General features: G+C 46.2%; 1 protein-coding gene across 1 annotated transcript; it reads left to right on the top strand.

Moving 5' to 3' along the window:
• The first annotated feature begins 33,945 nt into the window (after positions 1-33,945).
• On the top strand, positions 33,946-64,345 carry LOC123425004 (actin cytoskeleton-regulatory complex protein PAN1-like). Its single transcript, XM_045108678.1, has 8 exons — positions 33,946-34,173; positions 34,293-34,523; positions 34,817-34,978; positions 62,099-62,102; positions 62,201-62,550; positions 62,637-62,857; positions 63,500-63,560; positions 63,900-64,345. The coding sequence occupies exons 1-8, from the start codon at positions 33,946-33,948 to the stop codon at positions 64,035-64,037; spliced, it is 1,395 nt and encodes a 464-aa protein (XP_044964613.1). The 3' UTR covers positions 64,038-64,345.
• The last annotated feature ends 7,744 nt before the right edge of the window (positions 64,346-72,089 follow it).

Below are 72,089 nucleotides of genomic sequence, written 5' to 3'. Positions count from 1 at the left end.
CCATCAAATACCAGCTCGGAAATATGACAGAATCATAAGCTGGTAAGTATACTACTGATATGATCAGCTGTACATGTATGTGTGGTAACAGTTTTTGATATATCTATAAAATATTTGTCGACACATCTGTACATTGTGTCACATGTGGTTCAACTACTTGAGATGTTGCAGCTTTATCGGCGGATCAAGGGAAGGAGACTCTTATGATTGTTGCAAGTTCTTGCAGTTTTGACTTAAAAATGATTGTCATACATATTTCTGGCGAACCATGGGAGAAAACTTCCAAGAGATGTATCCTATTTCAGGTGAACTAGCCAACACCACATCCAATGGCCACACGATCACTGGCTCATGTGGTAAAACCACCACTAATTGGCCTTATGAACCCCCTAAGACGACATATTCTTTAGTACAAACCGAGATTCTCCATTAAAACAGCAAAGATAAAACCAGTCTAATTTAGAAAAATAAATGAACAAGAACCTAAGATTAGTGTGCCTTGGTATTACTAAGAGATGGATACTAGTCCGTGAGAAATGGTTAAAACTTCGACTGATACTTCTGGTTTGACAAAATTATTTTCATATATATGATGAAAATTATTGTTATATACCTCCAAATTTAAAAATGAGACCATATAATAATGAGAAAAATATTACACAAGTGTACGCAGGCAAGCATTCGTGTGACCAACTGATCAATATCTACGGAACGAAATGTGAAATTAAATTACCTCCAAGTTGGAGATCTATATACCAATACAATCTGCCTTCCATCGCTTTAAGCTTAAATTTCTACAATATGCAACTTCAACTACCTACTCTATTCATAATATAATTTGCCTGGTTTTTTAATGGAATTTGGATAGGTGTCAAAATATTTAGCCGAAGTCTCACTGATGTTTTGCTTCGTTTGCATTACACTTGAAATATTCCATTTCAAAGATGCTTATAAAAATCCATTTTTATTTCACTGTAGTTTCTCTGTGGTTTTGGCTGGTATTGGAAGAGGTTTGTGAAATATGATTAAGCTTTAAAAAAGTCCATGGAAGTTTAGCTACAAGTTTGATAATTCCGCTGGGGTTTCATGCACTAATCTGGATTATGACTTCCGAAACAAGAGCAGCTTGAGGAGCGCCCTATAAATCTGTGGCAGTGCAAATAATTGTGCTTGCCATGGTGGTGCCATTGAATTTGATCTGAAGGTACACCTCAACCAGCAGACGCATTGCATCCTTACCAAGATATGTGCTGGTTTGTCTTGTCGTTGGCACAGAGGATGGAACGACACCGACATGGCCCACTACTATTTAGGGCGCTACATTCGCTAACAGCTAAACCAACGGGTACATGCTTCTCTAAGCTTTTTAGCGTGATTCTACAAAGAGGTAGTGCTGTGTATGTTCGAATAACCCAGCATGAAACTCAATCCTGATGCTTCCTAATCCTAACAGATCTTTGACTGGCACTGCAAGTGTAATAACGTGCATGGCTCATCTTGCTTGCTGTTAAATAAGATCTATCGCATATGTGATTTGTCCAATATCATTCTATAGCTCCCCAGGAGAGGAGAAAGGCCAGGTGTGTGGAAATATGTAGTAGATCCAATCCTTATCAAAAAAAAATGTAGCACTTAAATATGTTGATCAAAAGTTCATTGGGTAACCTTGTCCCGGATAGTATCTACGCACCTGTTTGACAGTGGTACCCTGCAAAAAAAAAAAAAAAATTGATAGGGCCACATATGTTGAATTTCAAAGTATTTATGTGAAAACAAAAAAGCGCGATGTATTGGAGTAAAAGGAAATGTAAAAGATAAAAACATCAAGCAATGTTCGTGTGAACAAATGATACGGAGAATCAAATTCTTTATAGCATGTTACCAATTGTATGCTGAAGACAGAATACAAACAACCATGTTTTATAAATATCATGGGATCAAAGTGATACATGCCCCCCGCTCGTCTCGCCCAGCACGCTCCCGCGAAGGGGGGGGGGGGGGGGGGGGGGAAGGGGGGGGACCACACGCCGCCACCTCTAACCCACCCCGGCAACCGCTCGCTCGCGTCGCTGGGCAAAGCCCGGCCGGCGTCGGTGGCGGTGTGATCCCCTTCCTTCGGTGCAGTGTGGTGGTGGCGCGAGACAACAACATCATGCCGATGCGCACGGCTATGGGCGGTGTGGCACAGTTGCGTCCGGGGCGGCTGGCGGCGGCTCTCTAGTGCGGAGGCGCGGTTTACTGCTCGCCCGCGGCCAGGTGGAGCGTGCATGCGAGGGTCGGCTGTGGTGAGCCTCTCGTTCAAGATCTGGATTGGGTGGCTCCTCCGGCCAGCCGCACGTGGGCGGCGCAGGCTGAGGTAGCGTGGGCTGGCCAGTGCCGGTGGTCTCGGCTACTGGATGCAACTGGCGCGGTGGTGTGCCATGGTGGGCTGGTCGGGTCGCGTTTGTAGCTGGAGTTGCCTTGTCCGGGGGCACGCATGGTGTGGAATGGTGGGTCAGACAGTGCTCGGTGCTGTTGGAATTAGTACTGGGCCTTAGGCCATTAGAGAATTTCAGAAAAATCTCCAAGGGCCCATGTAGGTGGTGGCATGATAAGGTGGTGGAAAGTTTAGTTCCACCCCGCTAGTGGAGGAGAAGTTGGACCCCCTTTATAAGGGTCTCTCTTCCACATACTATTGGAGAGTGAGAAGAGAAGGTGCCCTCGCGCACTCCTCCTCGCTTATTTTTGCCGGTCAGGAACGGAGAATACGTAACGGACACGGCACGATCCGAGACGTCAGATCGTGTGCTGTTACCGACTCGGACGTGGGTTCGGCCCACGTCTCTCCACGGGATACCCATCGGTACTTGAAGGGTATAGTGATGCGAATTGGATCTCTGATGCTGATGAGATGAAGGCCACTACTGGGTATATGTTTACTCTTGGGGGTGGTGCTGTTTCCGGAAAGTCTTGCAAGCAAACGATCTTAGCGAGATCGACAATGGAAGCAGAATTAACAGCATTAGACACATCTGGTGTCGAAGCAGAATTTCTTCGAGATCTTTTGATGGACTTACCTGTGGTTGAGAAGCCGGTTCCGGCTATCCTTATGAACTGCGATAATCAGACGGTTATTGTAAAAGTGAAGAGTTCAAAGGACAATATGAAGTCCAACAAACATATAAGAATGAGATTGAAGTCTGTGAGACGTTTGAGAAACTACGGAGTGATAGCGCTGGATTACATCCAAACGGCTAAGAATCTGGCAGATCCCTTTACTAAAGGGCTATCACGTGTTGTGATAGATAGTGCATCGAGGGAGATGGGTATGAGACCCACATGAGTTGCCATGGCAGTAACCCAACCTATATGATCGGAGATCCCGTGAAGTAGGACCTGGGAAAACAAGCCAGTGGTGAACTGAGGAGAGTAACTTTACTAACCCACTCCGTTGGAGATGCAATGCTCTCGGATACTGTATGGTAGGATGAATACTGTCTTAATGTGTTCTAAAGCTTATGTGTAAGCAAGATGCTGTCCTACAGAGCGATCTTTGGAGGAACACACCTATATGAGCTTGACTGCTAGTCACAGTCTATGAGATTTGGGTGATCTCTAGTAACTCATGAATAGGCCAGGAGTGTGACTAATATGCTCCACCCGAGGGGTCACCTTCGGCAGCCTAGTACTAGTAAGACTTGTGGTGAAACTCCTTTACGCCAAACTGACAATGCAAGGCATAGTCCATTGTTCAATTGTAAAGGAGTGTAGCTGCTTGCTCTAGGTGAAGCTCAACCTTAACAGGTCTCCATTGAAATGCTGGTATATTAAAACAGTGATTGGAACGAGGGAACATGATGTGCCCTTGAGATCTGGTGGGGGATTGTTGAAATTAGTAGTGGGCCTTAGGCCCATTAGATAATTTCAGAAAAAACTCCAAGGGCCCATGTAGGTGGTGGCATGACAAGGTGACGGGAAGTTTAGTCCCACCCCGCTAGTGGAGGACAAGTTGGACCCCTTTATAAGGGTCTCTCCTCCACATGCTATTGGAGAGTGAGAAGAGAAGGTGCCCTCGCGCACTCCTCCTCGCTTATTTTTGCCGGTCAGGAACGGAGAATACGTAATGGACACAGCACGATCCGAGACGTCGGATCGTGGTCTGTTACCGACTCGGACGTGGGTTCGGCCCATGTCTCTCCACCCAGCCGCCTTTATAAGCAGGCTAACGCCTACCCTTGCCGTCACAAGAATCACATCACATTTGCCTCACGCCTTCGTTCCTTGACTGCTGCTGCCGCCGGCGACTCCGTCCCGTTTACCATGTACACTGTCAACGGGAGAGCAGGCCTCCGAAACCTTGCCTCTCCAGTTCTTGTACGGGAGCGGGGAGATTAGGTTTTTGGGGAGCGATCACGCGACTGCTCGCCTCCGTTCGTCTGCTTCGTCTACGTCCGCATCGCCCTCGTCATCGCCATGTCCTCACCAAGCGAAGCTGACTGTCTCGTCCGCGAGAAGGCCGAAGCCGAGAAGAAGGCGGCAGAAGATGCTGCCGCCGCCACCGCTGCTGCTACGGCCAATTGGCCGATCGGAGGGTATGATGTGTTTATCTCTCTCCTGTTTCTGTCTGCACTAGTAGTACTGCCTATATGCGTAGATGTTTCTGCTATATGCATAGTACTTGCTAGTATACTCAGTGATTAGTATGTCATGAACCTAGTCAATGCCATGTTAGTAATTATTTCATGGATTAATATACTCGGAAAATTACCTATTTACTCAACAATCCAAAAACCTAATTTGTGTAGGAATTTTTCGAGTAATGGTTTTGCTGCTGCAGTGAAACCGGATAAGTTTACCGGTACTTTTTTCAAGCGTTGGCAAACGAGAACCACCTTATGGCTCACAGCTATGAACGTGTTCTGGGTAGCCGGTGTCACTCCTACGGAAACTATCACTCCTGAACAGGAGAAGATGTTTAAGGAGGCCACCGTCCTATTCTTTGGAGCAGTCATTAGCGTGATCGGAGATAAGCTGGTTGATGCATATTTACATATGCATGTTGCCAAGGACTTGTGGGAGGCGCTCGAATCTAAATTCGGGGCCACCGATGCTGGGAGTCAGATGTATGTTATGGAGCAGTTCCACGATTACAAGATGGTTGACAACCGTTCTGTATTGGAACAGGCTCATGAGATAATATGCATAGCTAAAGAACTTGAGGTTCTTAAGTGCAATTTGCCGGGCAACTTTGTCGCGGGCTGTATAATTGCTAAGCTCCCTAATTCCTGGAGGAACTTTGCTACTACTCTGAAACATGAGAGGCGTGAGTTCTCAGTAGAGGACATCATCGGCCATCTGAGTGTTGAGCAGAACTCGAGAGCAAAGAACTCCAATGGAAAAGCGGTGGAAAGCTCTTCTGCTACCAATTTGGTACATCAGAGGAACCTCAATTCCCACAAGCCCAAGGGAAAGAATTCTGTCCAACAGAATACCGACTTCAAGAAGAAGGGAAAGAAGCCCTTCAAGAAGAATAAGAAGGGAGATGGCTTCTATACTTGTGGTTCGGAGGAACATTGGGCGAACAAATGCCCAAACAAGTACAAGAAGCCGGCGCAGGTCTCCAAGTCTGCCAATATGATTATGGGCAACAATGAAAGTGGTGCATCTGGGTACGGTAATTTACTTACTGTATTTGCAGTTTGTGAGTCCACCGATTGGTGGGTGGACATGGGTGCAAATATTCATGTGTGTGCTGACTTATCATTGTTCTCTTCATATCAGGCCACCGGTCGCGGGTCCGTATTGATGGGGAATGGCGCGAGTGCTTCTGTTCTTGGTGTTGGCACGGTCGATCTGAAGTTTACTTCGGGAAGGATCGTGCAGCTGAAGAACGTGCAGCATGTCCCCGCCATCAAGAAGAACCTCGTTAGTGGTTCCCTTCTATGTAGAGAAGGGTTTAAGTTGGTATTCGAGTCTAATAAAGTAGTTGTTACGAAATATGGACTTTTCGTTGGAAAAGGTTATGAATGCGGAGGTCTGTTCCGCCTTTCTCTTGCAGATTTTTGTAATAAAGTCGTGAACAATATTCATTCAAGTGTTAATGAATCTGAAGTTTGGCATTCACGTCTTTGTCACATAAGTTTCGGTGTTATGTCGCGGCTAGCAAAACTGAATTTAATCCCGACTTTCACTTTAGCCAAAGGTTCTAAGTGCCATTCGTGTGTGCAAGCAAAGCAACCTCGCAAGCCTCACAAGGCTGCAGAGGAGAGACACTTGGCACCATTAGAACTCATACATTCTGATCTTTGTGGGATGAATGGTGTGTTGACTAAAGATGGAAAGAAATATTTCATGACATTAATAGATGATTCCACTAGATATTGCTCTGTGTATCTGTTAAATACTAAAGATGAGGCTCCACACTACTTTAAAATCTATAAGGCAGAAGTTGAGAATCAACTTGAAGAGAAAATTAAACGAGTCCGGCCTGACCGTGGTGGAGAGTACTTCTCAAACGAGTTTGATTCCTTTTGTGCGGAACACGACATTATTCATGAGAGGACGTCTCCCTTTTCACCCCAGACAAACGGGGTTGCCGAACGGAAAAACCGTACTCTAACTGATTTGGTTAACGCCATGTTAGATACATCGGGTATATCCAAGGCATGGTGGGGGGAGGCTATATTGACCGCGTGTCATGTCCTGAATAAAGTTCCTACAAAAGATAATGAGGTCACTCCCTACAAGGAGTGGTCGAAGAGAAGGACGACGCTCTCGTACTTACGTACTTGGGGCTCCTTCGCGAAAGTCAATGTACCGATTCCCAAGAAGCGTAAGCTTGGACCAAAGACTGTGGACTGCGTTAATTTGGGATACGCTATGAATAGCGTAGGCTATAGATTTCTAGTAGTGAAATCTAAGGTACCTGACGTGAAGGTTGGTACAATAATGGAGTCGAGGGATGCTACATTCTTTGAGGATATATTTCCCATGAGAGATATGCAAAGCACTTCTAGACAGGAATCTGAGATAACTCCTGAGCCTGCCATCCCAATGGAATATTATGAACAAACACATGATGAAAATCATGAGGAGGATGACGAGGAAGCCCGTGGTAGGGACAAGAGACAAAAGACTGCAAAGACCTTTGGTGATGATTTCTTCGTATACCTCGTGGATGATAATCCCACTTCTATTTCAGAAGCGTATGGTTTTCCAGATGCTGATTACTGGAAAGCTGCGGTCCGTAGCGAGATGGATTCCATCATGGCTAACGGGACATGGGAAATCACTGATCGTCCCTATGGTTGCAAACCATTGGGATGCAAGTGGGTGTTCAAAAAGAAGCTTAGGCCCGATGGTACGATTGAAAAGTACAAGGCTAGGCTTGTGGCCAAGGGCTATGCCCAGAAAGAAGAAGAAGATTTCTTTGATACTTACACACCTGTGGCTAGACTGACCACCATTCAAGTACTACTCTCATTGGCGGCCTCTCATGGTCTTCTCGTTCATCAAATGGACGTTAAGACGGCTTTCCTGAATGGAGAGCTAAATGAGGAAATCTATATGCAACAGCCAGATGGCTTTGTGATAGAAGGTCAGGAAGGAAAGGGGTGTAAGTTGCTGAAATCTTTATATGGTCTGAGACAAGCACCTAAGCAATGGCATGAGAAGTTTAATACAACTCTGACATCTGTTGGCTTCGTTGTTAATGAAGCTGACAAATGTGTATACTATCGCCATGGTGGGGGCGAAGGAGTTATATTGTGCTTGTATGTTGATGACATATTGATATTTGGAACCAACCTCAAAGTAATTGAGGAGGTTAAGTCTTTTCTGTCTCAAAACTTTGAGATGAAGGACCTTGGGGTGGCTGATGTTATCTTGAACATCAAGTTGTTGAGAGATGATGAGGGTGGGATTACACTTCTGCAATCTCACTATGTTGAGAAGATTTTGAGTCGCTTTGGATATTCAGACTGCAAAATTTCTCAAACACCATATGATCCTAGTGTGCTTATTCGAAAGTTTAAAGGCACAACTATAGATCAATTGAGATTCTCTCAAATTATCGGTTCGCTTATGTACCTAGCTAGCGCAACGAGGCCTGACATCGCGTTTGCTGTGAGCAAACTTAGCCAGTTTGTTGCAAACCCGGGAGATGTTCATTGGCGTGCTGTTGAAACAATTATGCGCTACTTGAAAGGTACTGTCAACCCCGGACTTCACTATACGGGATACCCATCGGTACTTGAGGGGTATAGTGATGCGAATTGGATCTCTGATGCTGATGAGATGAAGGCCACTACTGGGTATATGTTTACTCTTGGGGGTGGTGCTGTTTCCTGGAAGTCTTGCAAGCAAACGATCTTAACGAGATCGACAATGGAAGCAGAATTAACAGCATTAGACACATCTGGTGTCGAAGCAGAATTTCTTCGAGATCTTTTGATGGACTTTCCTGTGGTTGAGAAGCCGGTTCCGGCTATCCTTATGAACTGCGATAATCAGACGATTATTGTAAAAGTGAAGAGTTCAAAGGACAATATGAAGTCCAACAAACATATAAGAATGAGATTGAAGTCTGTCAGACGTTTGAGAAACTCCGGAGTGATAGCGTTGGATTACATCCAAACGGCTAAGAATCTGGCAGATCCCTTTACTAAAGGGTTATCACGTGTTGTGATAGATAGTGCATCGAGGGAGATGGGTATGGGACCCACATGAGTTGCCATGGCAGTAACCCAACCTATATGATCGGAGATCCCGTAAAGTAGGACCTGGGAAAACAAGCCAGTGGTGAACTGAGGAGAGTAACTTTACTAACCCATTCCGTTGGAGATGCAATGCTCTCGGATACTGTATGGTAGGATGACTACTGTCATAATGTGTTCTAAAGCTTATGTGTAAGCAAGATGCTGTCCTACAGAGCGATCTTTGGAGGAACACACCTATATGAGCTTGACTGCTGGTCACAGTCTATGAGATTTGGGTGATCTCTAATAACTCATGAATAGGCCAGGAGTGTGACTAATATGCTCCACCCGAGGGGTCACCTTCGGCAGCCTAGTACTAGTAAGACTTGTGGTGAAGCTCCTTTACACCAAACTGACAATTCAAGGCATAGTCCATTGTTCAGTTGTAAAGGAGTGTAGCTGCTTGCTCTAGGTGAAGCTCAACCTTAACAGGTCTTGACTGAAATGCTGGTATATTAAAACAGTGATTGGAACGAGGGAACACGATGTGCCCTTGAGATCTGGTGGGGGGTTGTTGAAATTAGTAGTGGGCCTTAGGCCCATTAGAGAATTTCAAAAAAAATCTCCAAGGGCCCATGTAGGTGGTGGCATGACAAGGTGGTGGGAATTTTAGTCCCACCCCGCTAGTGGAGGAGAAGTTGGACCCCTTTATAAGGGTTTCTCTTCCACATGCTATTGGAGAGTGGGAAGAGAAGGTGCCCTCGCGCACTCCTCCTCGCTTATTTTTGTCGGTCAGGAATGGAGAATACGTAACGGACACGGCACGATCCGAGACGTCGGATCGTGGGCTGTTACCGACTCGGACGTGGGTTCGGCTCACGTCTCTCCAGCCAGCCGCCTTTATAAGCAGGCTAACGCCTACCCTAGCCGTCACGAGAATCAGATCACATCTGCCTCACGCGTTCGTTCCTTGACTGCTGCTGCCGCCGACGACTCCGTCCCGTTTACCGCGTACACGGTCGACGGGAGAGCATGCCTCCGAAACCTCGCCTCTCCGCTCTTCCTGTACGGGAGAGGGGCGATTAGGTTTTTGGGGAACGATCACGCGACTGCTCGCCTTCGTTCGTCTGCTTCGTCTACGTCCGCGTCGCCCTCGTCATCGCCATGTCCTCACCAAGCGAAGCTGACCGTCTCGTCCGTGAGAAGGCCGAAGTCGAGAAGAAGGCGGCAGATGATGCTGCCGCCGCCACCGCTGCTGCTACGGCCAATTGGCCGATCGGAGGGTATGATGTGTTTATCTCTCTCATGTTTCTGTCTGCACTAGTAGTACTGCCTATATGCGTAGATGTTTCTGCTATATGCGTAGTACTTGCTAGTATACTCCGTGATCAGTATGTCATGAACCTAGTCAATGCCATGTTAGTAATTATTTCATGGATTAATATACTCGGAAAATTGCCTATTTACTCAACAGGTGCTGCGTGTCAGCCTCCCGCTGGTGGCGACGGGGCCTCGCTCCTTCCCCTAGCTCTAGGACGCAGGCATGGCTGTGAGTTTTCCTCATGCTCTGGCGGATGTTGAAGGGGCCCGGGGCGAGTTGGAGTTTGAGCTCCAGGTAGGTGTGCTTGGGATCGACACGGGAGGTTCCCATGGGCGGTGAGGTACCTCCCCTTGCGGTTACAGTGGATGTTGGTGGTGGTCAGGGCTACACAATGTTGTGAGGCAGATTGGGGTCAAGGGCCACGGACATGGCATCATGCGAGCGCGCTCGGCGACGGCCGTCGGAAGTCATGGGGTAGTTCACCACTAAGTGAGTAGCATATTTTTTGTTGAGCAAAAACTCACTGGGTATCCGATGTCTGCTTTAAGTAACCCCAACATTGTGACCAAAAATGTTCTAACTGAATTTCATCAATCCAACATGTGAGATCTACAAACAGGAAAAATGCATACTTTTATTATTGATATTTTAGAACATCTTTGCTTTTTTATACAACATACAAATGTAATCAAACTAATACTTGCACCCTTTAGAATGTGTAGAATTTCTATCTAGTAGAGCATTGTCTAATCATGTCAACTTCTATTTAAGTTTTGGTCCTGCTAGGCGTGTGCAATGAACTTATGCAAACCGGCAATGTAAAATTTTACCTAACAAATTTATTGTTTCTCCTCATCAATTCCAAGGGTTACATAACTTTCCTGTTGTGCAACTACCGTCAAATACCAGCTCGGAAATATGACAAGATCATATGCTGGTAAGTATACTGCTGACATGATCGGCTATGTGTGCGTGTGTGTGTGATAACAGTTTATTCATACATCTAAAATTATTTGTCGACACATCTAGAAATTGTGTCACTTGTGGTTCAACTACTTGAGATATTGCAGGTTTATCGGCGGATCAAGAGCAGGAGACTCTTATGATTGATGAAACTTCTTACGGTTTTGACTTAAAAATTATTGTCATATATATTTCTAGTGATCCATCGGAGAAAACTCGCAAGATATATATCCTATTTCAGGCGATTTAGCCACACACCACCTGTAATGGTCACACGATCACTGGCTCATGTGGTAAAACCACCACTAATTGGCCTTGTGAACCTCCTAATATGACATATTCTTCAGTAGTGACCGAGATTCGTACCACTAAAACAAGTCTTATTTACAAAATAAATAAACAAGAACCTAAGATTAGTGTGCCTTAGTATTACTAAGAGATGGATACTAGTGCATGAGAAATGGTTGAAACTTTGACCAATACTTCTGGAGAAAATTATTTTCATGTAGGACCGAGATTGTAACTGAGGAAAAACAATCATCAATCATATATATGATGAAAATTATTATTATATACCACCAAATTTACAAATGAGACCATGTAATAATCTACCGATGCAAGCATTGGTGTGACCAGCTGATCAACATCTACGGAACCGAATGTGAAATTAAATTACCTCGCAATTGGAGATCCACCAATACAATCCGGCTTGCATCGCTTTAAGCTTAAATTTCTATAATATGCAACTTCAACTCTGCCTACTCTATTCACAATACAAGTTTGCCGGATTTTTACTGAAAATTTGGATAGGTAACAAAATATTTAACCGTAGTCTGACTGACGTTTTCATTCGTTTGTATTTCACTTGAAATATTCCATTTCAAAGAGGTTTACAAAAATCAATTTTTATTTCACTATAGTTTCTCTGTGGTTTTGGCTGGTATTGAAGAGGTTTCAAAATATGATTAAGCTTTAAAAATTCGTGGAAGTTTAGCTACAAGTTTGATAATTCTGCTGGGATTTCACGCACTAACGTGGAAGGTGACTACTGGAACGAAACCAGCTATAGGAGCGCCCAATAGTTCTCTGGCAGTGCAAAGAATTGTGTTTGCCATGGTGGCGCCAGTGAATTTGATCTGAAGGTACATCCTTACCAAGATATGTGGTAGCTTGGCTCGTCGTTGGCACAGAGGATGGAACGGCACTGACATGGCCCACTACTATTTAGGGTGCTACATTCGCTATGAGCTAAACAAAGAGTGCAGCGTTTTTGTGGCCGAGCTACCTGAAGGCCGGTATCCTGGCCGTTTTTTATTGCGCTATGATGTGTGCTGCTTTGTTTTCGTTTTCGTATACAATCGCTATCAAGCTGGAATAGATCAGTGCCATCGTCTCCGGTGCTGGCTTTGTACACGGGCTGATGTCAGTGGATTGTGCATGCACGTTATGTATCTACTGGGCCGTCTGGAATGTCGCACAAGTAAGTGGGTTGTTAGGTGATTAATAATTTTTCCATGAGCGGTCAAATCTTAGTTTTTGTGCTACGACAAGGACCAAGGTTCTCTCAAGTACTCTTCGCGGAGACAAACAACCTGCATTAGTTGTGCCAACAAAAATCTGAAACTAGGCGACAACAATGTCGATGCATAGTCTTGCTATGGAGCAAATGAGAAATGTGAAAAACAATGTTGGAGCCTATTGCTGCTATACGCGACGGCATGGGCTATCTGATAGACAAAAGGCAGCTGATTCTGCAGGTTCAAAGAGAGGAAATAAACAACATTTTGGTCCAGCAAAACAAGTGTAGAGTACCTCGCAAGGTCCCGATAGTTTTGCAGCCCCTTCAAAGAAGAGGACTGCAGATCACCCTACCACAAGTCGCAACAAGGCGCCATACTAGCAGCCAGCTAAAAGCCTAAAAGGGCTAGGTTTTGTTCTATATGCAGGGGTCAAGGTCACAAGGGCACCACTGTCCGCAACGAGGGGATCTTCAAATGGCATCGAGGAAGTCACCTCGATGCTCCAGATGGAGCCTACAAGTCACAGGAAGAACACTTGGACCAACCCACCCAAGTCGACTTTCAAGATTAATTTTCAGTATGGCTTATGCTTGAATGTTCAGTTTGCTAGCTGAATAATCAACTGTTTGTCGAATGAAAACCAACATTGTGCAATTGTGAGAACTGGTTTTCTGTGTTGTATATTTGTTGTGCGTGACTTGGTTAAAACTCGTGTAATGCATTGAGTTTATGATGTTGCTACGATCAAATGTGTGGTTTAACTGTCTCAGTGAAGGTACTTCTGCTATTCTTGTTTCTTAATTAGATCTTCACTAGTCATCAACCCGTGCGTTTGCACGGGCTAGTCCAATTCTACATAGCATTATTATTTGGTCATATATGAATATCTTGTGTTTCCTTTTATTTTTTATGCATGAATGATTCATATGAGATAGTTCACTTCTGAGTTAACTTTAGATCTTCAGTGTTACAAAGATATTAGTGAAAACATGTAATATTTTTCCTTCATATAAAAGAGCATGGAGAAATGCCTTTTGGATCTTAATTCATGTTCTTACTTAAATGGGTTAAACCTATGGTGGTGTGCGTGCCCACTTATCTGATTGAAGCTTTGTGAACGGTGATGCATTCCAATATACCAGAATCCTATTTGGTATTGATAAGGCATATATGCATCTAAATTTAGATAAATATCTCTACAACATGTTTAGAACATGGTTAAAATGGTTAGTCACACTTCCATGTGCGAAAGAAATATATATTTTGCAAAAGCTCGAGTAGTGGTTAGCACTAACTTTTTGGGTCAAAGCATCCATAGCTGATAAAATTAGGTTCACTGTATGACGAAGTTTCCTTATTTTTGACAAAGGATATAATTGGTAAACATATTGTCCTAGTTACCTCGACAATTGTGTATAAATTCAATGTTGAGTCTGATGATTAAATGTATTGATATCAAAATTTAGAGAGACCTTATATTTTTTTATATGAATAAAATAGAATAGTATATGACTCGAGGGAGGAAAATGAAACAAATCAATATATCAACCTTTTTTTTTCTTGAGAGTGCCTAATTAGTATAAGTATAGATATAGATGAGCATGAACTGAAATTTGATGTATGCCAATTCAGCAACAAAAACCTTTGTTTGTTGTCATGTACAATTGCACATGCAAAAACATATTTAGTTAGAACGATTTTTTTTTCATTTCGAATGTAGAAGTGCCATGGTTGAAAAAAATAAATGTGTCCAGAAGTTTAGGACGCAGCGTGGGTGAGTGAGAAAAGAATCGCCAACTGTGCGCACTCCCCTGTGCTGAGTCCTATACATGAGCTGTTACTGTTTATTTAATCGCAATACGGGAGACTGGAACAGGCTTGTTGCTGGAATACAGCAGATACATGCATGCGTGGTGCTGATCAACAAAACGCACGCCGGCACAGATACCGGTCTGTATGTAGCTCGGCCTTCAAAAGGCATTTTCGCTAAACAAACAGGTACTTTCTTCCCTAAGCTAGCTTTTTAGCGTGATTTTACATAGAGGCTGTGTTGTGTATGTTCCTATAACTACCCCAGCATGAAAGGCAATCCTGATGCTTCCTAATCCTAACAGATCTTTGACTGGCGCTGCAAGTGTAATAACGTGCATGGCTCATCTTGCTTGCTGTTAAATAAGATCGACCGCATATGTGCTTTGTCCAATATCATTCTATAGCTCCCCAGGAGAGGAGAAAGGCCAGGTGTGTGTTTGTTCCAATTTTGTGCCCTTAAATAAGAGATTGGTGTGGATCTTTCTTTTTTTTGACATGGTGCCACGACCTTTTCCGGTATGAAACCATCCTACAGGAAGCCACATGCTTTTTGATTTAGGGTTAATTTAGTTCGCTTCCAGGCCCTTGAATGCCTGGCCTGGAGCCTGCCTGAAATGTGCCTGGAGGGTGTTTGTTTGCTGTCTTCAAAAAGTTTGTTAACCTGGCTTCTAAACCAGGCAAGTTAATTAGCCTGGGCCAGGCGTCCTTTTTCTACTGCCTGATCGGAGCAAATGGCAGCCTGGGAATGCTAATTGCTGCAAACAGTACGTGATGTGACATTTTCTATCTAGAATTAGTAAACTATTTTCTTCATCACATGATTCTGTCAAACCAGTTACGAGGTCTCCAACCAAACACCACACTTTCAGGCATGCTTGACCATGCAGAAAACAGCTAATTTCCACGCAGCTTTCAAGCACTGGTTTTTACCAGGCATGTAACCGAGGCCACGGCCGGGAAGTGAGATTTTCCCCATTTTTAAAGAACAAGGCCGCTCGCGTCGCCTCCAGGGGCGACTCGGGTGCCCTAGCAGCCGCCGCCCTCGACCTCTCTCCTCCCCTGCTTCCCCGCCGTCGGAGGAGGAGGCCGGCGAGCGAAGCTCGCCCGGCGGGCCTTCCTCTCTTCTTCACGAGGGGATCCTCTGGCTGAGATGCGACGGCGTCTCTGGACGTACGGCACGGAGGCGGAGTTGGCGCGGTCGGGCGGCGGTCCGATGGGATCCTGGCGGCGCCGCAGGGGCTGCCGGCAGATCTGGGGTTCACAACCCCAGATCGGTTCTCCTTCTCGGATGATGCTGGATCTGAACAAGGTGGTGGCGCCATCCCCTTCGTCAGGGATGACGGTCAGGTGGTGGATCCTTGTGGCGTTTCCGGTGGCGGCGGATCTTGGGATCCCGCTCCCGGGGACGTCGCAGGTTGTGGTGGCCCGTGCAGAAGAGATGGGTTCTTCGAACAGATCTGGGTAAAAGCTTGCTTTCGGCTACTAACAAAGCCGGCGATGGCGGCGTTGTCTATGTCGTTTCCTTCCTGGAGGCATCGCCGAGGAGAAGTTCAAGGCCACTCTTTGCTACCTCCGGGGGAAATCCTAGATCACTAGATCGGATGACGGCGACGTTCTGGTGTCGTTTCCCTGTTGGGGGTGTCATTCATGGGGTACACACGGGCTCGAGGGATCATTGGTCGGCATCAACGGTGGAGCGGCGTTCCTTGTGACACATCGACGTCATGGAGTCTCGGCGGCGAGGCGCAGCAAAGTCTCGGCTAAGGATGTGTGATGATGAGCGCGCGTAGGGAGGAGGCGTTGTCTGGCACCGTGGGGGCATCGACGACAGGCCTTGCAAGGTCGATGCGTCAGTAACTCTTTTGAAGATGGATTGATGGAAAGCGGTGGCGACGACCTATGAGGATGCGTTGGACCGGTTTGTGCCCCTGACCCGGTATGTGGCTCGGTCGGAGCCTCCGGCTTTAGATGTTAGGCTAGGTGAGAGGTCTGGGTATGTGGGTCACACTTTCAGCACCCCTTCATCATTGGATAGGAGTAGCGACAGATATTATCAAGAGGACGGCTTCAGATATATTGATGTATTGCTTTATAAATAATTAATAAAATGGTTGCATGCATCTTCCAGATGCAGAGGCCGGAGGCTATCCTCCTTTCAAAAAAAAATGTAACCGAGGCCACCAACCAAACATGCCATTACTACGTCAACTGAAAAAATCACTGAAGTCATGGGTATAAGCAAATGTGGAAATATGTAGTCGACCCAACATAGCACATAAATATTTTTGACAGTGCTACCCTGCAAAAAAAACTTTTTGATAGAGCCACATATATTGAATTTCAAAGTATTTATGAGAATACCAAAAAGTTTGATATATGCTCAAGACAGAATACAGAAAACTGATACAGTTCAAGATTAGGATTCCCCCCCTCCCTCCCCGTCTCGCCCATCCCGCTCCCACGAGGGGGGAGGGAGAACCCCGCACCGCCACTGCTAACCAACACCCGCCACCGCTAACCCACACACCCGCCACCACCTACTCGCGTCGTCGGGCAAAGCCCAGCAGGCGTCGGTCACGGTTGGATCACCTCCCTTCGACGCGGTGTGGTGTTGGCTCGAGAAAGAAACATCCCGCCGATGCGCGTGGCTATGCAATGCGCGTGGTGCAGCTGCGTTCGGGGCGGCCAGCGGCGGCTCTCTGGAGCGGAGGCGTCGTGTGGCAGCTCCCCCGCGGCTAGGTGGGGCGTGTGTGCGAGGGGCGGCTGCTCGTGCGGGCGGTGCGGCAGATGCGGCGTGGGCTGTCCGGTGCCGGTGGTCTCGGCTACTAGAGGCAGTTGGCGCGGTGGGGTGCGATGGTGGGGTGGTCGAGTGGCGTTTGCGGATGGAGTTGCCTTGTCCGGGCGCACCAGATGGTGCAGAACGGTGGAGCAACGGTGCTCGGTGATGGGTCAGCCTGGACGTACCGAGCGGGCTTCGTGGCCCGCTCGTGGACCGCTCGGTCCGAGTCGGCTCGGTCCAGGCCCGACCACAAAAACCGGCCGGTCCGGTCCCTCAAAACAAGACCGAAATTTGCTCGGTCCGGTCCGGTTAAAGCCCGGTCCGACCGAGCGGACCGAACAGGTCACCAGCGGCATGGCGAGGGCACGGCCGCGGCATGGCGAGGGCACGGCCGGGGCATGGCGAGGCATGGCGGGGGCGTGCTGGAGGCATGGCGGGGGCGTGCTGGAGGAGTGCCGGGGCGTGCTGGAGGTGTGGCGGCTCAGGCGTGGCGGGGGAGACGTGCTATGCCGCCGCCGTCGCCGTCCAGAGCACGAGATGGGGGAGGACGTGGCCACTGTCCTCTCCAGGACGAACCACCATGTCCAGGAGCTTCGCAAGCATCGGATCCCCTCCCCCCCTTAACAAATCGATAGGATTCGCCACGAATCAGTCGGGATCTTGCTCCATCTCCAGCTCCGGCCGTCGCCGTTCGTCGTCGATTCCGTCGCCGTCGCTGCTTCTCCGGCCTCCCCGACCTCGGTATCGAGCTCTACATGAGTGCCCGCACCTATTCCCTCTGTCTCCGCTTCCGATTACGACCTAGAGCCTTCGATAGCCGATGCTATGGTCACCACCTCACCGCCGGTGAGCTGTTGGCCGGTCCGGCAGTCCAGCCCGGGCTTTTGCCTCGCCGGTGCGGTCCCTGAAAAGAGGACCGCCAGCCTGCTCGGTCCGGTCCGCCGGCGACCGGTCCAAACGCCGGCTCGGACCGGGACCGGACCGGCCCGGACCGTGTCCACCCTGAGTGATGGGTGTGGGCCTCACGCTGGTGGCGCTGGATGGTCGCAGCGGGCCTTCTTCCCCTGCCTCTAGGCTGCATGCATGGCTATGATTTGGGGCTCATGCTCAGGCGGATCAGGAAGTGGCCTGGGGCGAGTTGGAGTCTGAGCTCCGGGTATGTGTGCTTGAGCTCGATCCGGAAGGTGCCCTTGGGCGGTGAGCACGGCCGGGTCGGCAAAATCAAGGGCCTTATGCAAAGCTCTAAAATTGGGAAGGTGCCCTTGGGCGGTGAGCACGGCCGGGTCGGCAAAATCAAGGGCCTTATGCAAAGCTCTAAAATTGAGGCCTACTTTACTAGAAAAGTAAAATAATAATTATCTATATATATTGTGTTATGATGTGTTTCGGAAATTTCGAGAATTGTACATATTCGACGCTTGGTTGCATATACTTAACCAATATCGTTCCTTTTGGTGTTCTTCTCCCCTAATAATAAAGCGCGCAGCGTTTCTGCCGTCCGTCATGGCGGTTTTGCAAAAAAGCCCCTGACATTTTGTGTATTCAACCCGCACTCTCTTTTCAAGTGGAAAAATCGAAAAACGGTTCGTTTAGTTTGATATATATAAAGTTCCACCTCTGTTTCAGCACATTCATGTACCTAGCCTAGTGGCAGATGCATTGAGAGTTTGCTGCACCAGTAGCAGACCTGAGTTCGACCCCAGCATGGGTGTGTTTTCCTTTCCTATTGCTTCATTTTTTGTGTAAATTCAAATGCTTTTAAAACATTCATATCATTTAAATCCTAACTTCAAATCTAACATGTTATATATGAAAATCGCTCAGAAAAAAGTGAAGATTTCAAATATGCTATTATTTTCCATGTTACTTTTCACAATAAAGCTTATTGTGCAATATTAATTAATACCTTCTCTATATTGGTTATTTTGGAAATGCCTATTACACATGTTTCTTGTCCTATTTAACTTGAGTAGATATAACAGTTTAATGCTCTCACAAAAACTCATGCAGTCATTACATTTTTATGTAACACTATTTATCATGTTGTTTATTGTCAAAGAATTTACGAATGTCGTCCAATATGTATAAGGGGGCGATTTTTTTCCGTAGCAACGCACGGGCATGTTTTCTATAAAAAAATTATATAAAGGAAATAGATATTCTTAGTCCGTCATGTTATTTTATAGAAAAAATCCTGATGTTTTTGATATTAAATACGTAATACATATTAAATGTTTTTTTTAAATACTCATATCTTCTAAACCGTAACTCCAAATTTAACATGTTATATATGAATTTTAATTAGAAAAATATGTAGAATCTGAATATGATGTTATTTTACCTGTTAAAAATTTAAAATATATTATCTAGGATGCAATCTTAATCAATAATGCATTACCCGTCTTTCTTTCATACCGATACTAATTTGGATTGTTGGATGAAGATCTCAGCAAAATCATGATTAGGGACGAAATTGAAGATCACTTGACCGTTTCTTTATACATATTAAATCTACATGCAAGCCGTATTAAAATAAAAGACATGTGAAATCTTGAACTACGTTTTTGTAGGCTAAGATCATCTTTGTTTTGGTCGTACCTACAAATACTCAAATTATAAATCACTTTTTGTAAATGAAAAGTAGATGTCATATTTTTTTTTCCGTTGCAACGCACGGACCCTTTTGCTAGTAGAAACTAAATCTTGGAACTTGTTATTGATTATTGGAGGAGAGTTGTGAATGTTGATGGTTCCTAAATATAAGTCTTTGTAGAGATTTCAAACTAAACTACATACGTATGTACATATACCACGTATTTTTGAGTGTAGATTTATTTATTTTACTTCCGATGTAGTCCATATTAGAATCTTTAGAAGGACTTGTACTGAGAAACGGCGGAAGTATAAACATATCCTTTTAGATTTTGAGTAAAATTCCTGATTCCATATTTGTCCATGTGTTTTTTGTAATCAACTTCATATTACTAGATCAAGACATGACTTCGATCCACTAGACGTAGTATAGAAAAATCAAACTGATAAATCAGTAACAAACTATCGGCATGGATTACGGAACTCATGGACACATGATCAAAGCTTCACGTGGTCACTTGCCTTAGTCTGAACATAGTCTAGAGCGATGATCGATCGACGTCAGTCTTGATTAGTCTCGAACTATACCTGGAACTGGCGTCCGGTCGATCTGTGAATGCCGCGAACGAGGAGACGCTGACGTTGCCAAGTCACCGCCGCATTGAAACCTAGATGCTGGAGGACTCGTATGTATCAGGGTTCAAAAAAAAATCTGCACTCAGTGGCGCGCCGCGTGCGCTTGCAGCCCACATTTGGAGTACCCGGCTGTTCGCTGCATGCACGAGCAGCTGGGCCTCGTCGGCTGCTCTACATAACGGGCCACACTTCACGGCACTAGTCCTCTTAAAATAAAATCTGTAGTGGTGTTTGGAAAATTTGGCCCCCCAGGAAAATGGGGGCCCGGTCCAGGCGGTGAAGTCCCTCCCGTTGCGGGTGCGGTGGATGTTGTGGTGATCGGGGCTCCGCAACGCTGTCGCACAAATCGACGTCAAGGGCCATAGACATGCCGTCGGGCGAGCGCGCACTCGGCGACGGCCGCATGGATTCACGGGTAGTGTTTCCTCAGGTCCACCAGGACCGGCTGGAGACGAAGGCATGGGTGCATCCTACTGTGGAGGCGTTGATCCATACTAGCTCTAGGACTGGTGTCGGGGTACACTAGTAGAAAAAGGCATTTTATCCCGGTTTGTAAGGTCCTTCTGTCCCAGTTTTAGAACCGGGACTAAAAGGTCGTTACCAATGTCCTCGGCCTTTTAGTCTCGGTTCTTACACCAACCGGGACAGAGGGGCCTCCACGTGGCCGCTGCGGTCAGGCCAGGCAGGTGAGCCTTTAGTCCCGGTTGGTGACACCAACCGGGGCCAAAAGCCATCCACGCGTCAGCACCTGGCTGAAGATGAGTTTTTTTTTAAAGGGACTGGTTTAGGGGTTAATTTATGTTATTATATACACCAACCAAGGAGCATCCATGAGCAAGCACAAGAAGAAATAATTTTATTTTTCATCAATGAGCATCCATGAGCATGCACAAAATTTCATCAGGCACACCACCATCATGCTTAAAAATGCAGTAGCAGTTCAAAACTATCGTACTTAAAAGGTTTACACTATAAAGATTAAAGCTTCATCAGGTTCTTAAGATCTTCACTCCTGCTTCTTCACCTTCTCGTTCATCATCCTGATGCGCTTAGAGCGGCGAAGCCCCAGGCCAGGCTGTGGGATGTACTCCTCTACCAGAATTGGCATGGCCCTGTCGCCCAGCTGTGGGATCACCATCGCGAGGCCATCGTCGCTGCTACTTTTGCTGTAGCCAGAGTAGCTGCTAATTTTGCTATAGCCAGAGTCGTTGCTGCCGTAGACATAGCACCTGTCGCAGTACTCGCTGCTCCTGCTCCCATTGCCTTGCCAAATGCAAAAAGTTTTTTCAAAAATGGGTGTGAGACATAGCATAATGGATAGGAAGAAGAGACATAGCGTACTGGCATCGTCGTCGTCCTGGTAGCGCCTCCGACACATAGTCGTGTCGAACACCTTCACGGCGAACGTGGCATTGTCGTCGTACCTGAAGACAAGGAAGTACCCGTGTCGCAGGTCGTAGGCACGGACGAACTGCTTCCAGGCACGATCTAGGTACATGCTTCCATCGGTGTCGAACACCACCTCCACGTCCCACAGCTTGCGAAGCCCGTTGCCGGCCTGCCTCAGCTTCATGTTCTGTGGCCGATGACTGTCCAACATCTTCACAAAATTGTCCGGCAGCACCTGCCTGCCAGAGGATTTCTCAAGTATAATCGTGAAGAACTACATCTCTGAAAAGCAGCTGAAGAGACCAATTACTACCCTTTACAACATTGTCAGTACTCGCTGCTCCTGCTCCCATTGCCTTGCCAAATGAAAAAAAGTTTTTTTTAAATGGGTGTGAGACATAGCCTAATGGAGAGGAAGAAGAGACAGAGCATACTGGCATTGTCGTCGTCCTGGTAGCGCCTCCGACACATAGTCGTGTCGAACACCTTCACGGCGAACGTGGCGTCGCCGTCGTACCTGAAGACAAGGAAGTACCCGTGCCGCAGGTCGTAGGCACGGACGAACTGCTTCCAGCCACGATCTAGGTACATGCTTCCATCGGTGTTGAACACCACCTCCACGTCTCACAGCTTGCGAAGCCCATTACCGGCCTGCCTCAGCTTCATGTTCTATGGCCGATGGCCGTCCAGCATCTTCACAAAATTGTCCGGCAGCACCTGCCTGCTGGAGGATTTCTCAAGTATAATCGTGAAGAACTACATCTCTGAAAAGCAGCTGAAGAGACCAATTACTACCCTTTACAACATTGTCATACAACATTTACAGCAACACGATCATCAGTATTAGGTAGGACCTAATTAAATACCCTCTTTAAGGTAAAATAGCATATAACAATATAGACCCTGACTCGAGGTCGGAGGGGGGTCGGTGACGGGGACGACAACGTGGATGATGGAGGGGGCTCCTAGATTTCTGCATAGTGCTCTCCAATTTTAGCATTCAAAGTAGGAGTACTTTTCCAATTTGAGCATTCAATAAGCAAAACCAAATCGTAAAATAAAGTAGTATTCAAATTAGCATGCATTCAATTATAAGCAAAACTACATCATCTCTTGTCATACATATAGCATCACTAATACAGCTAGAACCGTAGCGCCCGACGGATATCGTCGCGGGCGGTGGACACCCAAAGAGAAGGAACCATCACAGGATCATAGCTCCAGTGAGATCCCTGAAGAACCTGCCCTCCAACGCAACCATGTAGCGACGGACGTGCTCGTCCTCCTCGCTGACACGGTGACGTACCACCTCCGCGGTGTCCGGAAGCCTCGGCACTGTCACTGGCCCACGCGACCACCACCAAACAAGGATCGGGTCAACAACGGGCTGCCTCCTCACCAACCTACGCTCCCCGGAAGGTAGCACCTCCCAATACCAGCCGGGCGGAGCCCAGTCCCGGACATGGCCCCTCTGATCAAGCAGGTGTCCTCCGCCGAGTCGACGACGAGGATGCGGGATAGACATCGTAAAATGAATTAAAAAATAAACTAGTTTTATTAATTTTCTTGCTAAAAATAAACTACTTCTATATATAGTAAAATAAAGTAGTTTTATTAAATCAACTAGTTCAACTACTAAGCACTTACTATAAATAAATAAAACCAAAGCTATATTCACTATGGTGGTAATACTAGTTTTTATATTCTAAAAGGATAAAGAAATAAGTTCACATGCACATGACAAAATAAAGGAAATAAAACACAAGTTCGTGCTAACCAGATGTTAACTTATAAGACAAGTTCATGCTAACCAGATGGTAACTTATTGGCTATTCCTTTTTATTTTTGATTAAATTGATGATCAAATCAAATGAACATGCCTTATAAATCAGAAATTATATAGTATTGTTGTAATCACTTAAATAGTCGGCTGCTAGCACAGATAATTAAATATTGTAGTCAAGTTCATTTTTTACTTTTGTATGGTCAAAAATATTGTTGTTCACCTTCCATAATTGGTCTTCCCCTTTAATTTCACAGAAAAACACGTGGCCATACTGTCCACAAAATTTAATTATCTGTCTCATATTGCACTACAACTAACAATCTAATGAACAAGAATTAATATATGCCATCTTTTGGTTGGTAACAACATTAGATTAATTCAACTACCATAAGTTTTGCCAAAGTGGCAGAAATGTTTATTCTAGTGAGCAAAAATTGCATATCTAATCTCATTGCTCATGCAGGACAACATAGGATATGCATATCAAAGGAAATGATGTTCCTAGAGTATCCGAAATGCACAAGTATCCGATATGCAGGACTACCAAAATAGGTCAAGATGCACAAGTATCAGATTCGTAGGACTACCAAAATAATGCTATATGTTTCTTCTACGTTCGTGCCTACAATAATTATTTTTATCCTATAATTGTCACTTCTTTTTCAACATTAGGCATTATTCCATGGAATTTCTAACATAAGTACTTGTACCTGTTATGGAAAAATGTCAATATCTCCTTCCTTGATCTTAATCAACTAATACGCGAATTTATTTTCTTTAGTTATTACCAGATGCATATTATCTAGATAACATCTTGCAAACTAGAACACAAACATATGGTACAACAAATTAAAAACATTGTTAGTTTAATTTAAAAAAATGGTTTCGAACAAAGATCTGGATGACTACAAATTTAGAAATTACAAGATATTGTTCTTGTGTATTAGTTATGAATAAAAATCCGAGCTCGTCTGTTCTAATCCTAACCAACAGAAGAAATCAGAGTGAAAAAGAGATATGTAGGACCGGCCCTGCCGGCGAGGGGAGAGGATGGGGGCGCTGAGCGCGGCGTGGGGAGAGGAGGGGCGCCTGCCGACGGGAGGAGGCCGGAGCTAGAGGAGGAGAGGGAGGAGTGGCGGAGGATCTCACTGTGGGAAGCAGAGGAGGGTCGGGCTGCTCGTCGGCGGGCAGATGGAGGAGGCGCAGGCGGCCGGCATAGGTGGCGGCGACGACGAGGACGGCTTCGCGGGCGGCAGCGTTTCCGGCAGCCTGGCAGCGTCGGTGTCGGCGGGGGGCAGGGGCTGCGTCGGCGTCGGGATCGAATGGAGAGAGGGGGAGAGATCAAAATTTCTAAATTGCCGCTTATATAGCCCCACCTTTAGTCTCGGTTGGTGGCACCAACCAGGACCAAAGGTCTCTTTTCAGCAGCCCGACGGGCGGGAAGGGGGGCATTGGTACCGGTTGGTGTCACCAACCGGGACCAAAGGTCTCTTTTCAGCAGCCCAACGGGCGGGAAGCAAAGGCATTGGTACCGGTTGGTGGCACAAACCGGGACTAAAGGTCTCTTTTCAGCAGCCCGAAGGGCGGGAAGCAGAGGCTTTTGGTCCCGGTTGGTTGCATCAACCGATACCAGTGCCTCCCTTTAGTCCCGGTTGGTGCCACCAACCGGGACCAAAGGCCTTGCGCGGTGCGGTGCTATGTTTAGTCCCACCTCGCTAGCCGAGAGGGGCTCGGAGTGGTTTATAAGCCCTGCCGAACAAACCACTTCGAGCTCCTCTCTACTGCAGGCTTATGGGCCTAAAATCACTCTCTGTGCTTGTGGGCCTATTGGGCCTACTGCAGGCCTGCATCCTGGCCCTAGTAATGGATTTCTAGTCGTATGCAGGCCGTGGTGGCCCTGTAGGTGGCACTTTTTCTCTAAAAAAATCATGTTTTTTGCTTTCATTTTTGTTTCTAATTACTTATTTATTTTCTTTTACGATAATTCTTTTTGCTATTAAAGTTTGTAACAAAATTCTAATTACTTATTTATTTTCTTTTATGATAATTCTTTTTTCTTTTAATGTTTTGAACAAAATTCTAATTACCTATTTATTTTCTTTTATGATAATTCTTTTTGCTATTAAAGTTTGTAACAAAATTCTATATAATTTTAGTTTCAATAATACTAGAGGTTTATAAAAGCTTTTTAGTTGATTCCTTTATTTTAATTGTTTCCTAGTTTTTTTTGTTTTCTTTTTGGTTTCTAATTACTTATTTATTTTCTTTTACGATAATTCTTTTTGCTATTAAAGTTTGTAACAAAATTCTAATTACTTATTTATTTTATTTTATGATAATTATTTTTGCTTTTAATGTTTTGAACAAAATTCTAATTACTAATTTATTTTCTTTTATGATAATTCTTTTTGCTATTAAAGTTTGTAACAAAATTCTCTATAATTTTAGTTTCAATAATACTAGAGGTTTATAAAAGCTTTTTAGTTGATTCCTTTAGTACCAGTTCTAAGGCTGTTACAAAGGCATTTTATTTGGTACAGGTTTTAAGGCCGGGGCCCCACGAGCACCTTTTAGTACCGGTTCGTGGCATGAACCGGTAAAAGAGTTTTTTAGTTCATTCTTTCTGCAGCTGTTTTTTAGTCCCACCTCGCCAAGCGAGAGGCACTCGCAGCGGTTTATAAGCCCTGAGTGTAGAGACGATGAAGGGAGAAGCGTAGTGCTCACCTGCACGTTGGCCTGAAGCTAAGCAACGTGCAGGTGAGCATTGCGCCTCTCTTTTATTTTGGCATGGTATCATCATTTCACCCACATAGCATATGCAAGAAAGTTGAGAGGGTTACGGCAAAAACTGGATGCACTTCGTGTACAAAACGGACAATCTCTTTCGAAGTATCAGGATTTCATACGGAAACTTGTCTGTTACAACATGCATTTCAAATGAACTACAAAAAGGTTGAAAGTTGGCATGGTATCATCATAATAGTTGTGGAGAAAGTCTTCACTTTTTCTTCGCTTGTGTCCTTTCCTTATTGCGCCGTAACCATGGATAATCTTCATCATTTATCAGGTTGCTTGGGTCAGCCTTGACTTTGAAGGGAGGAATTTCATGAAACTTTTCATGATCTTCGGACATGTCTGTCTTGCCCTCCACTCCCACGATGTCCCTTTTTCCTGAAAGAACTATGTGGCGCTTTGGCTCATCGTATGATGTATTCGCTTCCTTATTTTTTCTTTTTCTCGGTTTGGTAGACATGTCCTTCACATAGATAACCTGTGCCACATCATTGGCTAGGACGAACGGTTCGTCAGTGTACCCAAGATTGTTCAGATCCACTGTTGTCATTCCGTACTGTGGGTCTACCTGTACCCCGCCTCCTGACAGATTGACCCATTTGCACTTAAACAAAGGGACCTTAAAATCTACTCCGTAGTCAAGTTCCCATATGTCCACTATGTAACCATAATATGTGTCCTTTCCCCTCTCGGTGGCTGCATCAAAGCGGACACCGCTGTTTTGGTTGGTGCTCTTTTGATCTTGGGCGATCGTGTAAAATGTATTCCCATTTATCTCGTATCCTTTCCAAATCGTAACAGTCGAAGATGGTCCCCTAGACAACGAGTACAGCTCATCACAAACAGTGTTTTCATCTCTGTGACGTGTTTCCAACCAACTGCTGAAAGTCCTGATGTGTTCACATGTAATCCAGTCATCGCACTACTCCAGGTGTTTGGAGCGCAGACTGTTCTTGTGTTCATCGAAATAAGGGGTCACCAAGGTAGAGTTCTGTAGAACTGTGCAGTGTGCTTGAGACCAATAATATCCGTCCCTGCATATTATTGTCTCCCCTGCAAGCGTGCCTTTTCCAGCCAGTCTCCCCTCATACCGCGATTTAGGGAGACCTATCTTATTAAGGTCAGGAATGAAGTCAACACAAAACCCAATGACATCCTCTGTTTGATGGCCCATGAAGATGCTTCCTGCTGGCCTAGCGTGGTTACGGACATATTTCTTTAGTACTCCCATGAACCTCTCAAAGAGGTACGTATTGTGTAGAAATACGGGGCCCAGGATGACAATCTCGTCAACTAGATGAACTAGAACGTGCGTCATGATATTGAAGAAGTATGGTGGGAACACCAACTCGAAACTGACAAGACATTGCACCACATCACTCCTTAGCCTTGGTATGATTTCTGGATGGATCACCTTATGAGAGATTGCATTGAGGAATGCACATAGCTTCACAATGGCTAATCGGACATTTTTCGGTAGAAGCCCCCTCAATGCAACCGGAAGCAGTTGCGTCATAATCACGTGGCCGTCATGAGACTTTAGATTCTGACACTTTTTATCTGCCATATTTATTATTCCCTTTATATTCGACGAGAAGCCAGTCGGGACCTTCATACTAAGCAGGCATTCAAAGAAGATTTCCTTCTCTTCTTTGATAAGAGCATAGCTGGCAGGACCTTCATACTGCTTTGGAGGCATGCCGTCTTTTTCGTGCAAACGTTGCAGGTCCTCCCGTGCCTCAGCTCTATCTTTTGTCTTCCCATACACGCCCAAGAAGCCTAACAGGTTGACGCAAAGGTTCTTCGTCACGTGCATCACGTCTATCGAAGAGCGGACCTCTAGGTCTTTCTAGTAGGGTAGGTCCCAAAATATAGATTTCTTCTTCCACATGGGTGCGTGTCCCCAGCGTCACTCGGAACAGCTAGTCTGTCAGGACCCTTTCCAAAGATTACGTGTAAATCATTGACCATAGGAAGTATGTGATCACCGGTATGCATGGCGGGCTTCTTCCGGTGATCTGCCTTGCCTTTGAAATGCTTGCCTTTCTTTCGACATTGATGGTTGGTCGGAAGAAATCGACGATGGCCCAGGTACACATTCTTCCTGTAGCTTCCCAGGTATATACTTTCGGTGTCAGCTAAACAGTGCATGCATGCGTGGTATCCCTTGTTTGTCTGTCCTGAAAGGTTACTGAGAGCGGGCCAATCGTTGATGGTTACAAACAGCAACGCGTGTGGGTTAAATTCCTCCTGTTTGTGCTCATCCCACGCACGTACACCGTTTCCATTCCACAGTTGTAGAAGTTCTTCAACTAATGGTCTTAGGTACACATCAATGTCGTTGCCGGGTTGCTTAGGCCCTTGGATGAGAACTGGCATCATAATGAACTTCCGCTTCATGCGCATCCAAGGAGGAAGGTTATACATACATAGAGTCACGGGCCAGGTGTTGTGATTGCTGCTCTGCTCCCCGAAAGGATTAATGCCATCCGCGCTTAAACCAAACCATACGTTCCTTGGGTCACGTGCAAACTCAGCCCAGTACTCTCTCTCGATTTTTCTCCACTGCGACCCGTTAGCGGGTGCTCTCAACTTCCCGTCTTTCTTACGGTCCTCACTGTGCCATCGCATCAACTTGGCATGCTCTTTGTTTCTGAACAGTCGTTTCAACCGTGGTATTATAGGAGCATACCACATCACCTTCGCAGGAACTCTCTTCCTACGGGGCTCGCCGTCAACATCACCAGGGTCATCTCGTCTGATCTTATACCGCAATGCACCACATACCGGGCATGCGTTCAAATCCTCGTACGCACTGCGGTAGAGGATGCAGTCATTAGGGCATGCATGTATCTTCTGCACCTCCAATCCTAGAGGGCATACGACCTTCTTTGTTGCGTATGTATTGTCAGGCAATTCATTATCCTTTGGAAGCTTCTTCTTCAATATTTTCAGTAGATTCTCAAATCCTTTGTCAGGCACATCATTCTCTGCCTTCCACTGCAGCAATTTCAGTATGGTACCCAGCTTTGTGTTGCCATCTTCACAATTGGGGTACAACTTTTTTTGTGATCCTCTAACATGCGATCGAACTTCAGCTTCTCCTTTTGACTTTCGCATTGCGTCCTTGCATCGACAATGACCCGGCGGAGATCATCATCGGGCACATCGTCTGGTTTCTCTTGATCTTCAGCAGCTTCCCCCGTTGCAGCATCATCGGGCACATCGTCTGGTTCCTCTTGATCTTCAGCAGCTCCCCCCGTTGCAGCAACACCGTATTCAAGGGGCACATAGTTGTCATCGTCCTCTTCTTCTTCGCCGTCTTCCATCATAACCCCTATTTCTCCGTGCCTCGTACAAACATTATAGTGTGGCATGAAACCCTTGTAAAGCAGGTGGGTGTGAAGGATTTTCCGGTCAGAGTAAGACTTCGTATTCCCACATTTACTGCATGGACAACACATAAAACCATTCTGCTTGTTTGCCTCAGCCACTTCGAGAAAAATATGCACGCCCTTAATGTACTCGGAGGTGTGTCTGTCACCATACATCCATTGCTGGTTCATCTGCGTGCATTACATATAATTATGTGTGTCAAAATTAAGAAAAACAGACAAATATCTATCTAAAGTAAGAAAATCACACAAGTATCATAAAGAAGATAAGAACAAGAGGCTCACCACGGTGGTGCCGGCGACGAGATCGGCGCGGGCGATCAACGGCGGTGAAAACGGGGACAGGGCGTGACGGACCCCTAAATCTAGACAAATCTCGAAAAAAATGGAGCTCCTAGGTCGAGCTTCAAGAGGAGAAAGCTTAACTAGTGTGGCTCGGGCATTTCATCGAACACCTCATGTGCATAGGAGGTGAACACCTCATGTGCATAGGAGGTGAACTAGAAACCTCGCCGGATTGAAAAAACAGAGCACTGTGGAGTGCTCTGCCGCGGCGGTGGGTATATATAGGCAAGTTATTTGTCCCGGTTCGTGGCATGAACCGGGACTAAAGCCACCCCTTCTGTCCCGGTTCATGCCACGAACCGGGACCAATGGTTGTGGGCCAGCAGCGAGGACCATTGGTCCCGGTTCGTGGCTCGAACCGTGACAAATGGTTCTACTCGAACCCGGACCAATGCCCACGAGGCCCCGGCCGGCCCCCTGGGCTCACGAACTGAGTCTAATACCCCCCATTGGTCCTGGTTCTTGAAGAACCGGGACTAATGGGCTGGCCAGGGCCAAACGATAGCCATGTTTTCTACTAGTGGTAGGAGAGAAAGGAGATCCCTTTTACTCCTACTAGTGAGGTGGATGCATCGTGAATTGGACGGTTTGCGGATCTTTGGACATGGTTGCCAGGGTGGCGGCCCCGGATGGTTGGATCTCGGGCGGGCACCATGGCGGCGGTGATGTCATTATCTCCCGGTCGTGTGGGCGGCGAGAGGTGGTGCAACTGATGGCTCGGGCGACCTCTTTGCCTCTGACGATGGCGGCAGCCTGGTCCGGATCTAGAGGTTTGGGCTCGTCGTACTGGTCATGGAGACCTTGTTTGGTGACGCGGGGGAGTTGCCAAGCAAAAGCTCCGTGCTTTGGCGCCGACGACAGCGACGAGCGTCGTTATCTTCTTGAAAACATATGTATGTTCGAGACTCGGCAACGATGACGCTTAGCATCTTTCTCCTACCTGGGGCGTTGTCGTGGAACTTAGATGTTATAGGAATTAGTGTGGTGTTGCTCTCAGTTCTTCATGTACTCTATTTTTATCGGTTTGCCTGGAATCGGCATTGTTTGAGGGCTACACCACATTGTATTGTTCAGCCATGTATTTTGTTGATTGATGCTTTATATATAAAGAGGGGCGAAAGTCTGTTTTGAGAACTGATATAGTGAAACGATAGTTTGGTCCCTGGTTTTTGCATATGATTAGGATGCACACAACCAAATAAGTAGAGCTATATAGTTCCAAAAGAGGTGACACAATAAAAAAATTTATAGAACATTGTAGTTTAAATATTAGGGTGCAATCCACACTGACAGAACACATTCTTGTATGAGATGGAGTGTATTTAAGATGGACAGATGAAACCAAAGATTATGCACCTTGTACAAAATTAAAAGAGAAAAGAAGAAATTCAACAAAAGCTTTGTTTTTTGACAGTCCTATAGCAACTATCATCTTCCATTCTTTAAGATTATGTTTAAGTTTTTGAAATACATGACGTGAACTCTACCTATTCCTCATTGTGCATCCCACTTCCGTTCCATAAAATGGCCATACATTACACATTCTTCAAGACACAAGTTAATCGAAATAGTTCTATGCAAATCGGCTGTTAGGTAAATTGACCTGCTAGCCGTGGCCAACGGGCGCCGGCGCTGCCGACATGACTTTGCGGCGTCTCGCCCTTGCGCCTGGCACGTTGCCGCCCGCGGCAAGCAGGGCGCTGTTCAGTCATAGTCGGGTTCCCGTTTCTCTCTACTATCAGAGGCGACATCAGATGAGGGGTCCGATCGTGAGGCGGATGCGCTGGCGGTTAGGGTTGCGATCCAGGTGTTGCAAGAATAACGGCTGGTCTCCAAAATCGTAACCAACCGGCCGCCCAAGTCCGACGATCAGCTGGCCCAGGAGTTCTGGAATGAGATCGGGTACCCAACACCCGCGTCTTGGTTCTGGGAGCGCCGATCTTCGTCGGGCGATGATGAAGTGAATCAAGGTACATTTTCTGTTCCATCTTGCAGGACCAAGGGGATTCGAGCGTCCGAGGTGGATACCTCATCGCTGGAGGTCGCAAACGAGGCTGCATCCCCCCCCCCCCCCCCCACAACAGAGCGGACGCTCTCGCCATGGCTGGGTGGGATCAAGGTGTCGGTGATGCGGTTGGGGTGCGTGGTCCTCTACCCCGACCTCGGATCACGCCTCTGTCGTGCCTAGGCGATTTCTTCGCCGACACGGTGAGCCCCAAGGAGGTGCTAGTCGACAACGGTAAGGCAGTGTTGGACGGTGCGGCCATGGAAGCCGGCGGTATTGATGACGGCCCGGAGGAGACGGTGATTCCTGATCCGTGTTTCTCGCGCGGGGCCGATGGAAGCGCAATTCAAATACCCGTATCGCTGGCGTGTGGGACCGGGAAGCATGCAGGCCGCTCATAGCCATGGGCTCATCTGGGCCTTTGGTTCGGCGGGCTGTGGCGACAGGAACGCACAGGCCCGACTTCCTCCGCGGAGCTACTGCCCTGAAGGCTGACACCGACATTTCAATCTGATGTTTGTCATACAACTACGAACGCTGGTACGCCGCCGAGCGTTGGTGGTTACGGGGACAGGTAGATGAGGCGTTCCTTTGTCGATGTGCTCCGATCGGCACCCCAAATGGCAACTCCGCAGTGGTCTATGGGGCAGCCGGGATCCGGACAAAGGATCTCCGCTCCAGCATTAGGATCTCAAGCAAACTTGCCTCTCGGGGGCGCTGCAACAGGTGAAGGAGAAAGAGTAGCACGTAAGCTTCTTGACTTACGCTTTATACCAACATGTGATCAACTTGCTGATGGCTTTACAAAACCTCTCATAATGAGACGGTTAGATGATTTCAAGTACAATCTCAACCTTGGCAAATCACCATAGAGTTTAGATTGAGGAGAGTGTTAAACAAGATAGATAGATGAGGACTCCTGTTATATCTCTAGTTTAATCTCTTCTCCTTATCTCGTGTTGTACTTGGACGTGTCCTAGCAATAGTACACAACTTGTAAGCCAAGGCAATTCTTCTATATAATGCAATGTTTTAAATAGCGGGCTATGGCAAATAGCAGCAGACCTGAAAATCAACTATAGCGGAGCTATAGCGGGCTATAGCGGGCTATAGCGGCATATTTGTACGTGATACCATTTAGCGGCATCCTACTGAAAAGGCTATAGCGGGGCTATAGCGGGGCTATAGCCGGCTATTTAAAACTATGATATAATGAGATGCGGCCCGAACAAGGGGTTAAACGCTTCCAACCAAATTCTATAGTAATGTAATCGAGGCTACTTAAAGTAGACATCGGCTGCCCACTAGGTAGTGAACTTGTAAGTTGTAACGTTTCTTCACAGAACATCCACTCCCCATCTCTCTCTTAATGGGTTAGAGTTAACATTTTTCAGAAACAAAGTATACCATGGGAATTTGGAAATTGAAACGCAGACAAATCTTCTAAAATTCTCTAGCTACTAAAAGAGTTGCTGCGTTGCTACTTTTCCTGATGCTTCCTAACCCCAATAGTATGCTTCAATATCATATCATCGAAGCTCCATGTTCTTGTTGTATGAGTGACAAACATTGGGAACTGTGGTACTATTGTTGAAAAAGGTGTGGTGTATATATTGATATGTCGGGTATATTGTAGGACTCGGCTTTAATTAGAAGAGTAATGTGCTTGACTCAATGGGGCACGACGATAGGCCAGGCTGATGTATCTTGAGTACACATGGTCATGTGCTCACTGGCGTAGCTTGTCGAGAGAATTTAGTACCATGACTTCCTGGAAAGCTATTTGCCTGAAGGTGTAACACACACAAGCATGATCAAATGTGCAAATCGGCATAAAAGACAGCAGTTAAAAACACCATTTAGGAAAAAGGATGAAGTGCACACGAGTAAGGCATAACTCAAGATAGTAAAGTCCATCTATCTGAAACAAACGGATGAGAGAAAAAAACCAGAATTCAACCATCTATCTGAAACAAACGGGTGAGAGAAAGAAGAAGAACAAGAAGAACAAGGCGCCAACAGAGGGTGGGCAGGTTAAGTTGCAGAAGGGAGGTGCAGGGCAAGCAATCCTGGCCGTGGCAGAGTCAGCGCAGCCCACCGGCACGACATTGCAGGTACAGCCGACTCAGGAGGAGGCTAAGCAGGCGGCACTTCAAGTTCAGGTTGTAAAGAAGGTCAAGACGCGATGTTGGAAATGTGAGGTGGACACGCATATGCTACCCAAAACTGCACGGTACAACATTATTGCTACATTTGTGATAACTCTTTGCATCCGCTCAAGAAGTGCCCTACTTTGAAACTTCCAAAACCTTGTGTGTTTGTTGCTGGCATGGGTAACAAGGACACGATGTTTGCTCAGTTATCGGGCAACACTCATAATGCAAATTTGGTTCCTAATTCAAGTCCCATTGCTCCTGGGCCAGTCCCGCAACATGAGGAAGCCCGGGGCAGCAACCCGGGCATGATGGTAGCAGACTACTGCTCCTCCGGTTTGGTTCATCATCTGGTCGTGGTAGATCTCTTCATCCCACTTCTAGTACGGATAGCCGTGGCCTGGCCCGAACCGGAGTGGTGAGGCCGAGGCGAGTGGCGCGTCTACGCAGGCGGCACTGTGGTTGCCTTATCATCTGCTATTATGACCGACAGCATGGGGCCTGCTGGTTCTGCTTGTATATTGGAGGCATTCCTTGGGTTCTTCTAGCACGAAGATCGTGTTATGCTTGATGTCGGCTTTCTTTAATCTGGCCGTTGACTAATTCCGAAAGAGTTCGTCGGAGATCTTCATTGGGTGATTGGTGCTTTTAGATTGCTGGATTGGAGGGATTCGAGCGTGGGAGCCCCTATTTCAGCCATGTTGCTTCACAGGAGGGCGTGACACGAAGTTCGTTGCTTGTTGACGTTAAGGGACATGTCGGTATTTCGATTTCCATGCTCAAGAAGGTGACGGAGAAGGTCGCCGTGGCCGAGGTATGAGGCCCGGTAATGGAGGACTAAGTCTTTGAGGCGACGAGGTCTTTGCTTGGTGATTCGTTACTTGTAGTACTGATCGGCAAGTGGGAGCGGCAACATAGGAGGAGTACATAGTCTTGTTTTTCGGGGTGGAAAACCCAATGTTTGATCTTAGTTGGTTGTGCCTGGCAGTGGCCATGTTGAAGCCAATGATTTTTAGAGCGATGATTTTCTCCAGTGTGAAAAACCTAAGATCTATCAGGCATCGTTTTTGGAGAATCTGTACCGCGGTTTGTTCTGCAGCTAAAAGGAATTGATCAATGTAGTGGAATATTTTTGTTTTTGTATTTGTTTTTAGGTTGTGTGCATCCGTAATGTCTCGAAACATTTCGTAGCCTTGGTGTAATTGGTTTCTTCGCGATATTAATGTAATTCATTTATCAAAAATTACATACATGCGACGATCAGTACACACAAATTACACGAAGTACTCGGTGTCATGCGGCATGCAATACTCTATGTTCACTAAATCATATCCAGGTTTCTAATTCTTGCCCTAGTGGTATTGCCAAAAGAAAGGGAGTCCACGTTAACTGGCTAAGGCCAACAGAAGTGAGCTTACGTATAATCGAGTGTTCCTATCCATTGTACCCGTACCCAAGCTACAGGTATGCCACTGCTCGTTCTGTGTGGTCTCCCCCTCATCCATCAGCACGCGTGGGTCCTTCGTTGTTGCCGCTAACCGATCCGGTGGCGTATTGGCCAGGCACCACTGCTTGTTGTTGAGGATGGTCAGCACAGTATTCATGTGGTCCGTCATTGTCGCCACTAACCGCGCGATCCGGTGGCGGACTGGCGTATGGATATGTTCGTCTCCAGACCTATTAGCCTGATGCCATGGCGGTCAATCTACTCAAGTATGAAACCAATTCCTGATGTTTCCTAATCCCAACAAATCGATTTGTTATCTGGTTTCAGTGACATTGCTACAGCATCGGCTTGCAGGCAATTTCGACAAAGTACCAGACCATGTCTTGTCTTCCTCTTAAATAAGATAAGACAAGTTGTGTATGTGTCCACTTCGATCTTTATATTGAATAAAATGTGTTCACTTCAGGGCTGTGCTCTTAAATAAAATGAATGATGTATTTGATTCAACACAGTGCAACAACCATGCATAACAATTTGTAACCATGTGCGGATGCTGTCTTCCACGGCACACGGGTCATTATGGCGTAGTAGAAATTGAAAATTTTCCTGTGTGAATCAAGCAATCACTCGACATTTACATCACAATATTACCACTATATGTATAAATTTATGGTGTGAGTAGAGTCGGTATAGCTACAAAATATGTTTATTAAAATTTACCTTAGGGCAAGCTTAATCCAAAGAGTTCCTAATAAATTATTTGCCCATGTGCCAACAAATGCTTGGATGTTTTACATATTGGAGAAGTTTCCAGCATTGGGAAACTAAAAGGGAGATGTACTCCCTCTGTAAACTAATATAAGACCGTTTTAATCACTATTTTGTGATATAAACATTCTTATATATTAGTTTATAAAGGAAGTACTTATAAGACCGTTTAGGTATGCATATGGGAGATTTATGCTGTTATTTTATTAATTTTTCATCAAGATCTTACAAAGTAATAAATCAGTAAGTCTGAAACCAACAGCTTGACAACACATGTTACTACTCGTATACCCTTGATGAAGGGGTGTCGAATGTCCAGGCCAAATACCAAACAGACATTGCACCAAAGCCTAGTATCTGCTTGCTCTTGTTGAGGATGGTCAGCACAATATTCATGTGGTCCGTCATTGTCGCCACTAACCGATCCGGTGGCGGACTGGCCTATGGATATGTTCGTCTCCAGACCTATTAGCCTGATGCCATGGCGGTCAATCTACTCAAGTATGAAACCAATTCCTGATGTTTCCTAATCCCAACAAATCGATTTGTTATCTGGTTTCAGTGACATTGCTACAGCATCGGCTTGCAGGCAATTTCGACAAAGTACCAGACCATGTCTTGTCTTCCTCTTAAATAAGATAAGACAAGTTGTGTATGTGTCCACTTCGATCTTTATATTGAATAAAATGTGTTCACTTCAGGGCTGTGCTCTTAAATAAAATGAATGATGTATTTGATTCAACACAGTGCAACAACCATGCATAACAATTTGTAACCATGTGCGGATGCTGTCTTCCACGGCACACGGGTCATTATGGCGTAGTAGAAATTGAAAATTTTCCTGTGTGAATCAAGCAATCACTCGACATTTACATCACAATATTACCACTATATGTATAAATTTATGGTGTGAGTAGAGTCGGTATAGCTACAAAATATGTTTATTAAAATTTACCTTAGGGCAAGCTTAATCCAAAGAGTTCCTAATAAATTATTTGCCCATGTGCCAACAAATGCTTGGATGTTTTACATATTGGAGAAGTTTCCAGCATTGGGAAACTAAAAGGGAGATGTACTCCCTCTGTAAACTAATATAAGACCGTTTTAATCACTATTTTGTGATATAAACATTCTTATATATTAGTTTATAAAGGAAGTACTTATAAGACCGTTTAGGTATGCATATGGGAGATTTATGCTGTTATTTTATTAATTTTTCATCAAGATCTTACAAAGTAATAAATCAGTAAGTCTGAAACCAACAGCTTGACAACACATGTTACTACTCGTATACCCTTGATGAAGGGGTGTCGAATGTCCAGGCCAAATACCAAACAGACATTGCACCAAAGCCTAGTATCTGCTTGCTCTTGTTGAGGATGGTCAGCACAATATTCATGTGGTCCGTCATTGTCGCCACTAACCGATCCGGTGGCGGACTGGCCTATGGATATGTTCGTCTCCAGACCTATTAGCCTGATGCCATGGCGGTCAATCTACTCAAGTATGAAACCGATCCCTGATGTTTCCTAATCCTAACAAATCGATTTGTTATCTGGTTTCACTTACATTGCTACAGCATCGGCTTGCAGGCTATTTCGACAAAGTACCAGACCATGTCTTGTCTTTGTCATAAATAAGATAAGACAAGTTGTGTATGTGTCCACTTCGACCTTTATATTGAATATAATGTGTTTACTTCAGCGCTGTGCTCTTAAATAAAATGAATGATGTATTTGATTCCACACAGTGCAACAACCATGCATAACAATTTGTAATCATGTGCAGATGCTGTCTTCCACGGCACATGGGACATTATGGCGTAGTAGAAATTGAAAATTTTCCTGTGTGAATCAAGCAATCACTCGATATTTACATCACAATATTACCATTATATGTTTAAATTAATGGTGAGAGTAGAGTTGGTATAGCTAAAAAATATGTTCATTGAAATTTACCTTAGGGCAAGCTTAATCCAAAGAGTTCCTAATAAATTATTTGCCCATGTGCCAACAAATGCTTGGATGTTTTACATCTTTGAGAAGTTTTCAGCATTGGGAAACTAAAAGGGAAATGTACTCCCTCTTAAGTTAATATAAGACCGTTTAAATACTATTTTGTGGTCTAAACATTCTTATATTAGTTTACGGAGGAAGTACTTATAAGACCATTTAGATATGCACACTAGTGGAAAACGGGCCTTTGGCCGGGACCATTTAGTCCCGGCCTGCCTCTGGGCCGGGACTAAAGGCCCGGTCACGTCGCCCCAATTCTCAATGCCTCCCTCGAGGCTTTAGTCCCGGCCCATAAGGAGCCTTTAGTCCCGGTTCGTGTCCCAAACCGGGACTAAAGGGCTACGCGGCGGGCAGTGGTGGTGGCAACCGTTCGTATCCCCCTTTAGTCCCGGTTGGTGGCTCAACCGGGACTAAAGGACTAACACGTGGCCTGCCGTAGTGGTGGCAACCGTTGGTATACCTCTTTAGTCCCGGTTGGTGGCTCAACCCGGGACTAAAGACCCGAACGGTTTGCATCCCGCGTCGTTTCGGACGATGAAAAGCACGAACCGAAGCGTACAGTCGCCATTTCTCTGTTTCTTCTTCTCTCTCGCTCTCCCTCTCTGTTCTTCTCCTCTCTTCTTCCCTTCTCTTCTTCCACCATGCCAACTAGCTTTCATGAGGTGCTCGCACATGGCACGACCAAGCTCGATGTCGTGTACACGAACCTGAGCAGGGAGGTGCCGTTTTTTCTTCAACAGTTGAAGGAAAAATGGTTTGACAACGCAGTGGATCATGAGAAGTTCTTGGGGCTTGATCTGGAGTACACGGCCGATCAACGCGGTGTTGCCGTCATCCAACTATGCTTCGCACGCCATGTCTTGATCTTCCAATGGGCGAGGTAAGTTTTGAGGCTTTCTTTGATCCAAGATAATGACATTGTAAGTTTATTTGTTTCAATCATAGTTGGTTCCCTTCAAATAGTTGTAGTGAAACAATTTTGATTAGTTGAAGGGGAACACAATCTAATTGGAATAGTGTTCCATAATCTGAAAAATCGTATTAGAATCAACTAGTGTTTAATATGTTCCATTGGAATCATAGTTGGTTCCCTTCAAATAGTTGTAGTGAAACAATTTTGATTAGTTGAAGGGGAACACAATTTGATTGGAATAGTGTTCCATAATCTGAAAAATCGTATTAGAATCAACTAGTGTTTAATATGTTCCATTGGAATCATAGTTGGTTCGCTTCAAATAGTTGTAGTGAAACAATTTTGATTAGTTGAAGGGAACACAATCTGATTGGAATAGTGTTCCACAATCTGAAAAATCTGATTGGTTCAATATGTTCCATTGAAATCATAGTTGTAGTGATACAATTTTATGCGGTGTTCTTTGATCCAAGGTTATGAAAATTGAATATAGCTAGTGATCTCTCTAGGTTCCATTGGATAGCAATATGATATGTCATAGTCATGAAAATTGCATATAGCTAGTGATCTCTCCAGGTTCCATTGGATAGCTATAGTGATCTCTCTAGGTTCCATTGCATATGTTCTATTTGAATGCTAAAGATAATTTACTCTTTATTTGTAGTGAAACATGTTTCCTTATTGCAGCAGTATGTAACAGTTGTTCCATTTTAATTTGTTTCTATTGTAGGAGTGACAAGGATTGTCCAGAACTCATGGACTTCCTTCGCAGCGGCATCACTTTTGCTTCCGTTGACATAAGGAACGACAAGCTGAAGATGAGGCACAACTTCGGTATTGAGATACCAGCTGGTTGCCTCGTTGATCTCCAAACGGTATTCAGGCTTCGACATGACAGGACTTCGATGGCTCATATGGCAGTTGCCTTGATCGACGAGGGATATGGTGATATGAAGACCAGTTTCCCAAAGTTTCGGCACAAACTTTGGGAGAAGGGCCCACTTGATCCTATCAAGAGTATGCAGCAAAAGATGCATACGCTTCATATGAGTTGTACCGCAAGATTCGAGTCGTCAACTATGGCCAGCGTCACCTCGAGGAAGGTGGACATTCTGATTCAGACGATTCAGACGAGTAGTGTTCTCAACGTCGAACACTTGTATATATATCTATGGTAGCTATTATTATGTACTGTTTGGACTAGTATCATGTACTGCTTGGACCAATTTATATATGTCTAGTTTCTGTTTGTGCCATTATAGTTTCCAAATTTGAATGGTTTAGCCCTTTCTAACTTCATTTGCTACTTTTGAATGGTTTAGCCCTTTCTAACTTCATGGTATCATGCATTTCGACCACATATATATACAAAAAGTTTTCAGTTCAAATAAGTTCAAAAAATGAAATCCCTTTTGTAACAGATCTGTTTTTGATTAAAACAGTCATTTAAAAATGAAAGACCATTAGTCCCACGTGGCGTGCAGCGGAACCACGTGGCGTGCCGCGGAACCACTTTTGTTGTGGGGGTCGCTTCTCCTTCTTCTCCTTGTGCTAGATATTGGTTATGCACTAGGGGAAGTAGGAGTAACGACCATCATCGACGGTTGAAAAATCAGGTGAGCTAGTGTCCACCATATATGAGAGAAGAAGAATGTCGTCTCTTATTGTGGGGGTCGCTTCTACTTCGAGAGAGATTGTCCATTTTGTGATGTGCCTTTGAATGGTGCATTTTGAACACACAAAAAGTATGGACTTCAAATAAGTTCAAAAAAATGAAATCCCTTTGTAAGAGATGAGTTCTCGTTCGAAACGCTGCTACTTCAAGAGAGATTGTCCGTTTTGTACACGAACTCCATCCAATTTTTGTCCTAGCCCTCTCAACTTTTTAACACATGCTATGTGGGTGAAATGATGATAGCATGCCAACTTTCAACATTTTCAGAGTTCATTTGTAGTGCTTTTCAATTTCTGGGTCAACTAGCTCAAAAAAATAAGTAAATGCACGAAGAATACCAAATGAAGTCAGAAATTGTTGAAATTTTGTGATGTGCCTTAGAATGGTGCATTTTGAGCACACAAAAAGTATAGAGTTCAAATAAGTTCAAAAAAATGAAATCCCTTTGTAAGAGATGAGTTCTCGTTCGAAACGCTCCTACTTCGAGAGAGATTGTCCGTTTTGTACATGAACTGCATCCAGTTTTTGTCGTAGCCCTCTCAACTTTTTAACACATGCTATGTGGGTGAAATGATGATAGCATGCCAACTTTCAACATTTTCAGAGTTCATTTGTAGTGCTTTTCAATTTCAGGGTCAACTAGCTCAAAAAATAAGTAAATGCACGAAGAATACCAAATGAAGTCAGAAATTGTTGAAATTTTGTGATGTGCCTTAGAATGGTGCATTTTGAACACACAAAAAGTATGGAGTTCAAATAAGTTCAAAAAAATGAAATCCCTTTGTAAGAGATGAGTTCTCGTTCGGAACCCTGCTACTTCGAGAGAGATTGTCCGTTTTGTACACGAACTGCATCCAGTTTTTGTCGTAGCCCTCTCAACTTTTTAACACATGCTATGTGGGTGAAATGATGATAGCATGCCAACTTTCAACATTTTCAGAGTTCATTTGTAGTGCTTTTCAATTTCAGGGTCAACTAGCTCAAAAAAATAAGTAAATGCACCAAGAATACCAAATGAAGTCAGAAATTGTTGAAATTTTGTGATGTGCCTTAGAATGGTGCATTTTGAACACACAAAAAGTATGGAATTCAAATAAGTTAAAAAAATGAAATCCCTTTCTAAGAGATGAGTTCTCGTTCGAAACGTTGCTACTTCAAGAGAGATTGTCCGTTTTGTACACGAACTGCATCCAGTTTTTGTCGTAGCCCTCTCAACTTTTTAACACATGCTATGTGGGTGAAATGATGATAGCATGCCAACTTTCAACATTTTCAGAGTTCATTTGTAGTGTTTTTCAGTTTCAGGGTCAACTAGCTCAAAAAATAGATAATAGTTTGGATAGTCAAAATTATTAATTATGAAAATAAAAAATAGTTTTGCATTATTTATTCAATATGAAACACTTTTCATTATCATAGTTTTGTCAAATTCTCAAATATGCAAAAAGAATTTTTAATAAACATAGTTTTTAATTGAAAATAACAAAATAGACAATAGTTTGGATAGTCAAAATTATTAATTATGAAAATAAAAAATAGTTTTGCATTATTTATTCAATTTGAAACACTTTTCATTATCATAGTTTTGTCAAATTCTCAAATATGCAAAAAGAATTTTTAATAAACATAATTGAAAATTGAAAATAACAAAATAGATAATAGTTTGGATAGTCAAAATTATTAATTATGAAAATATAGAAAAAACTGAAACTATATTCGAAATCATAGAGAAAATTCAATCTAAATTCTCATTTGAATTTAGATTGAATTTTTCCTATAATTTCTAATATAGTTTCAATTTTCAGTGAGTTTAGGCCCGTAAACCTGCTTTAGAGAGGAGCTCGATGGAGAAGCTGTGACGGGGCTTATAAACAAGTGTTAGTCCCCCTCGCTGGGCGAGGTGGGACTAAACTTATCATACAGCCGAGGAGGGGTTTTAGTCCCGGGTGGAGCCACGCCCCGGGACTACAGACCCCCTTTAGTCCCGGTTGGAGCGCCGCGCCGGGACTAAAGGCCCCTGCTTTCCCGCCTTCTGGTCTGCCGAAAAAGGGACATTAGTCCCGGGTCGTGGCTCCACCCGAGACTAAAGGGGGTCTTTAGTCCCGGTTCGAGCCACGCACCGGGACTAAAGATCCACCTATATATGCGGGACTTCGAAAAATTCCAACCCAAATTGTCCATTTCTCATCTTCTTCCTCTAGTTCTCCTGCCCGGCGCGGCACAGCGACGAACTTGACGACGCCGTCAGGCTGCCCGCCGTCCTGCTCGCCGCCGCCTGCCGTCCTCGTCGCCGTCGCCGTCGTCCTCCTCGCCGCGCGCCGCCCTCCTCGCCGCGCGCCGCGCCGTCGACACCTCCGGCCGGTAAGCCCCCCGCCCCCTCCTCCCCAACACTCCGGCCAATAGAAGAAAAGAAGAAAAAGGAGAAGAGAAGAAGAAAAAGGAGAAGAAAGGAAGAAAAAGGAGAAGAAAAGAAGAAAAAGAAAAAGATTTTTTTGTCATTTAATTCCTATTGTTATTAGGTTTGTGCTAGATTATTAGGGTTAGTAATATTTAGAATTAGGTTAGGGTTACAAGAAGAACAAATATGAAAAAAAATAAGAAAATAAGATTAGAAAAAATGAAAATAAGAAGAGGAGGAGAAGAAAAGAAGAAAAAGGAGAATAAGAAGAGGAGGAGAGGAGAAGAAGAGGAAAAATAGAAGAAGAGGAGAAGTAGAAGAAGAGAAAAAATTAGAAGAGGAGGAGAGGAGAAGTAGAAGAAGAGAAGAGGATAAGTACTACAAGAAGAGGAGAAGTAGAAGTAGAAGAAGTAGAAGAAGAGGAGAAATAGAAGAAGCGGAAAAATTAGTTTATGGTTACAAGAAGAAGAAATATTTTTTTTTGTCATTTAATTTTGCTATTGTATAGTGTATATGCTTAAGTGTTAATAGTGTTTCTTAGATTATTGCTTAATTTTGCTATTGTACTTAAGTGTTAATAGTTTAATTTTGCTATTGTATATGCTTAAGTGTTAATAGTTTATTTTTTGCAAGAAAATTAATAGAACTAGTTTATTTTTTTAGTTCATTTTACGATGCCTATCCCGCATCCTCGTCGTCGACTCGGCGGAGGACACCTGCTTGATCAGAGGGGCCCTGTACGGGACTGGGCTCCGCCCGACTGGTATTGGGAGGTGCTACCTTTCAGGGGACGTAGGTTGGTGAGGAGCCAGCCCGTCGTTGACTCGATCCTTGTTTGGTGGCGGTCGCGTGGGCTAGTGAGGGTGCCGAGGCTTCCGGACACCGCGGAGGTGGTACGTCACCGTGTCAGCGAGGAGGATGAGCACGTCCGTCGCTACATGGTTGCGTTGGAGGGCAGGTTCGAGCATACCTGGCAGGTTCTTCGGGGATCTCACTGGAGCTATGATCCTGTGATGGTTCCTTCTCTTTGGGTGTCCACCGCCCGCGCCGATACCCGTCGGGCGCTATGGTTCTAGATGTATCAGTGATGCTATATGTATGATAGTATTCGAGGAGTATTAGTGATAATATTCGACGATGTACGGACAAAAGTGATGATGTATTAGCTTATAATTGAATGCATGCTAATTTGAATACTACTTTATTTTACGATTTGGTTTTGCTTATTGAATGCTCAAATTAGAAAAGTACTCCTACTTTGAATACTATGCAGAAATCTAGGAGTCTCGGGTGGAGCCACGACCCGAAACTTAAGTTGTTTTGGAACGAAGTTCCTGATAGAATAATTCTTTTTTGGTACAAAGGTTAAGAGAATCCGTTTTTTGCAGAACTATGGATCCACATATCAGGAACCTCGAAGAGGAAGAACTTCTCGAAGATATAATCAAAGATGGCCCCGACGTTGAACCAGCTGAATCTCCGTCGTCATATCTAAACCAGGACGTTGGAATGGAGGTCGAGCGACACGAAGATGAAGCCGATGGGGCAGGAGATAGATCCAATGACGGAGAAGGTGATAGCTCCACTGATGGAGAAGCCGGTGAAGAAATAATAAAGTCCAGCGAGGTATACATATGAAGTTCGACAATCACTTGTAATATGTGAAAAATGTTGGAGATAGCTCTATATTGCATACATATACATTCATTTGCCGAATGTTTCTCCCTCTTAGGCCTCCACATCGAGCAAAACTACGAAACGAGGCCCGACTAGAAAGTTGGATGCACGGACGCATTACACCTTTGAGGTGATATTTCCTACGGGCGAACCCAAGCTTCCTAAGAATGCTGCTGACACATTCAAGAAGCAATGCGGAGTTCTCGTTAGGGATCACGTCCCGATCAGCGTTCGGGAGTGGAACACGCGCAAAGGGGCAGCCGATAGTGACTATGTCGACGAAAGGTACAAAGATAATCTTTTGAATGATCTCATGTCACATTTCAACCTGCCAGAATGTGAGAATGAAGACGCCGCAGACAAATTGAGGGCCAAAGTCAAGAAGTGGACTCTGAAGAAGATGGCCGAACTGTTCCGTAGCTGGAAGAAGAAGCTATGGAAAAACTATCTGAAGACAAAGAAAGTGCCAGTATTCGAGGGGTATCTAGCCAAGCAGGCGAATCACTGGAAGGCATTTCAAGAGTACAAGGAGTCAGAAGATGCCCAGGCATTATCAGAAAAGAACAAGATAAATGCCGACAAGAAGAAATATCACCACAAGCTGGGGCCAGGGGGCTATGAGACTGCCATCCCAAAGTGGGATAAGAAAGAGCAAGATCTGATAGATAAAGGCATCGTACCTGAACCACTCCGTGATGAGTGTGAATTGAGAGCAAGAAATTGGCTCCTTGCGCATGGTGGGTCGTACGACGAAACAACAGGGGACCTCATCTGCAATGACGGTCTTAGGATACCCAGGGAGAATTGGAAAACGATAGTGAAAGAAATTAAGGAGGGAAAAAGAAAGTTCACTGCAGATAGAGATAAAGATTTGCTCACACTGGTCCTCGGCAATGACGAACATGGAGGACGAACGCGAGGCTTCGGTCCTTCTTACCCGTGGTGGCTTGGGTTTGCCAGAGACCAAGACACTTACAGAAGCCGAGAGAGAGCAAAGAAGCGGCAGCAGGATGAGGAGAATGACAAGTTCAATCAGTTGCTTGCCAGGATTAACGAGCAACATAAGCAGATTGATGAGCTTAGAGGAGTACCGCGCCAGGAAGATCCTGCACTTGATATTACCGGCGCCCCATCTAAGCGGAAAAGCAGCGTGGCTGAATCTGAGGCCCCGCCCGACGATGCACGAAGAATGATAGAGGGCGGTCCCGGCTACCCCGTGGATGGAATCAAGGAGTCAACATCATGTGAACTCCATCAGAAATTCAAGAACATATCCATGAAGGTGGCCGTCAGACAAGCTTTACCTTCTGGCCCTGATGCACGCTGGCATGACCGTGAGATTCTAGCTGGTTTTGCTAAAGTCGGGGTGGATGAAATCATGACGGGGTTTAATGATATGGAGCTCGACATAGCTGGACCCGAAGATGAGAGGACACTCGGAGAAGTACTGGGTGGAGTCATCCTATGGGACAAGAACTACATCAAGCTTCCAGGCTCGGCCCCAAGGACAACACCGCCTCCGAGTCATCGCAGGTCACCTACACCTCCATTACCTCCAAGCCCTCCACATGACGTCGGCCAGCACAACACGAGTCCATCTGGATCACCGCCGCCGGACTTGGGTCATCCGTCTCCGCCACCGCCCGCACATGATACTAAGCGGAAGCGTGCCAGGAAGAACGTTCCGTCGATGATTTCTAAGCGACGGAGCTCCCCAAAGCGCAAACTGTCGCCCCTCCCAAAGGTACCTCATGCTAATCTTCCTATCAGACCTTATGATCGTACCCCCGAGGAAAACGCCAGGATAGCAAAGGAACAGCATGATGCGCAGATGAAAAAGAAGGAACCCGAGCCCCGCCCGGAATACACCGAGAAGCAAATAGCATGGGCAAAAGACTTCATAACCCTTCCATCACAGTATGACTTACACTATAAGCCTGATGACTATACACGCACATTGCAGAAGGAAGTGAAAAAGAGCAGCTCACGTGCAAGTGCAAGTGGGAGCAAATCAAGTTCAACTACAAGCAAGAAAAAATCAGACGTTCCTCAGCTTGGACAACAGGCCAAACAGTCGATCCCACCCCTCAAGGTGTTAACTGAGAATGTTCCCCCTCCGGTGCAGGGGCAAGCTTTTGAAAGAGCAAAGGAGTTGGCGGCTGAATGTGGTATCTCGGTTGAAGATTTGCTGGCTTCCCAAGACGACAGGATACCCAAGGCTGTGGTCGCCCCTAAGCCACAGTTTGTCATGGGAGAGCCTTTGGTCAGCAAAGATGATCTCCCAACAAATATGCGTTACTTGCATAAATGGTACTTAAGTGAATCCAAGAATGGGAGAACGATGATCGTGCTGAGTGTCCCACGGGAGTACTACGGCCGCTTCGAAGAAATCCATATCGACTTTGATGAACTCTTCCAGATGTACAATGACGACGCCCTCGACAAATCGCTTATGAGTTGCTATTGTCTGTAAGTTTTTCAATTCGTTGTCTACATATAACTTGTTTAGTTATTTCAATTCATTGTCTATATATAACTTGTACTCTATTATGCAGAATGAAGATTCTGGTTTGTAAAAGTAAGAGCATCCTAAATATTGGGTTTATTGACCTAGATAAAATACATATAGCGACGCTAACTGATAAACCCAAGGAGACGGAGGAAAACCTTCTAAGGTTTCTAATAGATAAAAATTTCTGTGACCACATTGTTGGGGAACGTCGCATGGGAAACAAAAATTTTCCTACGCGCACGAAGACCTATCATGGTGATGTCCATCTACGAGAGGGGATGAGTGATCTACGTACCCTTGTAGACCGTACAGCAGAAGCGTTAGTGAACGCGGTTGATGTAGTGGAACGTCCTCACGTCCCTCGATCTGCCCCGCGAACAATCCCGCGATCAGTCCCACGATCTAGTACCGAACGGACGGCACCTCCGCGTTCAGCACACGTACAGCTCGACGATGATCTCGGCCTTCTTGATCCAGCAAGAGAGACGGAGAGGTAGAAGAGTTCTCCGGCAGCGTGACGGCGCTCCGGAGGTTGGTGATGATCTTGTCTCAGCAGGGCTCCGCCCGAGCTCCGCAGAAACGCGATCTAGAGGAAAAACTATGGAGGTATGTGGTCGGGCAGCCGTGAGAAAGTCGTCTCAAATCAGCCCTAAAACCTCCGTATATATAGGTGGGAGGGAGGGGAGGAGGCAGCCTCAAAACCTAAAGGTTTGGCCGAAATTGGAGGTGGAGGAGTCCTACTCCAATCCTACTTGGAGTAGGATTCCACCTTCCCACTTGGAAACTCTTTCCACCTTGTGTTTTTTCCTTCTCAAACCTTATGGGCCTTAGTGGGAACTTATTCCAGCCCACTAGGGGCTGGTTTATCTCTTCCCATAGCCCATGAGACCCCTTGGGGCGTGACACCCCTCCCGATGGTCCCCGGCACCCCTCCCGGCACTCCCGGTACACTACCGATGAGCCCGAAACTTTTCCGGTAATGCACGAAAACCTTCCGGTAACCAAATGAGGTCATCCTATATATCAATCTTCGTTTCCGGACCATTCCGGAAACCCTCGTGACGTCCGTGATCTCATCCGGGACTCCGAACAACATTCGGTAACCAACCATATAACTCAAATACGCATAAAACAACGTCGAACCTTAAGTGTGCAGACCCTGCGGGTTCGAGAACTACGTAGACATGACCCGAGTGACTCCTCGGTCAATATCCAATAGCGGGACCTGGATGCCCATATTGGATCCTACATATTCTACGAAGATCTTATCGTTTGAACCTCAGTGCCAAGGATTCATATAATCCCGTATGTCATTCCCTTTGTCCTTCGGTATGTTACTTGCCCGAGATTCGATCGTCAGTATCCGTATACCTATTTCAATCTCGTTTACTCGCAAGTCTCTTTACTCGTTCCGTAATACAAGATCCCGCAACTTACACTAAGTTACATTGCTTGCAAGGCTTGTGTGTGATGTTGTATTACCGAGTGGGCCCCGAGATACCTCTCCGTCACACGGAGTGACAAATCCCAGTCTCGATCCATACTAACTCAACGAACACCTTCGGAGATACCTGTAGAGCATCTTTATAGTCACCCAGTTACGTTGCGACGTTTGATACACACAAAGCATTCCTCCGGTGTCCGTGAGTTATATGATCTCATGGTCATAGGAACAAATACTTGACATGCAGAAAACAGTAGCAACAAAATGACACGATCAACATGCTACGTCTATTAGTTTGGGTCTAGTCCATCACATGATTCTCCTAATGATGTGATCCCGTTATCAAGTGACAACACTTGCCTATGGCCAGGAAACCTTGACCATCTTTGATCAACGAGCTAGTCAACTAGAGGCTTACTAGGGACAGTGTTTTGTCTATGTATCCACACAAGTATTGTGTTTCCAATCAATACAATTATAGCATGGATAATAAACGATTATCATGAACTAAGAAATATAATAATAACTAATTTATTATTGCCTCTAGGGCATATTTCCAACACACATACTGTTTCCATACAACTTGAGGTGAGGGTCTTTACTATGTTGTGTCCATTCACTTATAAGTGTAATTGATAAGTTACTGACACACACACACACACACACACACACATATATATATATATATACACACATGTGCAGCTTCCATTGGATTCTGTTGGACATTCAAATTGATAAGGGAAGAGTTGATACCTTCGACCCATTATCGAGACCCTTGGAACAGTTCCAAAGCCTGCAGGACATGCTCCAAGGGTAATTTTAATCATTCTTGCGCTCTATCGGTCTCTTTCGATGATTTTCTGATATATCAATTAATGAAAAACTTAGCAAATCATTATCCTTGTCGGGCAGGGTTTGGAAGCGGTTCAAGTGCGTGACTTCCGGTAACTTTCCTGAGAAGCTGACCTTTAGAGCGGCTCAGGTAAGTAGTAGTATGATATACTTCTATTAATTTTCAATACATTTATGATGCTAGATTATTATTTTGATTATATATATTCTATTCTCGTAAAGTGCGACCAGCAGCCACGGGGAACGCATCTATGCGGATACTATGTTTGCGAGACCATTCGCACGTTTACCTCTGAGCTCAAGGATCACAGATTCGACGTAAGCAATGAACATTCACACCTCTATTTTTACCCGTCATTCTTTGTTATGATGATTGATATTCATATTCATCTCCTCTTCTTATATAGCACACGGCCATGAGGACGAAGGTCCTACCAGAGCAACACGCGATTGCTGTTGCAGAGGAGCTTGCGGGATTTCTGAGGACGGAAGTTATAGAGCTCAAAGGACGATTTAGTGTAGCTAAGGGCCATTACTGATGTTCGTCCATGTAATCGAATAGACGGGCTCTAGTCCCATAATTCAGATCTCCATATAATTGTATATATATGCTCGCTTGTAAGATAAGTTAATCTTATATATATATATATATATATATATATATATATATATGCATAATTATTTTTATTTAAATTATATGAAAACAAATTCCCGAACACCAAACGGGGCATCACGTTAATCTCCCGAACACCTAAACCATAAAACCCTAAAACCCAAAAATAATTTCATTCAAAAAAAACCCAAAAACCAGCAAAATCTGAAAATCTTTAGTCCCGGTCCGTGTAACGAACCGGGACTAAAGGGCCTGCCCCTGGGGCGCTACGAGGCACCCACGTGGAGCACCTTTAGTCCCGGCTTGTAAGAGGGCCGGGACGAAAGGTTAGGCCTTTATTCCCGCCCCTTTAGTCCCGGTTGGTGAACCGGGACTAAAGCCCCTTACGGGCCGGGGCTAAATGCCCCGCCCCTACTAGTGGCATATGGGAGATGTATGCTGTCATTTTATTAATTTTCCATCGAGATCTTATAAAGTAATACATCAGTAAGCATGAAACCGGCCACCATCTTGACAACACATGTTACTAGTCGTATATCCTTGATGAAGGGATGCTGAATACTCAGACCAAATACCAAACAGACATTGCACCAATGCCTAGTATCCAGGAGCGAAGCCAGCGATAAGGCGAGGTTTGGTAGCCGCCATACCTAAGATTTGGCAAAAATACTATGATATATGCCATATGTCTGAATATTTGAGCCAAGTTGATGGAGTTCACTTCAGTTTTGTTAGTTTCAGCCTCATTAGATGACTTGCATCCCATAAGCCCACAACCCACAAGCCCACGTTCCAAACGAGGGCACTCAGTTCACACGTACGTGAGTGGATACCCCAAGAAAAACATATGTGAGCAGAGACATAATCTACTTCCTTCGAGTGCGACAGATCAGGAATCGCCTCGCCCTCGCCGCCATCTCCATGGCTACCTGACCAGGTGTGCCAAATTGATATTTGTCACCGTCGATCACCAAGGATCACTGTAAAATCCATAGCCTTGCAGCCAGGCCCAGCCATGGTCGGGTCGTTAAGGTATTGCTATACATAATTATTAGGAGCTGGCAGTTAGAGCTTCTATTAAACTGATAATAAATCGGTATTGAGCTACCGGGCAGCAAGGCAGTGAGTGGCACATATACCTATATTATACATTGGATTTTTCTTCGTGAACTCTGGCACACCTAAAATTAACCCTGCCTTCGCCACTGCTAGTATCTAAAGCCAGATACACCATCCAAGCCACAATGTCGGAAGTGGGTGACACACCGGTCCGGCTTACTCCCTGTGGGCACCACACGTGCACGATGCAAAGACCCGCACCTCCGTGTTCCATCGATCGATCCTCAAAGCAGATACTAACGCATCGACCTTGCTAGGCCACTCTGCCATCGACGTCACCACGATGCCAAACAACGTGGTCCTCCTGCACGAGTCCATCGCCATACATTGGACGCCGAGCCTCAACTACTCCATGCCATCGAGATCCACCATCATGAATATGTAGGATGAAGAACTGCTCCACCAAAGATGCCGTGCACTAGTCCCTCGAGCCAGCGTACACCTCCAAGAATGACACCCCCAAGAGGGAAACGACACAAGAGTGTCATTGTCATCCGATCTGCTGATCTAGGGTTTTCCCCGAAGGTATTGGGTGGAGTTGGGAGCTTCACCTCGATGATGCCCTCATGAAAGAAATGACGATAAGGCGCCATCATTACCGCTTCTAGCCACTGCCTAAAGACCAGGTTTTCATCCGGATCCGTCCCAAAGAAATCCACCTGACAACATGTGCACCGTTCCGACCACCTTCAAAGCCCCAGATCTAGCCGCCTAGATCCGGCGACGATCCATAACAACCCGGCCACCGTACGAGCCCTGGCGCCCTCGCCACTACCTGAGTGTGCCACCACTAGAGCCTGGGAGGAGGGCTCCCACCCCACCTCGTCAAACCGCGAAAGACACAGAGATGGATCACGCACGCATGTCACCGTCTGTGATCCAAACAAATCCATAGAAAAAAACTGATCGTCGTCGCAGATCCGTCTTGGACTAGGACTACACCACGCCATCTGTCATGGAAAGACCGAGCTTCATATGCTACCACCTTCCAGGGCCGCTGCCCCGGGATCCAGGACGAGCATCACCATTGCCTCGGCCACGTTCTGGGGTCGCCGACCCGCCGACCTGCCGTCCATCATGACCAATGCCGCCGTGACCTCACGAACGCATCGAGAGGCCAACACCACCCAATATTCCTTGATGCCCTGCAACTCCACCGAATCCGCCCAGCACCACAACGCCCCCTTGCTCCATCACCGAAGGTGATCCGCCGCACCGCCACTATGCAGATCAGGAAGAAGCACCTCGACGCCATGCGGTGACCCGCCTCACCCGATTTGACGAGGGTGGGAAGAGGCCCTCCGACGCCGCGGTCAGCCGCCTGAGGCTTCGCCCGACGGCTTCCTCTAGTGGCAACAAAGGGGTGGGGGAGGGGGGGATGGGGATGGAGGCGCCCGGCGGTGCGGTTTAGGGTTTCCACCCGAGCCTCCCTAGCGGGGAGCGACGCGGGGGCAATACTATAGTGGATGAGCTACCGGGTAAATTGACATACGTACCAGATTCATTCCCCTAATGTTGTGTTCAGATGTCTAGGGTTTCCACCCGAGCCGCCCTAGCGGGGAGCGACGCGGGGGCAATACTATAGTGGATGAGCTACCGGGTAAATTGACATACGTACCAGATTCATTCCCCTAATGTTGTGTTCAGATGTCTAGGGTTTCCACCCGAGCCGCCCTAGCGGGGAGCGACGCGGGGGCAATACTATAGTGGATGAGCTACCGGGTAAATTGACATACGTACCAGATTCATTCCCCTAATGTTGTGTTCAGATGTCTAGGGTTTCCACCCGAGCCGCCCTAGCGGGGAGCGACGCGGGGGCAATACTATAGTGGATGAGCTACCGGGTAAATTGACATACGTACCAGATTCATTCCCCTAATGTTGTGTTCAGATGTCTAGGGTTTCCACCCGAGCCGCCCTAGCGGGGAGCGACGCGGGGGCAATACTATAGTGGATGAGCTACCGGGTAAATTGACATGCGTACCAGATTCATTCCCCTAATGTTGTGTTCAGATGTCTAGGGTTTCCACCCGAGCCGCCCTAGCGGGGAGCGACGCGGGGGAAATACTATAGTGGATGAGCTACCGGGTAAGTTGACATACGTACCAGATTCATTCCCCTAATGTTGTGTTCAGATGTCTAGGGTTTCCACCCGAGCCGCCCTAGCGGGGAGCGACGCGGGGGCAATACTATAGTGGATGAGCTACCGTGTAAATTGACATACGTACCAGATTCATTCCCCTAATGTTGTGTTCAGATGTCTAGGGTTTCCACCCGAGCCGCCCTAGCGGGGAGCGACGCGGGGGCAATACTATAGTGGATGAGCTACCGGGTAAATTGACATGCGTACCAGATTCATTCCCCTAATGTTGTGTTCAGATGTCTAGGGTTTCCACCCGAGCCGCCCTAGCGGGGAGCGACGCGGGGGCAATACTATAGTGGATGAGCTACCGGGTAAGTTGACATACGTACCAGATTCATTCCCCTAATGTTGTGTTCAGATGTCTAGGGTTTCCACCCGAGCCGCCCTAGCGGGGAGCGACGCGGGGGCAATACTATAGTGGATGAGCTACCGTGTAAATTGACATACATACCAGATTCATTCCCCTAATGTTGTGTTCAGATGTCTAGGGTTTCCACCCGAGCCGCCCTAGTGGGGAGCGACGCGGGGGCAATACTATAGTGGATGAGCTACCGGGTAAATTGACATGCGTACCAGATTCATTCCCCTAATGTTGTGTTCAGATGTCTAGGGTTTCCACCCGAGCCGCCCTAGCGGGGAGCGACGCGGGGGCAATACTATAGTGGATGAGCTACCGGGTAAGTTGACATACGTACCAGATTCATTCCCCTAATGTTGTGTTCAGATGTCTAGGGTTTCCACCCGAGCCGCCCTAGCGGGGAGCGACGCGGGGGCAATACTATAGTGGATGAGCTACCGTGTAAATTGACATACGTACCAGATTCATTCCCCTAATGTTGTGTTCAGATGTCTAGGGTTTCCACCCGAGCCGCCCTAGCGGGGAGCGACGCGGGGGCAATACTATAGTGGATGAGCTACCGGGTAAATTGACATGCGTACCAGATTCATTCCCCTAATGTTGTGTTCAGATGTCTAGGGTTTCCACCCGAGCCGCCCTAGCGGGGAGCGACGCGGGGGCAATACTATAGTGGATGAGCTACCGGGTAAGTTGACATACGTACCAGATTCATTCCCCTAATGTTGTGTTCAGATGTCTAGGGTTTCCACCCGAGCCGCCCTAGCGAGGAGCGACGCGGGGGCAATACTATAGTGGATGAGCTACCGTGTAAATTGACATACGTACCAGATTCATTCCCCTAATGTTGTGTTCAGATGTCTAGGGTTTCCACCCGAGCCGCCCTAGCGGGGAGCGACGCGGGGGCAATACTATAGTGGATGAGCTACCGGGTAAATTGACATACGTACCAGATTCATTCCCCTAATGTTGTGTTCAGATGTCTAGGGTTTCCACCCGAGCCGCCCTAGCGGGGAGCGACGCGGGGGCAATACTATAGTGGATGAGCTACCGGGTAAATTGACATACGTACCAGATTCATTCCCCTAATGTTGTGTTCAGATGTCTGTATTCAAGACCTCCGTATTGAATTGATTCCCATTATAATTCAGAGAGGAAACTGTAATGGACATGAATACAGATTCACATGTTTGGATGCTCATCGAATTAGGCCATGGAATCTCAATGATTTTTCAATACCAAATCATGTTTGGAAGAAATACTATGAAACTACATATGCTTTGTGCTTTATTCATCAAATCAATTGTACACAATGTGTGGTTATAATTGAATGGTTATATAGCAACAAAAAGAACAAATATTCTAGAAATGAAGGAATCTGTGGTTAGCAAATTCATGTGAACATGGAGAGCAGGTACCAGCCGGAACAAGAGAAGATGAGGAACTTAGAAGGGGCTGCCTGGGCATGTAAAGAAGAGAAACCAGGGGATTCAAGGAAGGGGAAGAAGATGACAGAGGAAGGGAAAGAAGAAGATGGCAGAGAAGAATTTGAAGAAGAAATGTCAGATGGGGGGTGGGGGCTGCGCCGACCAGTGGGATGAGCGGGATGGAGCGCCCGCAGTCCAGCGAGATGAACCAGATACAGGCAGCCAGGAGATGCGCAGGCTGTGACGGGAGAGGAAGGGGCGCAGCAGCTGCGGAGGCTTGAATGTCCACTGCCACTGGGCAGGGGACGAGGAGGAGGAGGGCCATGGAGCGGGGATCCATACTTGCGCCACCGCCACCGCCTGAATCTTTCGACTTGAGCGGGGAGGAAAGGGGTAGGTCGCCGGTGCCACCTGAAGCATTGCGTTTCGCGGGACCAATTGAAGCCCCTGACCTCTGTATCGCGAGAAGGCGATATGTAGACCAAGTGAACAAGGTTAGAAGCCCTAACTCAAGACATTAAAGCCCATCAACCTGAAAGAAATGGATGAGAAGAAAAAAAAACATAATTTAACCAAAAGCTTCAAACTTTAGTTGCATGCATGATGAACAGAAACAATGATGCCCCATAAATCACGCCTTGGGTCATCCCAGTTGAATTAATTTTGTGATGGCTTTGCATGAACCGCTAGATTCCGTCACAAATTGGTAGAATACATGTTCAGAACATGGTCCAGATCAAGGGACTTTTCAAAATTACAAATCTTCTCACTTCATGTATTTAACATAGTTAGAAATCACCAATGATTTTTCATCCAGGTATTTTTTCTTTACAGAAAAGAAAGATTGCCTGACTTTATAGATAAATCCCAACAATCCAGATCACAGAGTAAAAACAGGACCGGTTCAACGGCATAAAAATAATAATACAACCAACTCTGCAGAAGGCACACATGCCTAGCAAAAATAAAAGAGACGACACTACTAGAATAACCTACTACGCCTACGGCTTATTCTATGCCGACGGCTTTTTGTCGGGGCCGTCCGCATAGTTGGCGTTATGCCTACGGCTTTCTAAAAGCCCTCGGCACAGAAAAGCTGTAGGCATATCTACATCTACGCCGACGGCCTCCGTCGGCATAGAAAAGGCCGTCGGCCTACAGAATAGTACGCCTACGGCCATCGTCGGCGTACATAGGCCGTCGGTATAGATGTGGGGCCGGCGATGGGCCCGGTCCGGGGGGCTGACGCCGTCGAATCTATGCCGACGGCTGGACGTCGGGCCGTCGGCATAGATACACAAAGCCACGTCATCGATCCGGGGCGCACCGACCAGCATCTATGCCGACGGCTGCCGTCGGCATATCTGCCACGTCATCGATCCGCAGCGCGTCGACCACCGGCCCTGGTCGTATCTATGCCGACGGCTTTGCCGTAGGCATAGTTTTTTTTCCTTTTCTTTGCACCATGTGTGTGTGTGTATATATATATATATATATATATATATATATAATTTGATTAACTTACATGTACCATGTGTAAATATAAATGTATTATTATTTTTATGAATATATATGTACTTTGTACTTTTTTCGAATACGTTAATGTTGTGTCGTCATTTTCTTTGAATATAGGTCCTTATATTTTATTAAAATCAAAAACAGCTCTGCCTACAGAAATATTGTGGTGGTTGCAAACGCCCTACACGCGTCTCCGGGGTGTGACCCCCCTCACGTCCGGGGTGTGCCCCCCCTCACGGAAATTCAAAGGCTACATCTCGTGTTCAATTGTTACACGGTTAGGCGGGACGGGGCCCTGGGGTAGCAGTGGGACTAGAGCGTCGCACCGGGCCCTCATACATGTCGTACGGTGTGGTGGCATGTCCGAAGAGGCGACACACGGTGGACGAGTCCACTGGTCAAAGCCTGTCCGATGCAAGGCAAAGGCCTAGATCTACGGGTCAACGGGGTTAGGGTTAGTCCGATTGGGTGGCTGTCGGGGGTAGCTATGCCACCGAACATCGCGTCGGGTCCTCATGCATGTGTGAAAGTGATGTGACATCGACAAACGCCCGTCGCGACGCTCGGGGGTGTGTCCCCCCTTCATGGACGATACTGCCGCAATCACTTTGAGGGGGGGAATAGCGGCGTCGGGTCAACATGGAGGGAACCTAGTGATGGGTTGTACTGAGACCATGTTCTTAAATGTTCCTATGGGCTGACCTATCAAAACGAGGTGGAAGAGTCCACTCGTCAAAGCCCATCCGACACAAGTCAAAGACCTAGATCTACGGTTCAACGGGGATAGGGTTAGTCCGATCGGGTGGCTGCCGGGGGTAGCTATGCCACCAAAACATCGCTCGGGTCCTCATGCATGTGTGAAAGTGATGTGACATGCGTAGACGCCCGTCGCGGCTCTTCGGGGTGTGCCCCCCTTCATGTACGGCAATGCTTACATCACTTTGAGGGGGGGTAGCCGCATCGGGTCGACATGGAGGGAACCTAGTGACGGGTTGGACTCAGACAATGTTCTTACATGTTTCTATGGGCTGACCTATCGAAACGAGGTGGAAGAGTCCACTGGTCAAAGCCCGTCCGACGCAAGTCAAAGGCCTAGATCTACGGGTCAACGGGGCTAGGGTTAGTCGGATCGGGTGGCTGTCGGGGGGTAGCTATGCCACCGAAACATCGCGTCGGGTCCTCATGCATGTGTGAAAGTGATGTGACATGCGTAGACGCCCGTCGCGTCGCTCCCGTGTGTGTCCGCCCTTCATGTACGACAATGTCGCCGTCACTTTGAGAGGGAAATAGCCGCGTCGGGTCGACATGGAGGGAACCTAGTGATGGGTTGGACTCGGACCATGTTCTTACATGTTCCTATGGGCAGACCTATCGAACGAGGTGGAAGAGTCCACTGGTCAAAGCCCGTCTGTCGCAAGTCAAAGGCCTAGATCTACGGGTCAACGGGGCTAGGGTTAGTTCGATCGGGGGGCTGTCGGGGGTAGCTATGCCACCGAAACATCGCATAGGGTCCTCATGCATGTGTGAAAGTGATCTGACATGCGTAGATGCCCGTCGCGGTGCTTCCGGATGTGTGTCCCCTTCATGTACGACACTTCAGCCGTCACTTTGAGGGGGGGGGGACATGCGCACCGGGTCAAGCCGGAGGAAATCTAGTGGTGGGTTTGGCCCAGGCCGTGTTCACGCATGATCCTATGGGCTGAGTTATCGTAACCAGGTGTACGAATCCGTTGTTCAAACCCCATCCGGCAAAAGTCAAAGGCCTAGATCTCCGTGTCAACGGGGCTAGGGTTAATTAGTCCGGTCAGGTGGCGTCCGGGGGTAGCTATGCCACCGAAACATCGCACGAATCCTCATGCATGTGTGAAAGTGATGTGACATGCGTAGACACCCGTCGCGGCTCTCCCGTATGTGGCCCCCTTCATGTACGACAATGTCGTCGTCACTTTGAGGGGGGAAATAGCCGCGTCGGGTCGACATGGAGGGAACCTAGTGATGGGTTGGACTGAGACCATGTTCTTACATGTTCCTATGGGCCGACCTATCGAAACGAGGTGAAAGAGTCCACTGGTCAAAGCCCGTCCGACGCAAGTCAAAGGCCTAGATCTACGGGTCAACGGGGCTAGGGTTAGTGCGATCTGATGGCTGTCGGGGCTAGCTACGCCACCGAAACATCGCTCGGGTCCTCATGCATGTGTGAAAGTGGTGTGACATGCGTAGACGCCCGTCGCGGCTCTCCGGGGTGTGCCCCCTTCATGTACGGCAATGTCGCCGTCACTTTGAGAGGGGAAATAGCAGTGTCGGGTCGACATGGAGGTAACCTAGTGATGGGTTGGACCCAGACCAAGTTCTTACATGTTCCTATGGGCTGACCTATCGAAACGAGGTGGAAGAGTTAACTGGTCAAAACCTGTCCGACGAAAGTCAAAGGCATAGATCTACGGGTCAACGGGGCTAGGGTTATTGCGATCGGGTGGCTGTCGAGGGTAGATATGCCACCAAAACATTGCTTGGGTCCTCATGCATGTGTGAAAGTGATGTGACATGCGTAGACGCCCGTCGCGGCGCTCCCGTGTGTGTCCCCCCTTCATGTACGACAATGTCGTCGTCACTTTGAGGGGGGACTCAGACAATGTTCTTACATGTTTCTATGGGCTGACCTATCGAAACGAGGTGGAAGAGTCCACCGGTCAAAGCCCGTCCGACGCAAGTCAAAGGCCTAGATCGACGGGTCAACGGGGCTAGGGTTAGTTGGATCGGGTGGCTGTCGGGGGGTAGCTATGCCACCAAAACATCGCGTTGGGTCCTCATGCATGTGTGAAAGTGATGTGACATGCGTAGACGCCCGTCGTGTCGCTCCCGTGTGTGTCCGCCCTTCATGTACGACAATGTCGTCGTCACTTTGAGAGGGAAATAGCCGCGTCGGGTCGACATGGAGGGAACCTAGTGATGGGTTGGATTCGGACCATGCTCTTACATGTTCTTATGGGCAGACCTATCGAAACGAGGTGGAAGAGTCCACTGGTCAAAGCCCGTCTGACGCAAGTCAAAGGCCTAGTTCTACGGGTCAACGGGGCTAGGGTTAGTCCGATCGGGTGGCTGTCGGGGGTAGCTATGCCACCGAAACATGGCGTAGGGTCCTCATGCATGTGTGAAAGTGATCTGACATGCGCAGACGCCCGTCGCGGTGCTTCCGGATGTGTGTCCCCTTCATGTACGGCACTGCAGCCGTCACTTTGAGGGGGGGGGACATGCGCACCGGGTCAAGCCGGAGGAAATCTAGTGATGGGTTTGGCCCAGGCCGTGTTCACGCATGATCCTATGGGCTGAGTTATTGTAACCAGGTGTACGAATCCGTTGTTCAAACCCCATCCGGCAAAAGTCAAAGGCCTAGATCTCCGTGTCAACGGGGCTAGGGTTAATTAGTCCGGTCAGGTGGCGTCCGGGGGTAGCTATGCCACCGAAACATCGCGTCGAATCATCATGCATGTGTGAAAGTGATGTGACATGCGTAGACACCCGTCGCGGCTCTTCCGTATGTGGCCCCCTTCATGTACGGCAATGTCGTCGTCACTTTGAGGGGGGAAATAGCCGCGTCGGGTCGACATGGAGGGAACCTAGTGATGGGTTGGACTGAGACCATGTTCTTACATGTTCCTATGGGCCGACCTATCGAAACGAGGTGAAAGAGTCCACTGGTCAAAGCCCGTCCGATGCAAGTCAAAGGCCTAGATCTACGGGTCAACGGGGCTAGGGTTAGTGCGATCTGATGGCTGTCGGGGCTAGCTATGCCACCGAAACATCGCTCGGGTCCTCATGCATGTGTGAAAGTGATGTGACATGCGTAGACGCCCGTCGCGGCTCTCCGGGGTGTGCCCCCTTCATGTACGTCAATGCCGCCGTCACTTTGAGAGGGGAAACAGAAGTGTCGGGTCGACATGGAGGTAACCTACTGATGGGTTGGACCCAGACCTAGTTCTTACATGTTCCTATGGGCTGACCTATCGAAACGAGGTGGAAGAGTTAACTGGTCAAAACCCGTCCGACGCAAGTCAAAGGCATAGATCTACGGGTCAACGGGGCTAGGGTTATTGCGATTGGGTGGCTGTCGGGGGTAGATATGCCACCAAAACATTGCTTGGGTCCTCATGCATGTGTGAATGTGATGTGACATGCGTAGACGCCCGTCGCGGCGCTCCCTTGTGTGTCCCCCCTTCATGTACGACAATGTCGTTGTCACTTTGAGGGGGGACTCAGACAATGTTCTTACATGTTTCTATGGGCTGACCTATCGAAACGAGGTGGAAGAGTCCATTGGTCAAAGTCCGTCCGACGCAAGTCAAAGGGCTAGATCGACGGGTGAACGGGGCTAGGGTTAGTCCGATCGGGTGGCTGTCGGGGGTAGCTATGCCACCGAAACATCGCGTCGGGTCCTCATGCGTGTGTGAAAGTGATGTGACATGCGTAGACGCCCATCACGGCGCTCCCTTGTGTGTCCCCCCTTCATGTACGAAAGTGTCGCCGTCACTTTGAGGGGGAAAATAGCCGCGTTGGGTCGACATGGAGGGAACCTAGTGATGGGTTGGACTCGGACCATGTTCTTACATGTTCGTGTGGGCCGACCTATCGAAACAAGGTGGAAGAGTCCACTGGTCAAAGCCCGTCCGACGCAAGTCAAAGGCCTAGTTCTATGGATCAACGGGGCTAGGGGTAGTCCGATCGGGTGGCTGTCGGGGGTAGCTATGCCATCGAAACATCGCGTCGGGTCCTTATGCATGTGTGAAAGTGATCTGACATGCGTAGACGCTCGTCGCGGTGCTTCCGGATGTGTGCCCTTCATGTACGACAATGCCGCCGTCACTTTGAGGGGGAACATGCGCACGGGTCAAACCGAAGTAAAATGTATGATTTTTTTAAATATAAATAATCTGTGAGTAACATGTATATTTTTAATAAAAGATCTAATAAAAAATAATTTATGTGTAACATGTATGAATTTTGTTTAATAAAAGTAATTTCTTTAAAAAAACATACATAAAAAAATATTAAAAAATGCAGGTAGGTACGCTGACGGTTAAGCTGTCGGCATACGCTGCCACGTCACCGATCCGGGGCGTAGGTCGTGTGGGGTCCGAAGCTATGCCGACGGCTAAGCTGTAGGCATAGCTAGCCTTATCCCCTCAGCCGTATCTGCCTCCACTCATTCGGTCATTCCACATCCATCGATCCAGCCCACACTTCCAGACCCGCGCCGCCGCCGCCTCCACCTGCCCTCGCCCTGCCCCTGCCCTCCTCCTCCAGCCGCGCCGCCGCCGTCCCCGCCCGCGCCGCCGCCTCCCACCTGGATCCTTCCTCTTGAGGTGAGAATCACAGGGTCAACGCGAGGAATCAAAGTCTTATCCTTCCACTTCCCAGGTTTGGACTCCGTCCATGGCGTCCCAGGATCACCACCACCACCACCACGGCGGCCACTCCCACGACGAGGACGACCATCACCACCACCATCACGGGTGAGTTCACCCGCCTCCGCCACGCCATCCTTCTCGCCGTCCGCGCAGCCGACTCAACCAGCGCCCGTTCTGCTCTGCGCTTGCAGGGATGCCGCCACCGCGGCCGCCGGGAAAGTGGCGGGGGCGGGGCGGGCTCGTGGGTCGGCGAGGACGGGCGCGTGTGGCACTCCCACGACGGCCTGGCCCCGCACTCCCACGAGCCCATCTACTCTGCCGGAGACTTCTCCAAGCGCGCGCTACCGCTCGACTCCGGCAGCTTCGCCCACCGCGCCTTCACCGTCGGCATCGGCGGCCCCGTCGGCACCGGGTATGCCCACCTCTCTCCCTGCGGTTGCTAGATTCTTGGTTGTGATGGATTGGGGGCTGTCCCTTGTCCGGCGAGAAAGGAGCCGCCTTTTCCTCTGAATCTGTTTGCGCTTCCCGCTTAGCGTTTGCTGCAAATTTCAGCTCTAGGCTCTAGATTGGTATGGAATGGTGTAGGTACTCTTGATCTTTGGAGATAATTGTGGATGCATAGCCGCTGAAAAATGTCCCTTTGACCACAAATCTGTTGTCAAATGTTGGAGTTATTCTTGGGCAGAATAGACATTATATGCTCTGTTTCCTGGTGTGATTACTGATTAATGAACACTGTCATATGCTTATGATTTTTTCTGATTTTGCCAACAGACACGCCTCCTTTGCCGTGCTTACAGCCACACACTGTTTTGTTGTTCTTGCTGTTGGGCGTTATGTTTCCCTACCACAGTATATACCATCCTAAGATATATTTATTTTTTAATTCGGAAGCGAGTTTGGGAGGTCTGGTCCTGATGTGGTGAAGAAGGGTTCATGTTAACGAAATAACCTGATGTGGTGAAGCAAGGGTTTCTAATTTCATATCGTGGCAACTAAGAAATGATGAAGTGAGATGATCCCCACAATCTTCTGCCTGTTTTGCCTTATGCAGGAAGACTGCCCTGATGTTAGCACTCTGCACTTGCCTCCGTGACAAATATAGTCTTGCAGCGGTATGTGCCATAGTTCTATCCTGTGATTCTCTTAAGATTGCTTAAGTTGTTATCTACTTTTCCGGATTAAACTGCACCATTTGCCGCATCTTTGGGCATCAAACTTTCATATCATATGATCTAAAGATATATTCAGTTGGCCTGTTTCTGAACTGCAAGCAGTTGATTTAAAATACAGGTCAATATTTGTATGTGGAGACCATCATAGAAATCTAATTACTTAACATTCTTGCGATATTTTCTTAAACACAAATACCTAGTAGTCTAGTCTCCACAATGTATGCTTGAATTATACCACACCCTTAGGATTTCTCTTTCTTTGCTTTTTATCATCTGCAGGTTACAAATGATATATTCACAAAAGAGGATGGAGAATTCTTGGTCAAGCATGGAGCTCTTCCTGAAGAGCGTATACGTGCCGTTGAAACTGGAGGCTGCCCTCATGCAGCTATACGGGAGGACATCAGACCGGCTTAGTGTTATCAGTTGACTGTTTGGGAAATGTCCTGTATCCTCTTTGTTTTGATACGAAACCTGTATCATTTTCCATAATATTATATTTACCCTTATAATCTCTTCTAAAACATGTAGCGGACTGGTGACACGACTCCTGCTTCGTCGAGTTCTTGATGATGTTCTTTAAGTGTCTACTTGTGTTCATTAGATGATGTTCTTCAGATAATGATGATGTCTGTTGTCATATTGAACTTTATGTGATATTTGTGAGATGATGATGTTGAACTTTATGTGATATTTGTGAGATGATGTTGTTGAACTTTATGTGAGATGATGATGATGTTGGACTTTATGATGATCTTAGTGTCATGTCATATTTGCTGTCATATTATTGTGTTGATTTTGAATGAAATGGTCAAAATAGGAAATATATAAAAAAACAGAGTGTAACTATGCCTACAGCTTTGCTGTCGGCATAGATATGGCCAAGTAGTCAGTTGCTGCCACGTGGCACATCTGTGCCGACGGCTAGACCGTCGGTGTATAGGTATGCCGCCAGTAGCCGACACGTGGCGCATCTATGCCTACGGCCTAGCTGTCGGCATACATTTACGATCTGTCGTTACGAAGGACGGCCGGCGCACGACATCTACAATCTATGCCGACGGCCTGGCTGTAGGCATAGATGCGCCACGCGTCACTCCGCTGGACGGCCGGTGGAGTAACGGCGCCGTTAGAAACCGTTTTATGAAAAAATATGCCGAGGGTCACACTACGCCGACGGCTGTACGAAAGCCGTAGGCATAGATACCTATGCCGACGGCCGTGGCATCTACGCTGACGTGTTCTATGGCGACGGGGATATGCCGACGGCTGCCGTCGGCATAGAGCTATGCCGACGGCATCTGGCTGTAGGCATAGTTGAAAATTCTAGTAGTGCGAAACAGCAGAATTCATACTACAGGGGGTTGGCTCGAAAGGGCGGTAGGACACAGGTTGGAAGCAGACGCCGTATACGATTTAATCGCTTGACAAAGGAAAATCCTAATTTTCAAGGGGATCCGCGAACGCAAAATTGCATTGGAATGGCTGTGTTGATGCCCACCACAGATGAGGGAGTAAAGTGACTTGACTGAGAAACGACCAAGAGGGGGACTGGGGTGAGGTGATAGAGTCGAGAGTCTCTGAAAGCACGGGGAAGCGAGCAGTGAGTTCCTGCTCCACGATGGAGACAGATGGATCAGAAACATCAGACAAGGAGGGGGAAGGTGATAGCAAGAAGGCCACCTCCAACCCACCAATCAAGCCAAAAACTGGTTGACATACAGTCACCCACCACAAACTTGACTAGTCTGTATTTTTTGGGTTTGCACATAAGCTTCCATTTACCAAGTCTGTATTTATTTCCTTTTTGTCCGCCTATTTCCAAAAGAAAGAACTACGATCTTTGTGAAAAGCCTCGTGATTACACGCAAACAGTCGGTAGAAGCCCATAATGAAGGTAGAAAGGCTCGATAAACTAGGATTGATCAGGACCACCTTCCCATTCGAGGTGCGGTGTCTAGCACGCCATGGCAGAACCCGGGCAGCAAATTTCTTATCCGTGGGCCTGAAATCTTCGGCTTTAAGGCTTAGAGGCACTCCAAGATAGGTCATAGGGAAGGAGCCCAGCTCAAAATTAAGCAAGTTGGTGGCACGAATTCGTTCTTCGGGAGAGCAGCCCGACAGGCCGGCACAAAGGCCTCGCTCTTAGCGAGGTTAATTTTAACGCCCAAAATTCATTCAAAGCAGAGGAGGATGAATTAAAGGCTGGCCAACTGAAGCTCGTCGTATTTAACTAGATTGATATAGTGTCGTCCGTGTAATGAAGGTGGGAGATGTTGTTGGGGGAACAAGTTAGTAGCAACGCTCGTAATGTGGCCCTCACAACATCTCCAACCGCAACGCAAAAAATTCGTGCCCAATAAATTTTTTAACGCGCCACTGTAACACTTTTAAAGCGCGGGAACCGAAGCATCTCCAACAGACGCGCGCTAGTGCAGCGCCCAATTCAGCCCGATCCAGCGGCCCCACCTGCAGCAGCTCAGAGTTTGCTGCGCACGTAAGACGGTGCACCAAATATGCTGCGCGTTATAGCGTTTTTAAGCGTGTGCCTAAAATTTTTGGCACGCGCACTGTTTTACAGCGTCTGTTGGAGCTGTCCGACGCTCAAAAAATGAATCTTTTAACGCGCGGAGCAGTTTTTGGGCACTTGTTGGAGATGATCTTAGCAGCAGTAGAATCTAACATATTTGCCCGCGCATCTACCAAAAAGTTAAAAAGCACGAGGGATATCAGATCTCCTTGCCTGCGGCAACAACCTCACCGATCGAAATACAAGTATGTCCACCCGAGACTAGCTGCATTAGCCTAGAGACCTAGGGGTGATCAAAACCTCGGGACAGAAGAATCTCTTGGAGGAAAGGCTAGCAAACACAGCCATACGCCTTTTCAAAATCCAACTTAAGGACCACCACCTTCTTATTTTTAGACTAGAGATCATGAAGCAATTCATAGAGCACCAAGATGCCATCCAAGATGATCCTGCCCTTGATGAAAGCCGATTGGGCCGGTAGGACTAATGATTTTATGGAAATAATTTAGAAGCAAATGCGTTGGAAGGGAATTTTACAATGCTGTTTATCAGGACAATAGGCATGAAAAGGTGAATCTGGTCAGCGCCTTTGACCTTGGGAATGAGCGTCAGGGTTGCGTATTTTAGGCGGCAAATATCAATTGTACCCAGACAAAAGCCCATGTAAATCGCATAGATAAGCGGTTTAAGCGTAGACCAGAGCTTCTTAAAGAACGGGATGGTGTAAAGCCGTCAGGGCCAGCGTAGACCAGAGCTTCTTAAAGAACGGGATGGTGTAAAGCCGTCAGGGCCAGGTACCGAATTGGATTTGAATGTGGCAATGGTCACATCAATTTCCTCATTCGAGAGAGGGGTTGATAACGTCGCCATGTCAGAGGGAGCCGGCCAAATGGTCACTCTCCCAAGCATGAGGATCAAAACTAAGAGTACATGAAGCGCGTCAGTAGTACTCTTACTGCAGTTTGAGCAAAGAGTTGTTACTCTTATTGCAGTTTGAGCAAAGAGTTGTGCATTGAGCTATCAGTAACTACGGTGGTTTCACGACATATGCAGGAGTAGTGGTAGTAGTTTCCTTGCCGTCGTCTGTCGGGTCAGTACATAGATAGGAGTATTCACCACGTACGTATGTACATGCCACTCCTCCCACGATATGACCATGAAAATTTATAGAGCGGCAATTTTCATATCGCTGGCTTCGAGTTTACTTGGGAGGAAAAGAATTGTCTTATCTCCTTTGTTAATAACGTTGAGTTGTTTAAGGGCACTTATGGAGCTGGTCCAAATACTACACAATACGTGTCACTAGCCCACAAGTTGACCAATACCAACATTATGTACTATTTTTTTTTGCCACTATTACATGTCAAATAAATTACAGTGCTTACTATGCTACTATGTTCTTCTTCAACAGAAGCTCCGAAGAGTTGTTGTACCTACAGCGATGGATGCGAAAAGTGAGATGACAATTATTTGCCATCAGAAGACCAATTTCAAAGGCACCTACTTGACTGCAAACCCACAAGATGGACACCTCAAAATTTATGAATGGCGGCAAATATTGAATGAGTGCAGATCCAAAGTTGGAGATCCAGGATCTCTTTACTGCACCATGAAGATGCATGCTCATTCTTATTCTTTAAAATTTATCCTAAAAGAGAGGAGTAGGTCCTAATCCTTTGTCATTATCAGGACTAATTAACTAGTGGACATTTGTATCGTCGGTTGTGTTTTGCCTATGCAAGTGTTGGTTGCTACCTACCAACGAATATTTAGTTGCAGCATTTGTAGTCATGGTTGACAACAATAAGAGGTTAATGTGTGAAGCAATATTTCATCCTCTCTTATTCTTATCAATGTATTTTGATATTTGTTGTATGAAAAACGCAACCATGGAAACATTTATGTTGGCATTGTTGTGCAAATTTCAATTTGTGTGACAAACACTCAGTGATGGGCGTAACGAAAGCATGCCAGAGATTAACTACCAGTGGCGGACGGCTGCCTGCCACTGACATGGGTATAACAGTGGCGAGAGGTCGGTGGCAGGTGACTCTAGGAGCCTGGCCCGCCACTGCTGGCCTTTTTCCACCCGTTAATGCTAGGCATTCCTACAGTAGTGTTAGCCTCCATGCCAACCTTGGCCTTAAGCTCCTTGGCCCGTAAATTGCCCCCTGCCCCAGCCTCGAAGGAAACAACGAAGGTGCTGAGAATAGTATCTCCTGCCGTCCATTGTCCCAAATGATCTATGAGAATCTAAGAACAAAGAGGTTCATTTGTTGACAACCAGAGGAATGAAATCGTCTCTAAGGAACTAACTCGACTCAAATCTGAAGTGGGAGGGCGGCTGTATGGATAGCACACCACAAGAGACCAGAACGGCCGAGGGATCAGAGCCAATACACGGTTTAGCTAGCAAGGAGACGCGGGGAAAGTGCATTTCCCATTCGCGTTGTCATAAGGGCCCTATCTAGGACGCACCTCACCGGGTTCGATTGACGATTAGACCAAGTGAAATGAGCCCCAACTCAAGGAATTTCGCGAAGAGCCGACGCATCAAGAACAACATTACATCTAGAAGATGCCGCCTAGGACAAGTTAGGGTTGTTCGATGAAAACCAGGGCCTACCGCTGAGGCCGAAGAAACCTGATAACCAGCCACCTCCCAGCACGGCTACGTGACGAGCAATGGTCCAGTGGTCATGTAATCGAGGCTACTTAAGGTAGACATCAGCTGCCCACTAGGTAGCGAACTTGTAAGTTGTAACGATTCTTCACAGAACATCCACTCTCCATCTCTCCCTTAATGGGTTAGAGTTACATTTTCTAGAAACAAAGTATACCATGGGAATTTGGAAATTAAACCACAGACAAATCTTCTAAAATTCTCTAGCTACAGAAATTGTTGCTGCGCTGCTACTTTTCCTGATGCTTCCTAACCCCAATAGTATGCTTCAATAGCATATCACCGAAGCTCCATGTTCTTGGTGTATGAGTGAAAAACATTGCGAACTGTGGTACCACTATTAAAAAAAGGTGTGGTGTATATATTGATATGTCGAATACATTGTAGAACTCAGCTTTAATTAGAAAAGTAATGTGCTTGACTCAATGGGGCACGACGAATGGCCAGGCTGATGTATCTTGAGTACACATGGTCATTATGTTTTTTGAGTGTTGCGCTTGTGCATGTGCTCATTGGCGTGGCTCGTGGAGAGAATTTAGTACCATGAGTTCCTGGAAAGCTATTTGCCTGAAGGTGTGACACGCACGCATGATCGAATGTGCAAATCGGCATAAAAGAGGGCAGTTAAGAACACCATTTAGGAAACGGGACGAAGTGCACACGAGTAAGGCGATATGTAGACCAAGTGAACAAGTTTAGAAGCCATAATTCAAGACAGTAAAGCCCATCTATCTGAAACAAACGGATGAGTGAAAAAAAAAAAGAATTCAACTAAAAGCTTCAAACTTCAGTTGCATGATGGGGTCCCAAACTTCAGTATTTGGTCCCGAAGTTCTCTAGACTGCCCCCACATTGCATAGAAGGGTGTTTTAGTGGGAGAAGTTTCAAGAAGATACACGGATAATAAATCCAATGCTCTCATATAGCACAATAGGTTATGTTTGTAAATTGTAAGAACATGATTTTCTTTACACAGCATACCATCAAAGTACACAATTGACTTGATGGGGTCAGGAAGCACTGTTTAGCCCATATCTTCAAACAAGACATGAAACAATGGGGTGGGACCAATAATGTTCTGTGTTCATTGATGAATATCTTGAAAGTGAAATTGATACAACGAGTTACTAAAAGAATATTTAGTCACTATGTATAATCACATTCATACAAATTTAGTGAGGTACTCAAACATGAACAAGTGTGTGGCTAACTAAAAAGGCAGCAAGCAAAAAATCTCACGTGTAGGTACAAAGATGACCTAGAATGAATAGGATCTTAGATCAAATGAAACGAGGTTCGGAAGCTCGAAATCGAAATCATTAAAGCTAGGGAAGGTCAATCGTACTATCAGTCTATTGTCCATCTGTCTAGAGACATCCTCAACATTCTCTTCCCTTCACGTATTTTAGGTTTTCCCCGGTAACCACATCTTTCTCTTTTATTAATTGTATATTTAGTAGAAAAAGTTAGTAGAAGTTAGTACATTGTTGTTGTTCTTCTACTAAAAAAAGTTAGTAGAAGTTAGTAGCTTTTTTGGACGTAGCATATTCTTTATACTAAAAAAAACTAGTAGTAGTTATTAGATAGTGTACATGTCCACCTAAAAGTTTGTACTAGTTATTCATGATGTATGTTTCATAAGGAGTGCCAATTATTTGCCATCAGAAGACCAATTTCGAAGGCACCTACTTGACTGCAAACCCACGAGATGGACACCTCAAAATTGATGAATGGTGGCAAATATTGAATGAGTGCAGACCCAAAGATGGAGATCGAAGATCTCTTTACTCCACCATGAAGATGCAGGCTCATTCTTATTCTTTAAAATTTATCCTAAAAGAGAGTAGTAGGTCCTAATCCTTTGTCATTATCAGGACTAATTATCTAGTGGATATTTGTATCGTCGGTTGTGTTTTGCCTATGCAAGTGTTGGTTGCTACCTACCTACGAATATTTAGTTGCAACATTTGTAGTCATGGTTGACAACAATAAGAGGTTAATGTATGAAGCAATACTTCATCGTCTCTTATTCTTATCAATGTATTCTGATATGGGTTGTATGAAAAACGCAACCATGGCAACATTTAATTGGCATCGTTGTGCAAATTTCAATTTGTGTGACAAACACTCGGTGACGGGCGTAACGAAAGCCTGCGAGAGATACCAAAACAATCAGTGGCGGGCTCCTACACATGCCCACCACTGCAGATTAACTACCAGTGGCGGGCGGCTACCTGCAACTGACACGGGTATAGCAGTGGCGAGAGGTCGGTGGCAGATAACTCTGGGAGCCTGGCCCGGCACTCCTGGCCTTTTTCCACCCGTAAACGCTAGGCAATCCTGCAGTAGTGTTAGCTTCCATGTCAACCTTGGCCTTAAGCCCCATGGCCCGTAAATTGCCCCCTGCCTCAGCCTCGAAGGAAACGGCGAAGGTTCTAAGAACAGTACTCCTGCCGTCCATTGGCCGAAATGATACAGTAATGAGGTTTAGCCCATATCTTCAAACAAGACATGAAACAATGGGGTGGGACCAATAATGTCATGTGTTCATTGATGAATATCTTGAAGGTGAAATTGATACAACGAGTTACTAAAAGACTATTTAGTCACTATGTATAATCACATTCATACAAATTTAGTGAGGTACTCAAACATGAACAAGTGTGTGGCTAACTAAAAAGGACAGCAAGCAAAAAACCTCACGTGGAGGTACAAAGATGCCCTAGAATGAATAGGATCTTAGATCAAATGAAACGAGGTTCGGAAGCTCGAAATCGAAATCATTAAAGCTAGGGAAGGTCAATCGTACTATCAGTCTATTGTCCATCTGTCTAGAGACAAAGTTGAAGTGGGAAAAATTCAAAAGTCGGCCTGAAGCATCAAATGTTAGTTGCGGAGCAAAATTTGATACCAACTAATTCATTTTTTCCTGTTGACAGAGTTAAATGCTTTATTTCAGACACAAAAGTTCTGCAACAATGTTTCATGAAACAGCATGATTTCACAGACAATTTTTGAACAACCATATTTTCAGAATAAATGACAATATTAGATATAATTAGATCTATACTTGCCGCTCTAATTTGGGCAGATAAAAGAATTACATATTGGGGACAATATCAGATAAAATCCATTCTATATGCTTAATTCATGATATTATAATTCAAAAGAAAGGCAGATTGCAAATGTCTAGTCAAATTTTGATTACAAAAGCATCCCTTTTACAGGAGACTGAAACAGATTGAGGACATATCAC

This window comes from Hordeum vulgare, chromosome 2H (genome assembly GCF_904849725.1).
Source record: "Hordeum vulgare subsp. vulgare chromosome 2H, MorexV3_pseudomolecules_assembly, whole genome shotgun sequence".
Classification (NCBI taxonomy): Eukaryota; Viridiplantae; Streptophyta; class Magnoliopsida; order Poales; family Poaceae; genus Hordeum; species Hordeum vulgare.
The sequence above is the reverse complement of the archived record's forward strand: the minus strand, read 5'-3'. Positions and strand labels throughout refer to the sequence as shown.

Coding starts and splice junctions, on each gene's coding strand:
- LOC123425004 (XM_045108678.1), top strand. CDS start 33,946: ATGAGAGAAAAAAACCAGAATTCAACCATCTATCTGAAACAAACGGGT. Junction 34,174..34,292: donor AGGCGGCACTTCAAGTTCAG/GTTGTAAAGAAG, acceptor CATCCGCTCAAG/AAGTGCCCTACTTTGAAACT. Junction 63,561..63,899: donor ACAAATATAGTCTTGCAGCG/GTATGTGCCATA, acceptor TATCATCTGCAG/GTTACAAATGATATATTCAC.